This window comes from Paramacrobiotus metropolitanus, unplaced genomic scaffold, assembly GCF_019649055.1.
Source record: "Paramacrobiotus metropolitanus isolate TYO unplaced genomic scaffold, Prichtersi_v1.0 Parri_scaffold0000001, whole genome shotgun sequence".
In the NCBI taxonomy this organism is placed as follows: Eukaryota; Metazoa; Tardigrada; class Eutardigrada; order Parachela; family Macrobiotidae; genus Paramacrobiotus; species Paramacrobiotus metropolitanus.
The window spans coordinates 487,098-558,050 of record NW_026570221.1 but is presented as its reverse complement, the minus strand read 5'-3'; the positions used below and the strand labels follow the sequence as shown (position 1 = coordinate 558,050).

The 70,953-nt window shown below is 44.5% G+C and overlaps 5 protein-coding genes and 1 long non-coding RNA gene across 8 annotated transcripts; 4 read left to right on the top strand and 2 right to left on the bottom strand.

Annotated features, from left to right (window-relative positions):
- The first annotated feature begins 25,226 nt into the window (after positions 1-25,226).
- Positions 25,227-27,955, top strand: LOC129581002 (uncharacterized). The gene is made up of 3 exons (XM_055471818.1): positions 25,227-26,251; positions 26,360-27,205; positions 27,687-27,955. The coding sequence occupies exons 1-3, from the start codon at positions 25,637-25,639 to the stop codon at positions 27,936-27,938; spliced, it is 1,713 nt and encodes a 570-aa protein (XP_055327793.1). The 5' UTR covers positions 25,227-25,636; the 3' UTR covers positions 27,939-27,955.
- Positions 27,956-41,386: 13,431 nt separating this feature from the next.
- Positions 41,387-43,930, bottom strand: LOC129602655 (uncharacterized). The gene is made up of 4 exons (XM_055501742.1): positions 43,865-43,930; positions 43,095-43,748; positions 42,011-42,841; positions 41,387-41,895 (listed from the first exon to the last, which is right to left on the bottom strand). The coding sequence occupies exons 2-4, from the start codon at positions 43,725-43,727 to the stop codon at positions 41,689-41,691; spliced, it is 1,671 nt and encodes a 556-aa protein (XP_055357717.1). The 5' UTR covers positions 43,728-43,748; positions 43,865-43,930; the 3' UTR covers positions 41,387-41,688.
- A 233-nt stretch (positions 43,931-44,163) lies between these two features.
- On the top strand, positions 44,164-48,360 carry LOC129602813 (uncharacterized). Of its 2 annotated transcripts, XR_008692443.1 has the most exons (5): positions 44,164-44,315; positions 44,834-45,386; positions 45,461-46,100; positions 46,777-47,606; positions 48,174-48,360. It is a non-coding gene; the product is annotated as an uncharacterized LOC129602813 (long non-coding RNA). The 2 variants fall into 2 exon arrangements; XR_008692442.1 differs by having other exon boundaries at positions 44,834-46,100.
- Positions 48,361-50,123: 1,763 nt separating this feature from the next.
- Positions 50,124-52,580, bottom strand: LOC129580616 (uncharacterized). 2 transcript variants are annotated; one of them, XM_055471221.1, is made up of 4 exons: positions 52,504-52,580; positions 51,711-52,365; positions 50,627-51,457; positions 50,124-50,505 (listed from the first exon to the last, which is right to left on the bottom strand). In XM_055471221.1, the coding sequence occupies exons 2-4, from the start codon at positions 51,825-51,827 to the stop codon at positions 50,305-50,307; spliced, it is 1,149 nt and encodes a 382-aa protein (XP_055327196.1). In that variant the 5' UTR covers positions 51,828-52,365; positions 52,504-52,580; the 3' UTR covers positions 50,124-50,304. The 2 variants fall into 2 exon arrangements, with proteins under 2 accessions (XP_055327196.1, XP_055327205.1); XM_055471230.1 differs by lacking the exon at positions 52,504-52,580 and having other exon boundaries at positions 51,711-52,474.
- Positions 52,581-53,171: 591 nt separating this feature from the next.
- Positions 53,172-57,371, top strand: LOC129590060 (uncharacterized). The gene is made up of 2 exons (XM_055485074.1): positions 53,172-56,904; positions 57,367-57,371. Exons 1-2 carry the CDS (start codon positions 54,072-54,074, stop codon positions 57,369-57,371), a joined length of 2,838 nt encoding a protein of 945 aa, XP_055341049.1. The 5' UTR covers positions 53,172-54,071.
- A 2,451-nt stretch (positions 57,372-59,822) lies between these two features.
- On the top strand, positions 59,823-61,675 carry LOC129602820 (uncharacterized). The gene is made up of 2 exons (XM_055501987.1): positions 59,823-60,038; positions 60,253-61,675. The coding sequence occupies exons 1-2, from the start codon at positions 59,978-59,980 to the stop codon at positions 61,389-61,391; spliced, it is 1,200 nt and encodes a 399-aa protein (XP_055357962.1). The 5' UTR covers positions 59,823-59,977; the 3' UTR covers positions 61,392-61,675.
- Positions 61,676-70,953: the final 9,278 nt, after the last annotated feature.

Here is a 70,953-nt window from a genome sequence, read left to right as displayed (position 1 = left end):
ACTTAAGTGAACGTACGTATTACGTGTCGAAAGCGCGAAAATAATTTGGTGGGCCAAATTTAGTTTCTTAGGTTTAGTTGCAAAATCGCATATTCATCGACCAGCACGAGTCGCATTTGTCAAACGGTAAAGTGGTAACGCTAATTTGTTAAAGGTTAATTAACGGGACCAGAGTTTTATGCGTGTTTCCAACGGTCACCTGTGACGGTGAAGGTAATCTCGCCGGCAAAGGTAGAGGTGGGGTTGAAAAGAGCAAACTGTAAAGAAAAAGAGTGGGCAAAGGTAAAGTAGACGGACCGAACTTTGCTAGGTCCAAACGGCGTCTAAAGCTTTCCCGGCAAATTGTTTTGTGGTTTATGTCCTGCCGCAAACCACTTCATTCATTTAAAGACCTGATCTTCAACCAGATCTGACGAATTGCTGGTGAGCTTCGCAAATTTACCACTGTGCGGGCAAACGCTTTCCAGGTTACATCTTCCAGGAAGTACAGGCACTCGTAGTTAATTACGGTCAGCACACCATTTGACAGCAGCGTTGCCGGAATTTAGCCTGACCGCTTTTCAGTTCGCTGCAAAACATGCCAGTTCGCTAGACATTTTAAGAAGCTGCATATGGATGTATGTATGATTGGTAACGATGAGGATGATGAACACAGCTGTTGGTAACGACAGTATGGTGTGCCGTGTCAGCTTGCTGATTCAGTACTTACTTACTCAGTACTTAGGCCAAGCGTTACAAGCGTGCGGTTCAGGAATTTAAAATGAGTGAGGTATGATTAGGTTCTATCAGTAAAATCCTCGAAGCACAAAAATAATACGTGTCGTAATCTAACATTCATGCATAGTAATCAATCTGAATCATGATGTGGAACTAAACTGCTCTGTAATAAAGATTTTTTCTATCAAAAACACATCTTCCGCCATCAATACCATTCAGAGCGCGGTCATTGGTAAAGAAACTTGCTCTAAGGTTTAATAGCAATGATATATCCCATTCTTTATGTGCAACGTCTGTACGTTTTTACATAGCAGATAAGGACGTTGCTGTTATGCAGAAATTAGTTTCTGATGCAATAGCCACCATTACAACAAAACGGCATGGCGCCTGCACAGACGACTAAAACGCAGAAACCGGCAAACGCCACAGCTGTCAGCAGCAGACTGGTATCCAGTCCGAACAGTAAAGCAGGTTTCCAGGCTTTTGTGTCGATGCTATCACGCAGAATTGTCACACGACGTATAATAATATTGCTTTCCAGGAATAGCTAACTTGACCCAGACAACATTTGCAGCCCCTTGCAGCTTCCAAACTCAAGTCTTTGACACCACAACCGATAGGACACCGGTCTTCCAAGCCCCAATGGCACGTCTGTTTTTTCGATTCATATTTCGATTCCACTGCAGTGAGCGCTACATCCGTAGCCGGCAAAACTGTTAACATGTTAACGGTTCACGCATTAACATGTCTGCGAACGAGCATATTAACGTTAACATTCTCGCCGGGCCCATATGTTAACGACCGAAATCGTACATGTTGTACATGTAGGGATATACAATGTAGGGATATACAAACCCTTTAATGTGTCTACTAATATTTGCCTGCATCGAGGTTAATTATTTTGCCGTTGTTGCAAGAAAAAACGTTGGTGCAAGAAAAATTAATGTTTGCAAAACAGCAAAGGGGGCATAAAAGGGGCATAAAACGAAAATAAAACGCACAGTTGCGGGAACAAAAAAGTGACATACTTATCGTTCAGTTACAATTATTATTGTTTTTTGAAATCAAATCAACGGATTTCGTGAATCAGTAATTAACGACTTATACTAAAAGTATGTTTTGACTTAAAATTTCTACACATACTTTCTGCTTATTTACTTACGCATGTCTGCGCGTGGCTGTTTAACTTGCTAGGTATACAGATAGCCAGCATACAGGTATCAAATTACACCGATAGCGCTGAAACCGGGCAGGGATTTTAACGCCGTTAACATGGGGGCCGAGCTTAAGTTTCCAGGTTCAGAAAAATCTTTTGCTCCGGAATGTGCATTCTGTTTCTACAAATGCTATCTGTAATCTGTGTAATTGCCATTGTTGTGCAGTAGATGCTGTGATAGTTATTAACTAATTTGTGAGAATTACTATCGCATCTGCTAAACGTTAACATCCCTGCCGGGTCGTGCGTTTTAACGTAACATCCCCACCCGGCATCAATGTTAACGGTGGTTATTTTGTAACGCTTGTCAATGGGGTCTTGATGTAACTGTGGTCTGTGGATAATATTTATACTCTGTACAGTATGTGGCATATAGAGGTTGTTGGTCACAGTTTGTCATGCTCCGCACTTGTCGCATAAAACACGCATGACATGTTCGCTGCAGAAATATATTTGTTCCTACCCTAATTGCAAACGTTTCTTTTCGCAAAAAACCGGGTCAAAATATAGCGTTCATACCACAGCTGCCCATTACAGAATTTCTCATCCCCATTACCCTCTTCATAAATTCTCTTTTTCTCCCTCATTTTACACCCATTTTCTATCATCTAATAACTGTTTTTGCTTTGAAGCATATGCTAGTTACAATTATTGTTTTTCGAAAAGAGATCTGAGATCCATACCTTTAATTGCATAACAATGGCAATTACACGAATATCCAGATAGCATTTGCAGAAATAAAAAAAAGCATTCCGAAGTAAAGAGCTTCCTAGAACTGGAAAATAAGTCCGGCACCCATGTTAAGGGCGTTTTTGTAGCCGGCAGATCTACTGGCCTGTTGGCTGTTGGCGAGCCTGGCAGCAAAGTGGTTTTTCTCCCATAAATCTGCCGAACTGCACCCACAATTCTGCCGACCCGACCCTATGCATTGCCTATGGGAACTCCAATAGATCAGCCAAACCGGTGCAACAGTGAAATTTAACCAAATTTTCCAGCGTCCACTGAGGAGTTCGATAATTCGCTGAGGGACGCAAATCGCAGGTTTGATAATTCTCAAGAAACTGCGACATTGCTCATCGGTTTCAACCGCCAACTGCTAGAAGAAGCTGACAAAGAATGACACCGCAAATGATACTAGCATGGTCAGTTGAACGGTGGCGGTCTTTATTCAGGCAATACGGTTAATGCATCTCAACTGGAAACGCTGATTAATTAAACCAGAAGTCTGAAACGTAACAGTCACGATTTTTGCAGCTTGGCCTTTGTGTTCTGTGCTATTCTGAGGACGGATGCCCACAGACGCGTCCCGAAGTTGCGCTCTGACGCCCACGTTGATTGTTGGTAGCCCGTCGAAAGGGCACATTCTTGACTAGTTGGAGACTGAGCGCGCGCGTTTCCGTCGATATTGCCATGCAAACGTTCAGTCTAGTGTCGTGCTGTGAGCGTTCGATGGTCAAGTACTGTTTTCATCGTAGAGAAAACAGCAATTAATATGTAGAATATAACCTAAATGGCTTTTCATATTCCCACTGCCGTATTCACCAACGCGTCGAGTGCAGATGTGTTCCAGTTGCACCCGCAGTGGAGGAGGTTTAGGTGCCGTAGACAGACTTTCATAATAATTCAAATGACAGAGACCGCTGTCATCGATAAAGCTTACAAAAAATGTAAATTAATACTGCAGTTTTATGTCAACCATAATTGCCTAAAGACTTTCCCGATCATTTATTTCCACCTGTGGATCACTTACTGAATGAACAAAATGTAAAACCCTTACTGAATGAACAAAATGTCAGTTTGATAAAACTGTTACTGAATGAACAGTTTTATCAAACTGAAAAACAAGTGAAGTGAAACCACTACGCTCGTGGCTCTTGTTGCAGCTAAAAAATTAATTCTCGAGACACTTGTAACGCTAGACTTTAGGCCTCCTCATTTCCAGAAGAGATGAACAGGGAAGAACCTTTCTACTGTTCTCTCAGCCGTAATGCACCATACACCTATCAACATTCACCAACATTCTACACCGTTTACTCCTCCAACTCGTGAATGCTGGCTTCGCTGGATGGCTCATCGTGTGCGTTGTGGTAATCTGCCAGTGCTGGATTCTATCCATGCATGTACCGCCACAAAGCGAACAGACAGAACCGGTTCAGTTTGCCCGCGTCCACGCTGGCCACGTTGTGCAGCGTCCAGTGCTGACTGCGGTAATGCGCCGATGGACGCGGATCACATGACTGGAAGTCCTCCAAGATCTGCAAAAGTTTTCAGCATATTACACAAAAATGTGCATCAGGAAACAAAGTAACGCGTCACGCATTTGTCAGACTCCTTGACAATGAAAATAATGGGCGCCCGGAAGAAGAACGATCCGCAATGACGCTCTTCCCACATCGTTTCACGTTTCTATCTCCATTTGGAATCCGGATTAAGCATTACAAGTTTTCCATTCCGAAAAGTCACGACGATGTCGCAGTGTTAATAGTTGTACCTCTATCACATCCCAGGTGCTCTCTTTATCGGCGATCCAAATGGCCAGCTGCTGGGCGAAGAGCTGCACATCCCACGGCGCCTGCTCGCAGCGGATTTCCTTCTCGATCATGTTCACAAGGTCGACCACACCGACGTCTCCGTGCGAGAACCCGGCAAACGGAATACGAGTCTTAAAGAAAAGATCATCTGCCCCGTATGTCACGAAACAATCCTTCCAAATCACACGCTTGCAGCAAGACATCAGGTTGGACATGAACGCGGATATCGCGGCAGAGAGTGCGCTCAACTTCGCCAGATAAATCGGCTTTAAAATCGTTATGGCTTTCAGCTGCACGATCAAACGATCGATGCGGTTGTTGTCAGCGCCCAGGATATTCGTAATGAGGTCCATTGCTTCGCGGGCACCACCCATGTGCCACGGCTCACGGCTATTCGTTTCGCTACCGTAGATGCAGATCGTGCGGGTGAGGGGCGTGATGTGCTGGCAGATGCAGACGTAAGTGAAGTAATTAGAATCGTACTTCACTGGATCTCTTCGTTTATGGGCAAGTGTCCCGAGCGGCAAACGAAGTTCTTGGCACACATCCGGCGAAGTGAGCATCGCTTCCCAGAGCTGACAAGTGCGGCGGCAGCGTTGCCGGTCGACGGTGTCCAGTGAGTTGAAGACTTCCTTCAGCAATTCCAAAGGCACCGGTAAACGGCTTTCACCGACACGGTACGACTTTCTCCGCTTTAGTTCACTATCCGGATCTTCGAATTTTTCGCACAATTTGCGAGGAGGCGAAGGCAAAGGGTTCTCTTTGCCTCTCTCGAACTCGATCACCTATGCACAAGGATAACTCTACTTCTAAACAAAATCGTGATTCTTCAGACATTACAATAGAAGGCTGCATTCAGAAGCAAACGACTTACTAGATTTTCATCCGTCAGTGGCTTTTTCTGGCGTCGACACACATAGTGCATTTCCTGGCTAAGAACCTTGAAAAACCGTAGACGGAACTTTTCCTCAATTTGTCGTATCAGCCGCTCCGATGCATCCCGATGCAGGGTCCAGTAGCCGTTAGGCACACGGCATTTCTGTATGACGAAGTGGCCCACTGGAAGGAGATCTCGCTGAAGCGGATCGCGAATCTGTATCCAGGGAAGCAGTTCGCGACGACTCTGCCCGTCCATCATCACCTGCACCAGCGCCACATCAGGTACCATCAAGAATTCTGGAATTACCATTGTTCCGGGATGCCATTTCCAGGGGCGCTCTGGACCCTCGTGCAGCAGCACTTCCACTTTGTCTCCGTCGTTCACACGAGTGGATCGGCGAATGGAACAATCCCAGATCTTTCCGTCATCCACCAGCACCGCTTCCTGTGTCGGGCATCCGAAATCAACGACCAGGCGCGGTGGGGTGCTGTCGTTTGCTGGTTTCTCTTCCAGGCCAATGACACGGCCATGCAGCAGCTGACCATCCACTTCCACATTAACAGCGTTCCAGGCGTAAACCGAGCGTTTGGTTTTCTTGTAAATGTGCATTCTGGCGCTGCGCGTCTAAGACTTTGCTGTTAATGCTGCAGAGAACCGCTTTTCTACGTCACTGAATCGACATCGAAAGACTGCTTTTAGACAGGGTAGTAGACTTCTTAGAGGAAACACTCTGCGGAAAGTGTGCTGGACATGTTACAAACAATAATCCATCGACAGCATGTCCACGGAGTTTTATGAAATATTTAGGAATATGTTACTAGCGAGTTAATGATCGTCCGCAGCCATCACACCAGCAAAGCGCCAGCCTTTTTTAAGCCGCGATGCGTCGGCTTTGCGCTTCCACCAATCAAATTAATCGAAATTAGAATATTAGCTCATACAAGGCTGCGGCAATTTGATGCCCGATAACGTTGAAAAGGGAAGGTCACCGAAGGAAAGGGAAGGTCAGAAGAGTACAAGGACTTCCTATGATCGTACAAGTGCTTCCTATGAAGTACGTACCTGCTATGATCGTATTAATATTGTGATACAGCCAGAGAAGAAACCATCCCGAGTTGCCTTTAGCACGATGCTTTAGCCGGCATCAGTCAATGACGGCCACGTTAAAGCACTACTCGTACCGGAAAGAGCTTGAAAACCGTCTTTGGCGATGACGTACGAGCATAGGACTACTTAGGCCTTATTTTCGACCGAAGCGTAGCGAAGGTCATCTATGTTCAGCGAATATGGAAAATGTGGTGTCCGTCCGTCGGTCACCGCCAGCAAATGCACATATGCGCAGTGGCCGTATATACTCCCGGCCTACGTAACTGGTGGTATCCGCCCGTCGGTCACCGCATATGAAAGTGAATAGATACAGACCGTGGCCGTATGAGTGCACTCGAGGTATAGCCGTACGAGCGCACTCGAGGTATGGCCGTACGAGTGGCCGTGGCCGTGTGGGTATTTTCCGCCATACCGACTCGAGCCATACCGACTCGAGGTATGGCCGTATACCGACTCGAAGTATGGCGGAAAATAATTGTGGCCACAATACCCACGTTCTCGTACGGCCATACCGACTCGAGGTATGGCCGTACGAGAACGTGCCCGCTTTTAGCGGGCACGGGCACGTTCTCGCACGTTTTGCTCTAAAAAGAATTATCAGAATGATGACAAGAAATTATGTGCCAAAAATTCTCGAGAACATCCAATAAAACTACTGTAGTCTAATGTAGCGTTGTGCTAGTTACAACACAACGGCAGTGTTGAGGATAATAATTTAAAATTTGTAATAACAAGTTTCAGTTGCTGAATATTGTACAAATTTGTGGACGCTAATAAGATGAAGGTTCCGTTTTGGTGTCTTCACCTTTGCACCGCATTAAATGGTAGGTCATGCTCGTATTTTTCAGTTTGGGTGTACTACGTCTGTAGCTTCACAAGCTCGTAGGTTTATTCTCCAGTTTGCACGTAGGTTTATTAGTAGGTCCACCATCATCATCAGAGCAGAGCAGCAATACCTGCGTAGGAAACGGTCACTGCGCGGCTACCGATCACTTCGGCCGTTTTCATTTCGGCTGCGCTCATTTCGGCCAAAGTTTTTCGGCCGCCATTCACTTCGGCCGCCAATCACTTCGGCCGTCACTCAGTTCGGCCGCCGATCACATCGGCCACAATACATTTCGGCCGTAGCTAATTTTGGATACTTCTAGATTTAAGAGAAAACGTTACTTTCGATATAAAATTTGTCGGAAACATAAATCCTAAAAAGGGTTAAAAAATGGCATTGCATTAACAATTTGCCATCCCATCGTGCAACTTTTAAAAATTAAACAAAATTGAGAAAACTTTATCATCAGCATTTAATTAATACACAACCCAATATAGCAAACACAAGGCGAAACCTTCCAAAAAAGCTTAAAATGACAAATGATCCGCATCACCTTAAGAAGACTGAGAAAACATGGACGATCGCATGAAGGCAACCGTCACGAGGGCGAAGGCTAGAAAACCAAAGAAAACCCACACAAACAAACCCAAGTAACCTTAGAAAAAATAGGAATGAACTACGAAACCTAGGTATGCAAAGGAATACCTCAGAAACCAACAAAAAAAAGAATACCTAAGAATACACAAGAAACCTAAGAATACCTGAGAAAACCTAAAATACCTAAAAAACCTAACAAACCTAAGAAATCCGAGAATACCCAAGAAACCTAAGAATATCAAGAAATATCTAAGAAAACCTAAAATACCTAAAAAAAATAACAAACCTAACAAACCTAAGAAACCTAAGAATACCCAAGGAACCTAAAAAAAACCGAAGAAACCTAAGAAAACGTAAGAAACCTAAGAAAACGGCCGAAATGTACCAAAGCCGAAATGAGCGGTGGCCGAAGTGAGTGCCGGCCGAAGTGATCATGTGCGGCCGAAATGTAACGCGGCCGAAGTGATCGGACGCGCAACTGCGCATATGTGCATTTGGTGGCGGTGACCGACGGACGGACACCACATTTTCCATATTCGCTGAACATAGATGACCTACGCACGCTTCGTTGCTTCGTTAACCGCTGCTTACTGATAGCGGTGATCGCTTAACTCCTAATTTAAGCAATCGGTAATCGAAGAACATCGGAGTTATGGGCATCCAGTTTTTTTATCTTTTCGGAGTATTTGTCTAACCCAGAAAAAAACACTTCCACAAACCGTCGGCTGCTGATGTATATCAAACACGCCATTACTTACGCGTAAACAAATACCTGCGTAGGAAGAGCAGTAATACTAGTAAAGATTCTGCTTAAACTTTATAATAAGTGTGAGAACCGTAGTAAAATAAAAGTTGGAACTTCCTAATGCAAAAAAAATAATAAAACTCGATCATCGCGTAGCTCAAACAGGTTTATCAGACACGTTTTTTACGAGGTTTTCCTTTTGCACCAGACTTCTCATGTCGAAAACGCGTATGATTTTAGCTGTTCGGCCGGGTTTTTCGACCTCTCGAGAACAATTTTCCATCGATTCTCCATCTCGTCGTTTGAAATGAATTTGTGGTCATCGGTGCAGCGGCTCTGCACGAACCCTTAAGATCGCTTCAAAGTTCACACGGCTCTTAATCCGCGACAGGTCGGACAACTTCTCTCCGCGGATTATGAAGTATCGTTATCACCACCAGCGTTGGCCAACGACCACACATAAACTTTTTTTTGACACGGCTCAGGATGTTGTACAACAGGCGTATCAACTACCCTTACTACTACAAGAGGTGTATGATTTGCTTCACCCATTTTCCAAATCCCTTTAGGCTTATGTTGTACGAATACGTTTTGAATACGTTATTTGAAGACGGAACATTAAAATTAATGTTAGAAAAATTCAAGCAGGTTTCATAGTTCTGGTGACCTTTATTTATTGAAGCCATCTTCATTTCTGCTATTTTTTTCGCCAGTCAGAAAGCCAATATCACTTAACTGCCGGAATCGAATAAATCATATCTGGATAGACAGAACGACAACAGCGTACTACATTATTGCATTATTTACATCCATCGGAGGCTCGGAGTTGCCAAATTGTTGCGGTGGTAAAGGGGCTCTATGAACGTTCCCGTGGACCACGCCTCAAGAAACGGAATCAGTTTTATGCTTTTTGTCTACGTACATCAGCGAACTTGATATGTAGCTTTAAACAAATCGAATAAAACTTTTTTACTATAATTTATAGTGTAGTTATAGTCTATAATTACCGAACATTACAGGCAACAATTACAAATATGAGCAAGTTGATGGGCGTGTCATCCCATTTTTCCATACAAAGATTGTTTCATGTAAACGTCTTATGAGTAGCGAACAAAATGAGAAATGCCTGCATTGCCGAAACACGAAAAGGGAAGACAGAAATACGCCATCTGTAACATTTTAGTTAACATGTTTATTCGCATCTGGTGCCAATAACTTCCTGAAAGCTTTTGATTCAGGCTTTTCACTTCGTTTGTCTTGCCAACTTTGCTAGGTGGATCTATTCAGGCATCCTCGAACTACGGCCAACGACAGCGGATGTATCTGTATTTTATGGTTAATTAGGTGATCTTCCCGTTAGGCAAATGTGAAAAGAGTGGCAGAGCGGCAAGTTGTAAAACAGTCGGAAAATGAGCTTTCTTGCTTGAAGCCGGACGAAACAGGAGTACAAGCGGCGTTAAGCTTACCTGGATAGGCTTATTGCAAGGAACTCCTATCCGCAAAACAGCGTTATTTTAACTTCATCAACTCTTACTTGTTAATTGTATTGCACAGTTTCATTGTTCTGGCGTAGTGAAGCAACACCTGTTGAAACGCTTTTGACCACAGACGTAAAAAATCATGTGTATAACACAGTGTAGTTTATGATCTTACAATAGGAATCAAGTTTTCTTGGCAACTAGAAAGATCCCAGAAACGGTTACAAAGCATATCTGCAGAAAAAAAAATGTTATTAAAAATTTTTATGTTAGTACATGATAACCGAAAAGTATGACGGTAGCGAACGTGTACAAATTCTGAAAGTACAGTAATTACAATTAATGACATTTGGAAGGCACGCGGACACCGGATGCCAAACGATCTTTTGCTTCCAGAAACTGACCAATTCTGCAAACCAACCAGGATCTCAGTTATACTCCCATCAAAACTAAAGTAATATTTATTATATCCCGGTATTAAATCAAAAATCCACTCTATAAGACGAGGGCGGGCGTATGTATTTTTTTCCGCAGTTACGACACTCCATCATTCGCGCTGCATCAAATCTTTCTGTGTTTTTTTCATTGCTAAGCAAGGAAAAAAACACAGAAATGCACTTATAAGTCGTAAGTATACAAACAGGAAGTAATGAAAAACATTACAACAAGATGGTGCAGGCCCAGTGCAAGAGCAGAAAATCCTGGTTTACGGAGGCGATGTGTCATGCCTTTGGTAGACAGTCTGCCTATGTATATTTGTATCTCATGATCAGGTTAGGATGCAGTGATTCACATCATCATGATCCACAAACTCATGATGATGCTTTTCTCCGAAATCAGTCCTTTTTGTTGCAATAATTATAGCGACGCGGCCGAAGTGATCGGACGCGAAAGTGGCCGGCTCTCGCATGAAGTGTTATCCGATCGAGGTCCAAAAAAATTCCTGGAGTATAAGGTCCGGTAGATCTGAGAGGGACGGGATGGTTATCTTTAAACGGAGTAAGGCTATTGGCCACTCTAGAAGGTCATAAATTGCTTTGAATTCTTGTATTTTTTTAGACCCTGAGAAACAACACTTGCCTGTATTACCTTTAGCCTGTCGATCTTGATCGCCCGACATGATGGATTCACTCAGATTTTGAGATTTCAGCCACTTACGGAAATACCATAACCTGTGGAACGTCCTGGCGAACCATGTTTCAATTAAATCCGTGCAACCTAATTATAAAAAAAAATTGAAAGCCTTAGTAGTAAATTTTTCCAGTAATTCTACCAAGGACACGCGCTTTTTGTACGACCGAAGAAAGATTTGGTCTTGAAACCCTGTCATACGAAAAGTAAATTTTCCGCCCACAAGTTGGTTCTGACTTGCAGTTTGTATATTATTGCGTGGCTCGCAATTACTTATTGAGTCACCAAAGTGCTCAAAAGCAAAGCGCGACTGCAGTTACGAAAGAGCAATAGTGCACATTCTCCCATACTATGCAGACTTTATGCATCCGTATTCTATGGATGTTTTTATGTAAATTAATTTTGTAACCAAAATGTTCTTTGACATTTCTTGTCAGATGCCTAAGGACTCTACCGGTCCGACGAAACTGTGCAAATTTTCTTAATCTTAGGCCCGCAAACCTTCGTAATAAATTCGTTGTGCCAGCCGCTCACTGCGACATTTCGGTACACTTTTTATAAGTTCATGCATTAGTCGATCCGGCAGGGGATAAAAGGTGGCAGTGGCACCTGCCACTGGCAACTGCCACCGGCAGTGGCAGTTGCCACTACGCGTTCTGGCAAGCGATAAAACGTGGCAACTGTTAAAAATTCAGAATCAGCTTGAGACAATTTTGCCATCTAACGATAAGTTCTAGGGAGAGCATTTTTGTATTTTCACAGATGGACTCTATAAAACTTGTCTATGGACGCAGACCCCAGCTGAGCCTTGTGTCTGCGCCTTCCAATGCAGTATTAAATGATTGCTGCAACGCTGTTTAGCAGACGAAACTGTCACAGATTACACTGAGAATCGTTGCCGCTCACGATTGAAGCGCGGTAATGCGACGGTATTGTAAAAGCGTTCCATTCCTGCATTCAGCTAAGAGCTGGCGATCTCCAGAAACCGTTTAATTTTGGATAACACATAACACATCCTGAAAAGCTAAACTAACTATTCTGGCACTCATGATAAGCGCGGCGTAAAACAAGCGTGTTTGACGAAGGTCCGGTATTTGTAATAATAAAAACGAAAATACAAAAATTCGTTGTGTATCGTTCAGGATTTCCCTTTATAAGTTGCGAGTTGTAACTAATGCAGAAAACTGATGTTGACAAAAGTGCTTAAAGCTGTTGGGCTACAGCCTACAGGCCCGCGGCCGTAGGGATGAGTCTGACTCTGACTACTAAAAGTCAGAGACAGACCATCAAAATTCGGGTCTTGTTCATTTTTATCGTTATGTTATGGTCTTCTTAATTTTAAATTTCTTAGTTTCTTGGATTTCTTAGACTTTCTAAAAATAAACAAATCATGAATTCTATGAAAACCTAATAACCCTAAGAATTCTAAGGAACGCAAAAAGCGCAAGAAACCTAAAAAAATTATTAAGTCTTAAGGGATTTGGCCCGGTACATAGCGCTAAAATCGTGTACATTGACGGGAATAATCTCTTTCGCGCGCTTTCAAACACTTTTTTGGGTGCTGCTTTTTGACATTGTGTAGCCAAATGATTGGTGTACATAGGCGTGAAATCCGTTTTCGCGCGCAACATCCGGTTGCGGAGTTATGAGGGTATCAAAATTCCAAAAAGTTTAAATGCATTCAGGTGTACCAAAAGTCTCATTATGGACCGATCCCTTTCAAATTTTGCGCGTAAATGCACATAACCATGAAGATCGTTTTGACACGGATCCAGACTTCTACGATTTTTTTCAAATTTTAAAATGAATTTTAAAATTTGAAAAACATGCTAGAACAATGGATCCGTGTCAAAACGATCTTCATAGTTATGTGCATTTACGTACAAAGTTCGAAAGGGATCGGTCCATAATGAGACTTTTGGTACACCTGAATGCATTTAAACTTTTTGGAATTTTGATACCCTCATAACTTCGCAACCGGATGTTGCGCGTGCAAACGGTTTTCTCACCTAGGTATACAATTCTTCTGGCTACAAAATACCATAAAGAAATGCAAAGAAGTGTTTGGGAGCGCGCACCAGCGAAAATTCCCCTGGATGTACACGAACTTGGTGCTATGTACCGGGCAAAATCCCTTAAAGGCTAGAAAAATGTTTTGTCTGTACGAGTCAGACTGCTATGCCACAACGTGCACACTCAGTCACTGCACAGTGCAAGCCGAATTGCAGGCGCCTTTGTCTACTGACGAATGGGGCGCATATGACGATGGCCGCATTGATGTGCCCAACACCGGCTTAAAGTCTTCAAAGGCTACAATTACGCCCAACAGATTATAAGACGAAAAGGTAAAAATGGCCTGCGCTTAATTCTTAACTTAAAGAGCGCGTCTGGTTATAATTTTTCATGTATCTGTGCTGTAGATACTACGTACAGATGTGGTCGGTGTGCAAAATTTGTTATACAGTTTATTTTCGTTTTTTATCTTTTCTGAACAAACCCTGAGCGAACAATCGGTACGCACTCGGTTCGGTATCCCTCGTAGCTCGTACTAAGTCGCACTAAGAATATTTTTTTGTAATCAGGGTTCATTATACTTGACGTGGACCATGCACATGCACGCCTTCAAGAGTTTAAGGGTTTTTGAGCTGTTAATAATGAGAAAGGTGGTGCCTTCCTTCAGTATTTTGATTTTTGAGGTTTTAACAGTTGCCACGTTTTATCGCTTGCCAGAACGCGTAGTGGCAACTGCCACTGCCGGTGGCAGTTGCCAGTGGCACGTGCCACTGCCACCTTTTATCCCCTGCCAGTCGATCCTCATAGCGGTGGAATACCAGTCGATGGAACTTTATAGCCAGTCGCCGCGTAACCTTTCGGCACAGTACGGTAATGCCCATCCGGTCCGCCGACACAATTAGGGTGTTTGTGCTGCGCAGCCAAATAGATTTCATCGTATCGATTACGTCAAGGGCCCAAGCAATCGGCATGTCCGGAAACGGACAGGAATCTTTTGGACAGCGTCGGAAAGGTACTGTGATTTTGCGAAACGTTGTCTCTGTGACCGTGTGCCAGTGTCGTTGCCGTCGGATTCGCACGTCCCCGGCGAATGATGATGGGCAACACCATCTCACGGCAGCTAACGAGAGCGACGCGCTGGAAGACACTTGCACGAGGGCAAACCGCTCGACAGCTGGATACTGACGCAATTTTGTACTTTCGTCAGGCACACATTCTAGAAAGGTGGCTTTGGTCCACGCCAACGGTTTACCTCTAAAAAGAAACCGGCAATGTTGAATTTGTTTAAGTTGTGCCATTTTTGGTAGCACCGGTAATCATACAAAGCGTTGAGTGATAAACGTTAACAGTTCGTTGTTGTTAGCTTCTCGAATATGAATGTACCGTCTATAAGTCTGTTTGCAGAAGATCAACAAAAACTTTTTTTATCGGAAGCCAAACGATTGTCGGTGAAAACAAAACGGCAGCATATATGTTTGTTGATGTGCAAGATTTAAAAAAATCATTCCATACTGCAACTTCCGGCAACCCTGTCGGCCACATTACCTAGCATTTTTTCAAATTTCAATCTGAATTTTAAAAATTTTAAAATTAATTAAAACGGTGGAAGAACAGTTTTAACTTTTAATGAATTTAAAACTTAATTTACGGTGGAACCCTGGTTGAGTGTAAAACGTTCGGCGTAAAAAAAATGTGTTCATGTGCGGAAACTGAAGACGATCGGTCCATTATGAAGGTGCTGTTGTGCCTGTAGGCATTCATAGTTTTCTCACCGATAATTCCACAACGGTACAAGAAACAAACTGGTCTCACGCCAATGTATACTCGTACCAATCCCTTTACCAAAGAATGTCATAAAACAGCACAGAAAAATGTTTAGACGTGAGCGAAAGCGAAGGCTCCCGTCCGTGTACTCGAACATGAACTTGGTATCTTGTGCTTAATGTACACGTCCTTTAATAACAATTTTTATGGACAGCAAGTACAGTAACACTCACCCAGCCTGACGAATAAGAACTTCCACTTCGGCGTTGGCGGCAGGCACTTCGAAAGAGTAGCAAAATGCGGCGCTCCGCTTAGCTGGTAGAGTGCGAATCTGCGAAAACGGTATCACCGCGGTGGATTCGCCTTCATGGTGGAAGTCAATGACAAGGCCGTTCTCGACAGCATAAACAACAAACCCTCGTGACACTGAGTCACCCTGCACGATATCCACTACAAAGCTGTCATAATAGCCCGAAAAATACAAACGATCTTTCGAAATCTTGCTTATATACGAAGGCATGATTTGCTAGAAGGAAGTGTACTGAGTCGTTTAACAAAAACATCCTCGGTCCAGTACTTGATATAATATGCCGCATATGTTTTGCGTTGAAGTCGATTACGAACCCAAATTACCAGTGTACGAAACGCATGAATAACGGATCGATGATTAAACTTTTCAGCCCGGCATTCCGTCCTGTATTTGGGCAAACTATCTGTACAATGTACTCTGTAAGTCAAGCCATTTGTACAATGAGACTGAGGTGTTGCGAATTTGGGATCAATGGATTTCCCCTTGGCATTATTGTTGCACAGCGGCTGCATCCCGGTAAACTGCTTCATTGTATTGATCGGTAGCCTGATACCCTGAAGGACATCGCGCTCTGTTTCATTAAAAAACTGCTAGAAACAGTGTTAGCAGAGGCGTTCTGAGTTTTATTGATTCATGTGCTAATTTGACTTATTAGTTGAATCAAAGTCCGGTTGACCTAAGTCTGTTCTCATTAAACTATAATAAACTATCGGGCGCTGGTGGAGGTGCTACAGGATGGAAAGTAGCGCCACAAAGTCCTTCCCGGCCGACACATTCGGGATGCACCTGGAAAAGCTGTCAGGCCAAGAACCTTCCAGCTGGCCCGTTTTGTTATGGATCCTTGCCTCGTGTCTACAGTTACTGAACCCTGCACTGCCTGCAGCCGTCCTTGTCGGTGCTGCTGGTACGACAAGTTGAATAGAAGTCTTATTTGCGACTCTTCGAGGCTCTTAGTCAGAAGATGACCATTCTGGAGCGGCGTTAGAATAAACCCGTAGGTCACACCCCTCATCTACATTCCCTTATCAAGCCATCAAGGTCACCAAGTATCTTACTTGATTACAATAGTAAGTTTACTGTTAAGTTATTGTGAAATTGGATAAGAATTCATCAGTATCATTATTGGATCATTAGGAAGTTGGTAATAAATGCCTTAATAATTTGACATTTACAAATGATGTTCCGTCCACTTGAGCCAGTACTGAAAATAACTCATAAGAAATGTCCTAGTTGACAGTTCTTATTATGTTGTCCGCCGCTGATAAAAACGATGCACAATTTCTGGAAAACCAGAAGAATCCAGACAACAGAGATTTTAAGGAAAAATTGTACGATTTAACATGCAGTTTGAATGTGCATGTTAATGGCGCCATTGGAAATAAGCGTTTTGTCGTCAGTGTGCGATTTAAGCGGAATGTGTCTGTAGAAAGAGGTCAAAAGACGCATTGGCTCAAGCAGGTGTTAAACGTACTAATAAATGAGTCGGCGCGCGTTTTTTGGGATTCCATTTTTTTAAACTTTTCTTAACTCTTGCAGAAAGCCTAATTAATGAATTATTGGTTTCATACAGGGAATGTCTGTGCATCGAAACGGCGTGAAATCGCTTCGTCTAGGCAAACACACTGACGCTGGTTTAGCAGCTTCAGCTAGCGGAAAGCAGTAATGCAGTTGTACAACCATTAAAGGGCAGATATCGTAAACAGGAAAAAAAACAAAGTTTCACTCGCATTTGAGTTTTACATACTATGGTCGACATTACACTGAACTGAACAACAAAATCAAAAACAGTTCACGATTGTTACTCCTCATTGTCCCCGGATTCGGCATCCTCAGAATGGGCGTACTCGCTGTCCGAGTTGGCAGGGGGTAAAACGTGGCATTGGCACCTGCCAGTGGCACTGCCAATGGCATGGCGAGCGATAAAACCTGGAGACTCTGGCAACTGGCAAAAGATAAAATCTGGCAGATGCCGCATAAAATGTGGCAACTAATAAGTGTTTGGTCAACTGCATAATTTTTCAAAATCTTGCCAGTAAACCTTCAGTGGTACATGTAAAATGTTAGCACGAACATTGGCCATGCACGAAATACTTAAGTAAGCGCCGGCATACACGGTTTCAAGAGGTCAGATTGCATTTTGCACCAAGCAACGCCATAAAACAGAAACCCAAGTCGCGTTATTAATGCAGTCGCGGCTGACGCGACGCTCACAGATCCATGAGCAGAATGCAAGCCGCTGGAATATGCCTTGCGGTGGTTAACCGTAAACCTGCATGACACTTTATTCGGTTTATCAGGTGCGGTTAATTGATGGAAAAATGAATATTCAGTTTTCTTTGCACTCTCATTTGGTCGTTTTAACTTGTGATAGGTGCTCTAACTCAAAGCCAGCGATAAAGTAACCAAACACTTCTTCTGTCACAAATTAAAACAAGTTTGATCTAATTTTATGAGGAAAAATAAACGTTCAGACCAGTTTAACTAACATATGAAACATATGAAACTGATTTTACCAGTTATTTTCTGAATAGCCGTATTTCTGCACAGTACTGTACTATAGCATGCAAAATTGTTCGCACATAACACAGCAATTCTAAATTAAAAGATCTTTGATTCCCACTCTCCAGTGGACCGACTCAGGAACAAACGAACGATTCATGGTGTATAACGTTGCAGAGTGCAGACGCACTTGCAGTAGTGGAAAGTGTGGACAAAGCCAGAGGCAATGATTGTCTCCAAAAGTGCATCTGCGTACATTTTGTTCGAATAGTTTGTGTAAAAGATAATTATATCTGTACAGTGTACACTACGTCAAACCGCTGATAAAAAATAACTGAAACTGTAACATACTGTACTCTTTATTCTCTATTGTGAACCATACGGGCGGGGTGCTAGGCGTTGTAACAGGCAAGCGCGAGGAGATCACGAGTGATGCTTTATTGACAAATAAAGGGAACAATGCTGCGTAATAGCAGGGGAAGCAAAAAACAAAGCACTGATGGCTAAGCAAGCAAGTGAATGCTAGAAAAGCTCTTGAGCGTTCGCCAAGGCGTGAAAAAGCAACTCGCGGCAAGCACGTGCTGTGTGCCATCAGCTGTGTGATGATGCGCAGACTGGACTCAATCCAACGCGAGCGTATGAACGCTGAGTCATACTGCGAGAGAGGGACGAGAGAGCAAGTATGCTCAGTGTGTGCGCCGCGTATATCCGCTTCAGCGGGTATGAGTGCAGTGCAGCAGCACACGTACGTACAGCGAGAGAGGCGATAACGGCAAGCATGAGTGCAAGTACGTCCATGGTGGGCCGTACGCACCAGGCGCAGTCGTGGGCCTCTGACAGCGTAGATAACTAATTATGAATAACTATACGGATACGTATATGCTGGATCGTTATCAATCAAAACTGATAAAAAAATATGACCTAGTGCTCATACTTTTACAGTCATAATAAAAATAATTTATTGGTAATGTTATACACTGTAATGTTAATTGCACATACCCAGTAATACTCCATGATCTGCCGTAATACTGAAGACAATGTTTCAAATTACAAGGGAAAATATAGTGTTGTAATTTGTTAAGCATCGCGAAATGATTTCTGCCGAGAAAATGACGGTTAAAACTTGACAATGAGTGAAGCCGCGTTTTGTAGCGCGATCTGTCTGTACAGCGAATGTTTTGACTACGGACTATCGCTGGCTCGTCTCATGTTCGGTATGCGTGCATGTGAGACTTCGTTGTTATCTAAAAAAAATCGGCGCCTCGTGTGCGTCCACTTTTACATTCATTCGCAGGGTAGCCCTGCAAACAGCAAGCCTTATCTTGTACTCGTACTTCGTAGTTTTGATTATTTAGCCCGTTGTACTGGTACATAAACGACGACACAAGCAGATGTACCCAAGTGGTATAAACTATAAGCTAACGAAAATGGATTTCTTTATTATGTTTTTGATATGCGAAAATGTCGCACGTTAAAATCGGTTGCGTTAAAACGTTCATGTACTGTACATTTGACTCTGATTGCGACGCTATTTTTGGAGTATTAACAATGCCGGCTCCTCTTCATGAAATGTGGACTCCATCAAGGTAAACAGGATTTTAGTGGGACACACAAAGTGAAATAAATTCGTGTTAGACTGTATTTGTGTTCTCAGAATGTTCTCAGTATTCGACTAAGTAATACTAAGTTCCTAGCTTACTTTGGGTTTTTACCTTTTTTCCCTTAATTAATATTAACATTTATATGGATATCTCCTGTCGGAAGTGTCCAAAATGTATCACAGCCAACATGAAGTAGCGCGTAAATTCAAACTGAAGTTAAATCTATGATTTCCATGTTTTGATTAACTATTTCGAGTGTAAATTACGCATAAAGCGAAGGTCTCTTTTGCTCACTTCAGGGATAAGAACCGGAGCTCAGTGCCGTTTTTCTTACGGCCTTCTATTTAAGGGAAGTGTGCCGGCGGATGGTACCAAATTGTATGCATGCACCGTCCACGGTATTTCTTGCTTCCACGGTATTTCTTCCTAACACTTTTTGGCAATGTTTCCCAACATTTTTATAGCGTGAAGTAGTATTCACTGGCGTGAAGACCGTTTTTATGCACACACTCCGGTTCGGGAGTTGTGAGCGAAATAAAATTCCATAAGTTCAAACATACATAAGTGCACGAAAAGTATTTTTACAAACAGAGCTCCAAATCTTTCATGAAAACACTCATTACTATTAGGATAGTAGGATCGTTTATACGCCGAACATGATTTCCAAGAATGATTTTCAATTTTAAAAAGAATCATAGAAAAAATTATTTTAAAATTCGAAAAAAAAATTGGAAACGTGCGCTCGGTGTTAATCAGGGTATACGGCAATCGATTGTGGCATTTTGCGTGGGATCTCAGTGCGTTTGAACTACTGTACTAAAGTTGTGTTCCTGCACGCCTAAACACGCCCAAATGATTTTCTCGCCAGTGTATGCAAATTATTTGACTAGGATGGCTTAAAGCAAGGGAAAAAGGGTTTGCATGCGCGAAAGCGAAGGTGTTAGTTTATGTATGTACAACAGTTTGCACCATATGTACCGACGCACTTGCATTAATTTCATGCACACCAGAGCTCATCTGTGTATGTATATTTTCCCGGAGGTAAAAACAATGCAACAAAAGTCGAGTAAAAACAGGCCCAAGTGGTGCGTCAGCTGGCGTCCACCGTGCTGGTAGCCTGGTTGGCTGGTACCTGCGCTGACCCGGTGAGTTGTCAACACTCTACCCTACTTGTAACGCTGTTAACCGATTACAGCACCCCGTTCAACCGCAAGCTTTATTCCAGCGGCGATCGAACTTTGTAGCTAGATCTGTAATGCAATATGACCTTTTGAGTGCTTTTTGGCGGCGCTTACTTAAGAATTTCGTGCATGGCCAATGTTCGTGCTAACATTTTACATGTACCACTGAAGGTTTACTGGCAAGATTTTGAAAAATTATGCAGTTGACCAAACACTTATTAGTTGCCACATTTTATGCGGCATCTGCCAGATTTTATCTTTTGCCAGGTGCCAGAGTCTCCAGGTTTTATCGCTCGCCATGCCATTGGCAGTGCCACTGGCAGGTGCCAATGCCACGTTTTACCCCCTGCCGTCCGAGTTGCCGGCTTCGCTAGACTCATCGCTGTCATCGCTGGATTGTACATCGTGGATGGGTGCTGGCGACCAGTCCTGCATGTAGTACCATAAGGCGTGCTGGCAGAATCGGTTCAGCTTTCCCACTTCCACACTGGCCACATTGTACGACGTCCACTTGTGATTGCCATATTCTGCGGATGGACGCGGATCACAGCCTTGGTAGTGTAAGGGCGGGACGCCCCGCCCTCCTGAGTAGCTATTCGCTGTTTCTGGGGATTTCCACCCCGCACATTGCTACGCTGTTTTGACGGACCTGCAGCACAGTTGCACTGGCTGCAGGATCCTTCCTCATTAGTTTTGGTGTTGCTGCGCCACGGTGCGCATTAGATTCGGCAATAAAGCCTCATCCGGGTTCACCGCTGTTCGCTGTCGAGGATACGCGTGGCGCCCATACGGCCCCGCGTTATATGGTAGCAGATCTGGCTATCGTTTCCAGCTGCGCGCGCTCGTCGCGCCCGCAGCACCTCTGAGTTATGAACCCCATTTAACCCCGGGGTGTGGAGCTACATTCCCACCCCCACGCGGAACGTGATGGATCCTCTCCCAACTGACGGAGATGGACGCCTCCCGCGACGGATGCCTCCCAAACTGGACGGAGATGCCGCGGAGCGAGAAACGCCTCCTGCGATGCCGTGGAGCGAGAATTGCCTCCTGCGATGCCGACGGCGAACGCGACCCGGACCAGCGGGAAACCAGAACGGATACACCGCCAACAGCAGCACCAACTCCGATCCCAACGGCACGGATCGACCACCAGCACCACGCCGAAGAATTCCCCCACCAAAACACTGCCCGAACTTCCTGGGACGGCGACATCCCCCCGGACGGAGCAGTGGATTTCACCGCGGATTTGCGTGCTTTGTTTTTTTGCAGGGGTCACGGGCCACATAGACCCCAAACCCCTGCCCAAATTTCCCCAGAACGTGACCTTTCCCTTGCTGAAGAAACCACGGAATTCACCCGTTTCCGGGTTGGACCCTGGATCTGGCGCGACAGTGCGTTGACCCAGACGGTTGACTCGGACCGAACCAGAGCCGACCTGACCCGGAACCCAACCTGAGCCGAACCGGATTTGAGCCGACCAAACTGGAACCGAGCCGATCGGATTAACCGCCCGAACCGGACCGAACTGACCCGGAACCCAACATGAGCCGAACCGGCGGGGGGTGCGGATCCTCCGAATCCTGGGAGATTTCGCTCCGAGGACGTAGCGATGCCTGCAAAAGGGGTGTAAGGGCGGGACGCCCCGCCCTCCTGAGTAGCTATTCGCTGTTTCTGGGGATTTCCACCCCGCACATTGCTGCGCTGTTTTGACGGACCTGCAGCACAGTTGCACTGGCTGCAGGATCCTTCCTCATTAGTTTTGGTGTTGCTGCGCCACGGTGCGCATTAGATTCGGCAATAAAGCCTCATCCGGGTTCACCGCTGTTCGCTGTCGAGGATACGCGTGGCGCCCATACGGCCCCGCGTTATAGTAGGCCCGCAGGATCTGCGCAATTACACAGCCAATTCAACCCTTCACTCAACGAGAATGTATGTTCTTAATAAATTACAGTAAATCAGTAATCGTTTTCTATGGGAGAAACCGTTTACGGTGACAACTGGAGCTTTACAAAATTAATGCTACAATTAATTTAAATATAGCCACACGAGATACGTATATTGACAGTACAGCTCCATAAGATAAATTATTATTTCATAATGATCACTTCTTAAAACGGTGCTTTTAAAGAAGTACACTGGGTTTTTTTCATTCAGAATTACCTACATACTTTCAATATTTGTGGAAAATTATGGTGAACGGTTATCGAATTATCCGGTGTAAAAATAGGTAATGCTAGAAGGTGAAAACGAGTGGGAGCTCAAAAGCCAAGCAAAATTTTCTGCTATTCAAAAATATTATATCTATTATAATTATTAGAAGGCGCTTAGTATACGTGAATTCATGCCCGTCGCGAGACCCCTGTGCAATTTTCAAAAAAAACTCCTCCTACAGTTTTCATCGGAAAATTTAACGTGATAGACGCTTTGCTGCACAACACGTGACTGGATTATCACTGATTCTCGCTGGGTTTTTTTGTCTATCACGTATTTTAGCGCATCCTCGCACCTCAAGAAGATTAGCCCGTAGTCTTTAACCTTTTGGGATTTAAAGGACCTTATGCAAAATCTTGACCCCCTGTTACGCCGCCTTTCGGTGCAATGTCAGCACTGTACCTTCTTCACTTTCCGCGCCTCCTCCCTGTATTCAATCCGCTTAGCTACGCACTGCGCAACGTGCTGCACATCCAACGGCAGTCCCTCACTACAGCGCAGATTCTTCTCCAACACGTCCATAATGTCCGCCTCATCCACCTCTTCCTGCGTGAAGACGGCAAACGGAATGTGGGCCTCCATCATGGAGGCATGTTCCTTGTCCAGCAGCGTGAGGGTATACTCCTTCCAAATCACCCCATCGCAGCGCACCACTAACTCGGCCGTGTTTGCAGAGATCTCGGCGGTCAGCACCTCAAAATTCCACTGATCGAATGCAGAATGAAATTCTGACCGAGCGCTGGTGCATGATGAAACGTTTAATGCGGAAGCCAGCGTCGTGCAACAACTGCTTAATACAGGCCACGGTTGCATCGGTTGTGTTCAATTCCTCGCTACCCTGGTAGTCCGATTTCGTGTCGCGGATGCAGATGTTGCGGGTGGCGGACGTGATTTGCTTGATTAAACACGCGTACATTAAATAACTGCGCTCCCATCTTTCTCGGCGGCGCCAGTACGCCGGGGCGGCAATGATCTGTCGCCGCGTTACACGCACGTCTCTGCACATCTCGTCTAACTTGAGAATGGCATCCCACAGCGGACACACTCGGCGACAGCGCTGTCGGTCCACCGTCTCCATTGCATGGAAGATTTCTTTCTGCAGTTCCACGGGCAAATCGAAAGGAGGCCCTTTTGACAATCCGCCGTTTCTTCCGCTTTGCCTCGCAATCGTCATTTATCTTCTTGGAAATGCTGCGGTGGTATTCAATGTCGTTTCTTTCCCACTCAAACAAAATCCCCTAAAAGCAGATCAAGAGAATGCGCAAGTCTATCACACTAATTCCGGAAGGAACCAGCAAACTTATAAATCGACTTACAACATCGGGTCCAGTGGACTCTTGGCTCCGCCGCAAATAGTGCATCTCCTGGCTGAGCACCCGAACGAAACGCCGGCGCAAGTACCGTTCCACTTTCCGGAGCAGCATCGCCGATACGGCCGGCTGCAGAGTCCAGTACCCGTTCGGCACACTACACGTTTCCATGACGAAATGGCCTGGCTGCACCGCTTCTCGCGGCTGATCACGAAGTTGTAGGTGGGGAATGAGTTCACGGCGATACTGCTCGTCCACCCTCACCTCCACCAGCTCCATATTGTCCATGCAGTGGAACCACGAAAACGAATACGAAGACTTCAAAGTTTTCCCCGGATACCACTTCCACGGACGATCCGGGCCGTCATGCAGCAGCACCTCCACCTCGCCTGTCATGAGACGGCTTCTGCAGTCCTCGTCGGAGCAGTCCCAGATCTTCCCGTATTCCACCAGCACCACTCGCTGTGACGAGCATCCGAAATCAACGATCAGGCGCGGTGGACTGCTATCGTGCACTGGCCTTTCCTCCAGACCGATGAAATGGCCATGCTGCAGCTGACCGTCGATTTCCACGTCCACAGAGTTCCACGCGTACAGATATCGTTCAGCGTCTTTGTACAGATGGCATTTTATTCTTTCTGGTTTTGAGAAGCAGCCGTGTGTGAAGAGTCGGCGTAAACAGAAATTCTTCAGCAGACACTCAGCCAGAGAGCAATGCCAGATAAAGGAATAAGAGAAAAGTTGCTCGTTCCAAGACGACAGAAACTGGGCTGTAATTGCTCAGGTAAACAGTGAGAATGCCTCAGAATGGACTGTGAGCTCAAGCTGACAGCCTTCATGGCAGAACTGTAAGTCCTTCATAGGTACTGTAAGTGCCGCTATAAGCGGTTATTTCTTTCGCTGTTTTACTACCTTCACAGCTCGTACTTAATTTGTCAATGTAACCCCTGCTAGTTGGCGGGTGCAGAAATGCTAGAGCAGTCGATTGCTTCACCCATGACTGGGGGGCGGTTGCCACACGACAGGAAAACGCCGTTTTGTTAGAAAACTGGGCCCTCATCGACGAGTCACGAGTCATCGATTTTTCCATCAGCAGTGAGCAGTAGCGCTGTTCTGTCGGCCATTTTGACAAGCGGCCATTAATCCGAACTAACTCTGTTTTGTCTTAGTACGGTCTCCGTTCGCTGTTCTGCACATTGTTAGCATCGTTCACATGGCTTTTCTGCCCATAGGATACGCGCCTTCTAGTTGCGGTTACGCTGAATACGTGCACAGCTGGCATGCTTATCGGTCGTCGCCCGTTGGCTTTTTCGCTTTCGTTTTATTAGCGAAGTCTGCATAGAAAATTGCTGGTTCAAATTGCTAGTTGCTAGTTGGCTCTTTGGTTCAGAAAGACTGAGAACCCTTTTTCCCGTCGGTTGGCATCGTTGCGGAAGTTATCAGGCTGTCTCGTTCGAATTCCGTACCATTTTCACTCGGCACATCGTTCGCCTTTCTACTATTCACTTGTCTGACAAGAATGCACCTGTACGAAGATGGTGAACGCTTTCTGTACATCTGGAACAGCGTGGATGTCGAGATTGATGGCCAGGTGCAGCACGGCCACGTTATCGGCTTGGAGCAGACTCCGCCGCGTTTAATTGTCGATTTCGGTTGCCCGACACAGCAGGCGGTGCTGGTGGAATACGGAAAGATCTGGAAAAGCTCCACCATTCGACACAGTCGGGCGCGCGAAGGCGCCGCTGTAGAGGTGCTGTTGCACGACGGCCAGCATCGCCCTTGGAAGTGGCACCCCGCAAAAATGCTTATTCCTGGGTTGGCCTTCGGCCGTCTGGAAGATATGGCGCTGGTGGAGGTGGTGATGGACGGGCAGTGTCGTCGCGAAGTGATTCCCTGCCGACAGATTCGCGATGTGGTGGGAAAAACTGCCCGGCCAGGACTCATTGCAGCGGACCATTTTGTCATGGGAGCGTGCAATGTGCCAGAAGGGTACTCGAATCTGCAGCCGTCTGTAGCCGCTTCCCTGCTGCGAGAATTTGAGCAGTCTTTTGAGTTGCGGTTTGTCAAGGTTCTTGATAAGGAGATGCGCTATCTGCGGACCCTCAACAAGCATTCTTGGTGGGATGAACATATTGTGAGTTGTCGTTGATGGCTGTTTGTGGCAGACCCACAGTTGAACCTTTTGTCTGAGAAGCAGCACTATAACCAGGTTTCGCATTCTCTTACTGACTCTTAATTCTAGGCTATTTGTTTTGAACGAGACTTTTACCGCGACGCGCTCCGGAAAAACAACGACTCATGTGCAGAGCCCGAGGTTGAGTCGAAGCCTAAACGGAGAAAGCTGTTGCACGTGGGTGATGAAGGTTCCACGTTGCCTGTGGTTTTTTTCGATGCAGGCAGCTTCAAGTTGCCTATCGAACTGCTACAGGAAATCTTCCAGTCACTGGACACCATCGATCGACAGCGTTGTCGGCGCACTTGCCAACTGTGGGAGGTCATCCTGACCACGGGGGAGATGGGTCTCGAGGTGCGTGTATCGCGGGAGCCACCCACCCCTCCGCTGCGGCAGAAGTGGGACTGCAACTACCCCATGTACGCCTGCATCCTTAAGCTCATCACGCCCGCCACCCGCACCGTCAGCATTCGCGATGCCGAAACTCCTGGTCTCCGCCTGCGTGGTACGCTGGGCTTAATCAGTAAGGTCTTGCTCAGGGGCGGCCTGCACCTGGACCGACTCGTCATGTACCAGCGAGCCATCCGCATAACAGCGTTGACGTACGATGGTAAATGGAAACTCAACTCACTGTGCGCTGAGATTTCCGAGCACCTGTCCAAGCTGGTGGCGTGCTGTGATCGGCTAATTTGGAAAGATCAAGTTCTCACACTGCTGGACAAGAAACACGCGGCTTTGATGGATTTCCGGATTTCCCTTGCTGTGTTCACCACGGGACATGTCGATGAGGAACGCATTGTGGATGTGTTAGAGCAGCATCTGCTCTACGAAGGGGAGTTGTTGGATGTGCGGCGCATTGCCCAGTACTTGGCCCATCGGATCGACTGCAAGAGGAACGCCAAGAAAGTGAAAGAGGTACCTTAAGTTCCTATGATTTTCTCAGCGATTATCCGTTTTTTCTTCTGTTATATTTGGCCAACTATCCACGGACGCTATGCGAGTTGCATCGAGCAGCAGCGAGCCTAGCACCCACTACCGATCAGCTCGCATAACGTGACTGAGCAATTGTCCAGACTGTATACGCACTTAAATTGAGGATTTTTTTAAAAATACATATTTTAATAACTAAGGATTTGTTGTGTGACATGGCGTGAAGAATCCATTACGGATTGATTTAAATGTTTCACATTTTAGCGTTTCTAGGATTAATAAGAACATTCGTCATTGAGGATAATCGAGAATCAAGGTTTCTCGCAAATTGTACCACTGCGAATGGTCCAGTCTGGTTTTCCAAACGTTTTTTTGCTGGATTTTAAAACCAGTATGATTTTATTTATGATAATTTAACTTCTTTCCTGGAGTAGTAAATTGTTCATTTTGCTGGGTAATTCTACAGATCCTACGGAACTTCCAGTCTTGCGATCCTCGTTCGTCGGCGCATTACCGAAACCACACGTGGACGCTGTACAATGTAGCCAGCGTGGATGTGAGCCAGCTCAACCGGTTGTGCCTGTACGCCTTATGGCGCGGCATACAGGACTGGTGGCCGGCATCCGGGAATGACGCCGCGCAAGCTGTACATTCCGACGAGTCCAGCAGTGAATCCAGCAATACCACAGATTCCGAGTCGGATGGCGGCGAGGAGTAAACAGTTTCAAATTTTGTTCGATGAATTTCGCACCAAGTTGTTGAAATTATTGTGTTGGTCAGTAGTGAATAATCATCGGAAGAACCTTTCTTTGTTCAGATATTCTATTCAACCCAAAAAATAAGATACCTCCTGATTATTATTTTCTGAGCTACAATTGACAGCAACATTAACCTAACCACGGATCAGGCCAGCTGCAAAACCGGCTTTATCGTCGTCAACCTTAAGTTGATTTTGCACTTCATTGTACCTTCTGTCATTTCGTAAATCGCAACTACTGATAATTACAGTAGGGTGGAATCTTAACCGGATGTTGCGCCCACAGACGGGTTTAACGCCAATTTATGGAAATCGCCTGGATTTTGAATACTCTAAACTAGTCAAAAACGTTGAAAATGCGCTTAAGCGAAAATTTTGTAAGTACATGTACACTGTACTGGTACCATTAGGCATTAAGGATACTCGGCCTCCTTGCAAAAGGCACAACTGTGGTTATTGTACCGCCTCAGGGCTTTCACTCCTGTGAAACTCTGGTGGAAATTCTGCTCGTCAATAAGATTTATTGTACTTACAGTTTGACTACAGTACTTACAGTAGTTACTAGTTAGTAGTTACAATACTTACAATTGTTACTATGACACCGAGCATGCAATATTAACAAGATTTCATTAGAAAATACAGTATGTAAAATATCACAATAAGTATGTCTGGTTACTTATTAGTTCGATTCTACGTTGTAAAACTTGACAGACAGCGGCGCATAGCGAAACATGCCCTATTTTCACCCCCCGAGCCGTATTTTTTATTCCCTGACGAGCCATACTGTACTTCTAATGTCGGCATGCCATAGTCGAGTAACCCACCCCCGTGGGCGTCTGCACGCAACCGTAACGTGGGCGGGTGCCTCTATCGCCGCCTGAAGCTACCATGGGCGGTTGACAACAACGACTACTCAGGGCGGTTGCCATCTGTCTGTGAAATGTATCCTTTTCACAATAGACTATAATATGCTTTGATATCACAAAATACTGAATGGTTATGCTTTTCCAATATCAATTACATCAAAAGCAAAATAGTTTTCGTTATCGCTTAGTTTCGTTAAATGGTTTAGTATATTCGCTAAGTTTTCGTTAATATAGGGGGAAAAACCATGTCAGTCGAACCAATTCACGGCACTGCTGCCGTCACCCGGCTGGAGTGTGACGTTACGGCAGTACATACGGCTAAATCAGGCGCGGTACATAAGCACCATGTTTAGCCACAACGTTAAACTCCAGCCGGCTGACATCAGAAGCACAAGGGACTGGCTCGGGTAGACTGCTTTTTCCCCCTATATATTCCCGAAACTGCGTACTGTTAAGTTTCGTTAGGTTTTTCGAAAAGACTGAAAATTTCCGTTTCGCTGCTGAAATCTTGAAGATTTACGAACTTTACTTCAAACAAAATTACAAAAATCTTCTTGCAAAAGTTCTTTCTGTTGAAAACAGCTGTAAACCTGACGCATGATACAGTCATGACAACAGACAGAATGAACAGGACTATTTCACCAATTTTTGTCATCATTCAGTGCCATTTTTGCATGATTGGCGTCAGGTATCATTTTGCATGAAGGTGTGTTTATACTATATGACAATGATAAACCAAATTTCTGTATTCAAATATGAATGAGCATCACTGAAATGACAGTAAATGATGATCATTTGGCTCGTATGATGGAAGTATAACTACGCCTTTAGCTTTGTGTGTACACTGTGTACGTACATCTATATACAGCTGTAATACAGTCATGTGATACACCGGGTTCCGGGTTGGGCAATATGTATGCGGTTGACCGCCCGGCCTTTTGACATAGTTCCGGCTAACGCTAATGCAAATCCGGTTGTTGTAGACCGGAGCAGAGAACGAGTACAGTAGATGGAATTTTAACAACAACAGATGTTACTCGCTGCTCGTGCAACGATAAACTCTTCAAATAGTACAAAACATCCTCTCGATGGGCTAGGTCGGGAACAGACAGACAAAGCAGAGGCAGCGCAGCAAAGATAAAAATAATAGCGTTTAATCGGACATGACCGCATTAACCAAACCGGATTTAGTGACTTTAGTCTCTACTCGTACCCAGGTTACAGGTACTCTCATCTTCGAAAGCGAATATACTATACTTACTTGTCGTGCATTTGCTTAGGGAATAATTATTTTAGTAACCGCTCCTGTCTTCGCCGTTACGCACGGCGTATAGCCAAATCTTAATAAGAATGCACGTGTACGAAAATTCCGAGCGCTCGGTCCACGCATGGAACGCGGTGGATGTGGAGAGGGACGGTCTGCTGCAGCACGGCTACGTTATCGGCCTGGAAGAGAACGCCACCAGTGCGCCGCGTCTGATCATCGATTTCGGGTGTCCGGCACAACAATCGGTACAGGTTTCCTATGGGAAGATCTGGGATTGCTCTTTCGAACGACATCGCAGCGCCAGCGAGGGAGACAACGTGGAGGTACTGCTGAGGGAAGCCAAAAATGGTGCCTGGAAGTGGTATCCTGCGACTATGCTGATTAGTCGTGTAAAGCAGGTTATCAATGTTGCGCTTGTGGAGATAACGTTGGACGGACAGTGTCGTCGCGAACTGATTCCCTACCGACAAATTCGGGATTCCTCAGGAGAAGCAGTCAGGCCAGGGCTCCTTACAGCCGGTCATTTCGTCATGCAGACGTGCAGCGTGCCTAACGGTTACTGGACTATGCAGCCGTCGGCGGCGGCGTTGCTACTCCGGCGGATTGAAAAGGAGCTCGAGCTGCGGTTTGTGAAGATTCTCAGCCAGACAATGCACTATCACCGGCGATCTGATGAGCGGCCATTGGGGGATTTTGACATAGTAAGTCGTTGATAGAGCAGGCGCGTTGAGTTTAGAGAATGGGCGTCATAGTCTACCGCAAAGCTACCTTAGAATACTAGCATGATAAACAAAAGATATTTACGTTTTCAAATGACGATAGCATTTTTTCACGGCCAACACAAAATGTGTTGCTCAGCCCGCTCGCGCCCCCTGAATGCGGCTCACTCGTTGCTCGACGCTCGACAACTTGGCTCGGCTCGGCTCGTGAAAAAACTGCCAAAACAGATTATAGTTCGCCAATTCGGCTCGCGAGCCGAGTCGAGGCTGGGCACTCGCGCAGGGCTCTAAATATTAAATAAAGCCCCAAAAGGCTTTTTATTAAAACCTCGTAATATAATACCATTTTTTCAAAAATTTCCAACAATTGAAAAAAAGAAAACGTTTATCAACATCGCCTGAAGATTTACCGTTTGAAAAATTTCAGGAAATGTCAAATATTGGAAGTCCAACTTTATGTTTATTAGCATAGCGTTCTCCATTCATTTTGTCTTCCACCATAGGCAATAAGTTTCGAAGAAAAAAGGAATTTTCCTTCATTCCACCGTAAATTACTCGAGAAGAACGAAGACGTGGACGCTGAGCCAAAGCGGAAAAAGCCTCTGAGTGTCGCTGAAATGGGATGGGAATTATTGCTGAATGAAGTGCTGAAGGAGATCTTCCATTCACTGGACACCATCGACCGACAGCGCTGCCGCCGCACCTGTCGGTTGTGGGAGACACTTCTGACTTTGACGGAACTGTGCAAAGATATTCGCATATTTCGGGAGGAGCGCAGCTGTTCACAGCCCGTGGACTCGGACTGGAATTATTCTATGTACGCCTGCCTCTTTAAGCATATCACAACCGCCACCCGCACCATCTGCATTCGCGATCCCGATCCGCTTTACCTTACTCGTCGGAACAGGAAAGCTTTAGTTGCCGATGAAGCGGCGGATCTGATTAAGAAGCTCTTGGACGACGCCGGCATCCGTATTGAGCGCCTCATCATGAACCAGCGAGTTCTTCATATCGCACAGTCAGCATTTGATCAATGGAATTTGGGCGTGTTTTCCACCGAAATCAGCGCGCTCCAGTCTACGCTGGCGTCGGGCTGTGATCGTGTGATCTTCAAAGAATATGTTGTTAAGGTCAATGTGGGTTTTCCAGAGCGAGACGCAGTCGGCATGGAGTTCCGCATTCCTGCTGCTGGCACCACCAAGGGACACGTTGATGACTTGCAGATTGTCGACCTCTTTGAGAAAAATCTCTGTTCGGAGGAGCCACTATTGGATAATGAGGTAATCGGCCAGAAACTGACTAGTCTGGTTGACAGCGAGTCGAGGGCCAAGAAAGTGAAAGAGGTATGTTGACATGACTGTAGGCTGTACCACTGTAGCAATTTGAACTTTGAACGCGGTAGAGTCACACGGTCATCATGCTACATGGTTATACAGAGCCACTGACTTGCCTAGAACTTACTGCATTGAGTCAACAGTCCCCGAAAGTTCAAATCGCGCGACGCTATGGCTGTTGCCTGAAGCTTTCCAATGTGCTTAACCAAGTGAGTAATTTCGCAGATTATCCGGGACTACCAAGAATGTGATCCACGCCCGTCGATGCTTCATCTCGGACATCAGTGGCACTTGTACAATTTGGGTGACGTGGATGTGGGCAAGCTAAACCGATTCTGCCTGTATGCTTTATCGCACTACTTACGGAACTTGCCTCAAGCATGCGTCGACGCGGGCGCGCAAGCTCCGGAATCCGGCGAATCAAGCGATTCTAGCAGTGTGTTCAGCGATCCTAACAACGAGTCAAGCAGTGAGCCCGGCGATGAATCCAGCGATTCTAGCTTCGAGCTAAGCAGTGGATCCGAATCCGACAACGAGCCCAGAAACTCCTGACTGTGGAATGGCCCTTAAATCCTGATTATTGCAAAATTATGAGTCTGTTGATGAATTTTGGTAGTGGTAGTGAGCGACAAGTGAAGGAACAGCAGAAAAACCGTTTCCGGCGGCTAGATAGCAGAATGTAATAAGGAAGTATCTCACACATTTTAGGCTTTATAATTTGCTATCAGATGCGCGGAGCGAAATCTAACGATTTTTGAATTTTGTGTTATCGTGCATCTGTTCATTTTATGCACATTCAGTTACTGCGTTCACTTTCGTGGTGGGAATTTTAAATTTTTGTTATTTTACTCGCTCGTCCATGTTGTTGGGTCAGTTATTACGGTTTACTGTATTGTCTCTTGCTGTAAATCGGTATCTCGCTATCGCGCTAGAACTTTTGGCAACTTGTTTATTTCTTGTCACATTAAATTCTGTTATTTATTGTTCGCCTTTTAAATCATGTTAGCTCCGAATTAAATTACGATAAAACACATACTTCTATACTGTAGCCGCTAGACCAGATTGCACCACAGAGTCTGGTATACGGAAAAATGCAAGTCTGATATACGAACTTTGCACCCTGCAACAAAATTTCGTGTTCTGCTTGTACAGAGTATCTTCAAGCCATTCCTTAACTGCTCTGGATGGGATAAAACCTTTATTTACTTACTGGCAACAAAAATTTAAAGAAATGACAAATTCAGAGCTCTGATATAGTTTTGTAAACCTGACTTGTTATGGCTTTTGGGGTGCCCATTGCAGGGGCGGATGTTTCAGTCAGCTGGCTTTAATACATTAAAATCAAAAATGCAGCGTGTGCGCCGCCCGGTGGGAGGAAGGCTCGTGCTCAGTGCCTGGCCAGTGGCCGGCTACGGCTGGATCTAAAAGTGGTGCAATCTGGTCTAGCGGCTACAGTACGTAATAATTTCACAGCTTCTTTAGGTTTGTAAATTATGGCGTAATCGTGACGCATCATATACAACATGAATTCAGTTGTGAGAATTTATGGTGATTTGAAAGAATCATGAACTGATTAAAAAGATCATATGAAAATAAAATCCGTGTTTTTATATAAGATCCGTTTTTTGCGCTATTGCGATGTACCGATTATGTTTCGACGAAATAGGTATTCTTAATAAATATTCATTGAAAACTAGTTTCTTGCAGTTGGTACGCTAAAGGTACTATTGCTGATTTGGATAAGCACAACGGAAGAGGTTATGAATAGCGCACATATCTGCAATGAATTATACACGATTAACAAATAAATTCTGAGCTTGAACTATTTTTCATATTTTTGTTTTGCCATGAAAAATTCCAAACCTGGAATATGCGCCGTGTCGTAATCTTTACTCCGCAAGCGTTAATGAAGAGATCAGAATCAGAGCGTTCTGTGAATTCCTTACAGACTTTTCGCACTGCGTCACTGTAAGCTTCGTTGTCCACTATGTCCTTAAATTCTTCCAGAATGTCATCCAACTACGACAAGAAAAGTCATTACAATAATAAAGAAGCCGAAGTTTAGTTGCTCAAGAAAAGTGCATGACCGGGTACATCCTGTACGGGATAGAGTTCCTACCCCGGTACATGGTACCAACTACAGACGTACAGATGTGTGTGTAATTACAAAAATTTTCGTTTTTGCGCACGCAAAAGCACAAGTACTCGTATTTAGTTACAAGGTCAACTCTCTTAATTAAAATAGTACGTCGTTTATTTTAACAATTAGTAATTGTTAAAATAACGATAATAACTTATTATAAAATAACGTTTTATATTGTACGATACTAACTTTGTCTTTAACTCTTATGATAGCAAACGTTAGAAGGACCGACACAGGCAGGATGGAATAAACAAATGTAAGATCCGCATTTTGCAACTTATGCGGCTCAAAATTTAATGTTATTTCGTTAAGTGCGAGCCCTGCAACAACAGACTGATAGATGTTAATCATCAACAAGGCACCATAACCCCGACTGATCTTCCGATTCAACCTAAACAGACGTCCGCACTTTCCCAGATGTTGATGAATTAATTGTTTCTTGCCAAAAACGGTGGGATCAGCGAATACCGCATGAATGTTTTCGAGATAAGTCCGTCTCCCATACATACAACTTATTAGTCTGGCATAAGGGACGCTTAAATAAAAATACTGTAAAGCTGTAAGTACAAGAAAATTCGGTACGCCGATGTACGGCATAACTCGGACTGATAATTTTGAGCAAAATCCGAACAGCGGTCGCGGTGTTACCCAATAGGTGTTGTTGTTTGAAAAATGATTCACAAAGCCGTCTTTGCCCGAGCATTCCCCAACCATACCGATTATAACAGGGATAATGGCCCAAAACATTGCGAGAATATCGGATTTTCGGAGCGTGACCTTTGGCACAAACGGGATGAGATCCTGCTGTATACTCAGTTCAGCAGTACAGATATATAAAGCATTTGTAATCCACACAACGATCATCAGTGTTCCGTGGACAGCTGCGTAATAACGAGCGCCTACTTTTAAAATCGTAAAAATATTGAACTGTGATAAGAGTACATAATTCTTTTTGATTTCACCGGCAAGAGTATTTCCAACAAAAACAAGCCTCTGAAAGGCTACTAAAACTAGTGACCACAGAATCTTTATAGTTTTAATTCCGCGATGTTGAGATGTCACTTTGCTGATACCAAGGATATTTAAAATCAGATCGTATCCAGATGGAAGTTGATGCCGCATGTTGAGTACTTGATTGTTATCGAAATATAACCAAAATAAAACGCCCTTACTTGCGAACGAAATTGCTGCAACTGTAGAATTGCTCGTACAAATCAACTGCTGACATGGAACCGCGAAAGAATAATTTGAAGAATATGGTTTAATATTTGGCAAATACGGACATTTAGAAAGGTTACGAAATAAAGCACGATGCTCAATTTTAAGAGACAGCCACTGTTTTGACGGAATTCGTCTCATTCAGTTCTTTTCGAATATAGTATTGTACTTCTATTTGTTCTGTGCACGTATGCGCCTTGCTGACCAGGAAATATCTGCGAAAAACTGATATGCAGCTATTTGTACTTAGTGCATATCCAGGAGTCCTGATACCCTGACTGCCAATCGGAACTGATAGGTGCGGTGATTTTTTAGCGAGTTTTTTCGTTCTCAGACGCGGATTGTAAGAGCAGGAAAGCGATACTTTACTGTTATGACGCTCAATGTACGTATACTGTATTGGATTGACAATCTGTCATTTGGTCGATTACTCGATTTCACCTGTGAGCGGAGAAGCGGCTCACGTACAGCGACAAAATCTTTCAAATGATTTCAACGTATTGCGCCGTGGTGCAGTGGTACTGCCTACGCGGATCTAACGACGTAGCCGGGGTTCGATTCCACCATCGGCGCTTTTTTCAGCCGTTTCTCGGTTTCCAGTGGATAGCGCCCTGCTTATTCACCTTTCATTCTGGTAATTTCTGAACACATATGTTTGCATAAGGAGTGTGCTACAATTTGTATGGATGGGAGCAAAAACTGGTTTTATATTTCTTCTCATAACGTAATAAAGTTACATATGCCGAACATTTCAACTGCTTTGCATTACCGTTTGTAACAAAGAAAAACTTTTTAAAATTTAGGGTTTACTGGAAAAGTTCTTGAATAATCTCAAACAAACTCTAGTGGCACTGAGAACTAACTATTTCAAACGCGCGCCCGCGCAGCAATTAACATGCGCTGGGGGAATGGAGTTCGCTCGTTTTTAAAGGATTGCGTGTTCTTAGACACCAACATTCAGGTCATAGGTAACGCAGCTGCCATTATAGATATCAATGCTCGACATCATGAGGAATTTGAAGGATTATATAGATATATATATATATTATATAGATATATAGATATAGATATACATAGATAGGTTATATAGATATATAGATATCAGTGCTCGACATCATGAGGAATTTGAAGGGTTGACAGATACCTTCAGCTGCTTTAGGAGATGAGTTTACAAATATCTAGGAGCAGTGCTTAATGAAATAATAAACTGCGGTTTTCGTACGAAACGTAGCGCATGCACTCCTCGCGCCTTTAATTGCAGCCTAGGGCCAAGCGAAGGCGAACCAACAGTAAAAGGTCAAGGAATAAGTAACTATTGCCGGAATTACGGGTACAAGTATATCTGCTCTTTCTTCCGAGTCCAACAGTATTAGTATTAACAAGATGAGCAACAAATCCAGGTATCGGTTTGATTCAGCACGTTGCCCATGCAGACTGGTACGATTGGTTTTCCCGTGTCTTCCGTGGATACGACTACGTAGGTTTGTTTTAAATGTTACTGCTAACAGCTGTCCCATGAACAATTGCATAATTATGACTGATGACCAAAAACACCGGTGAAAGCTCTCTGCAACGTTTAAAGTATAAAACACCTAGCCTGCCGCAGCTTCGACACTTTTTTATCGCAAAACGGGTTCCGAAATTTTCTCAGCTTCGGCTTCGCCTTATTCAGCTTCTCAACGTCTACGGTAGCTATGTATATTATACAGAATCAGCTTGGAATTCCCATATTGCGCATAAAGACGTGGGTCACAGTTTTGATAATCCTGCAAAATCTGCGGAATAATTCCGGTAATTATTTATAGTACGCCAATGAAAAAATCAACCTAGTCGACTGTACGAACCAACTAGGCACACAATTAATTAGCGCGAAAACCACGTTATCTTTGCACAAAAATCGCAAAATATTGCTATAGTGCTGCACCATTCAGCAGTTGTTCACTGTCCTGACAGGTGATATAAAGGTGGAAGCCACGGGCAGCCACAGGTCTCTATCTGTACTGAACATCGTTGCTGTACCAATGGCAACCGCAAACAGTGAGGACATTAAGGCTTCGTTTATGAAACAAAAACGAGGACCAGTGCGGTGATCAAAGGTAAAACCGAAATCTCGACGTCTGAGCTACGAAATATCATAATGCATAATATTCTCTTGGTTTACGACGTCAGACCGCACAAAAAAAAGGAGGCGAAGTCGCAGACTTTTGTAAAATTATTACTGCACCATAACTTTTGTCAACCGGCATTTTTTCCTTTTGCCCTTTTGCACATGGTGCTCGGTTAGTAAAAGCTTATCAAGTTGACACATAATTATTATCACGCGTCGTATTAACCCAGGAAAACCGGGTACTAGAAGGGATTGGACTACAGTTTCGAAAATTGGCAGTCTGGGACAGAAAAATCTAATTAAGAGAAAAATAATTTTTTCAAATTTTTAGCGACCATAGGTCAAGCAGGAGATGACCATGTCGGACTGACACGCATGGTAACCATGTTGCACCGACATGTTATTCATTGCCGTTTATAACAGCTGACAGAAAAATCGCACAGAATGTGCCAATAGCTCAAACGATAGATCTCGACGAGTACTTGAACGCGGATGCATTGTGATGGTCATCAAGATGACCAGTGGTCAAAGAAAATTTAAAAACGAAGAACCACTCATATATAGCAGTGCATAAGTAGAGCTTCGACAATTCGCAACAGTTGGTCACTTCCGCCCTACGTTTTGGACAGTTGGTCATCGGCTTTGTTGTGGATCAAAATTCGAATGATGTACACATTTGAAGTAATACTATATCCGGTTGCGCAACTGAATGAGATAGCTGAGATAAAGAGGAGGAATTCTGGCTAGCATGGTTACCATCGTTATGGACCGGTGACCATTCTTCCCAGTGTCGTACAAGTGACCAGTTGCTGCGAAATATGGAAGTATCCGCCGTAAGTGCCGCAAAAAAGGTTCAGTAACGTTGTGCCAAACAACCCTATTACTTACTGTACAGGAGAACAACTAATTTTTTAAGCATTAATTAGCCAAAATGTGTGAGGGAATGCATGTACTTTGCATTCTCTTAGACGCCGCCGCTGCTAGTTAGTACCTAGACGTTGTGTATACACAGCAACGCATTGTAGAATACTCCCTTTTGATATAGTAAACGTTCTGCACAGATCAGTGCTAAAGGTTACGAGCGCCCGTGGACCGGAAAGTTCGAATGGCGCCTGTTTAATGCAAGGGCAGAAGTTTCATTATCAAAGTATCTATGCAAAATCAGTAACTTCCGCAGGTTTATTAACTAGTTAGTGCAGTTGAAAACGTGAAACGTGGAAAGAATAAGTTATAAGAACTGGAATGGGACAGTGAATTAGCCGGGTTGCCGAATACCATCCGTATATGGTAATAATAGCGTTCAAAGCACCTTGAGAAGCATCGGGCATCTTCCGAGCATTATCGTGACTTCAACGCTATTAAGAGGGCTGTTATAAAATTCGTTAACATTCAATTCACACTGATTTTAGAAGCGCTCAGTCAACAACTACATTTTTCGTATTTCCGGTCAGTATTGACCAGTGGTCACCTTGCTGACCACTATGCTCAGGCCATTATTTAGAGGTTTTTATGACCTCTATTTTGATTATTTGTGCTACCGTGTACGATTTTTCTATCAATTGATATGCATTTTTGAAGATTATAAATAAATTAGTACCATGCCCAACCGTGTCGAATTCGACATGGTATTTTCATTTGACCAGAACTGACCAGCGGGCGCTTTTTCTCTGAACTTTGTTTCGCACTTCCATAAAGCTTGACAGTAACTTCCTTTCTAATTTTTGTGGTAATTATCTGACGCTAACGTGAGTGTAGAGACAAGCAGGACCTCCGGGAGCCCAGTTTGGTCAATTTTGACCATGTTTGGTCACCCCCCAGACTTCACGGACATGGTGCAGCTAACTGTTACATAGTTTAAACTTAGTCTAACATCTCCCCTTTGAAATAAAACTATTTAAAGCAACCTGTGACCACAACAACGGACGGTAGAGAAGAAGTCCGCCACCATGTCGGTCTAACACGCATGGTGTGGAACGGGTTAACTGTACGAATATGTAAAGGTATATTAATCGAATACTATCTCCAAGAGAAACAGTTAAAAAGCCGCTAATGTGCGCATAACGCCACATAGTAATACAGCAATCATGAGCCACGTTCTTACGAAAAGCTCGTAATGGTTGTAGAGTTGAGTTAATAAAAGCGCATTATAAGCTTGATGGTTTTAGGCATCAGCTGCATCGCCACAAAGTAGATTGCTATAAAGGTGCGAAGGGCATCGGCGTGAATAACTGTTAGCGCGCAAATAATTGCTATGTAACAGTTAAACGTTCCCTGTGTCACGAGTCGAAATGGTGCCGTACCATTTCCGCTGTTCCCATAATAAGTACAAGAAACAGCCTCGGCTTCGCCTCCGCGTGTCTTGTGGTCCATAGCCCTTTTGTTTGAAGTTGAATGAATATTTATTAGAATAACATCTATATTTCGTCGAAACATGATCGGTAAATGCAATTGGGCAAACACGAATTTTGTATGAAAACCAGTTCATGATTCTCTCAACCTTGAAAGCATTCCCTTTGGCTGTACATACAGATAATTTTTATGATACTACTATCTACTACCCAAAAAGAAAGCCGAAATATCAGTCTATGATGTATGAAATTCGAAACAGTGATAGTGCACTGGATCACTAGTTCGGTGACTCGTCACTTCACTGGCTCTTTTCACTGGAAAGTGGTGGATGCCCGGTAGTGTGTGTCCGGTCAGCAGTGGTACCTCGATTACTTGCTTATCTGACCGGTTCTGTTCGCCGGACAGTTGTGGTCGCTCGGTCGCCTGCTCACCTAACGCCTAACGGACTCGGTGCACTCGAAAGTAGTAGTGGTAGCTCGTTTACTTAACGGGTTTCCTGCACCAGCAGTGGTAGTTCGGTCACTCATATACACTGTACAATAATTACAGCTTGATCACTCGTTCACCTACCGGGCTCTGTGCACGGACGGTAGTGGTAGCTCAGTCACTCGTTTCCTAACGGGCTTTGTACACTGGACAGTAGTGGCAGCTCGGTCACCCGCTCACCTACCGGGCTCTGTGCACTCGTTTACCTAGCGGACTCCGCACGGGATAGTAGTGGTAGCTTGGTCACCTCGGCTTCGCCTCCGCATTTCTTGTGGTTTACGGGCGGTCGATTCGAATTTCTGTTTTAATCGTTTTTATTCATCCCTTTTGGCTGTGTCAACTGGACTACAGTGGTAGACTGGTAGTTCGGTCACTCATGTACACTGTACAGTAATGACAGGTCGGTCACCCGCGCACCTACCGGGCTCTGTGCATGGACGGTAGTGGTAGCTCGGTCACCCGCTCACCCATCGGGCTTTGTGCATCGGATAGTGATGACAGCTCGGTCAACCGCTCACATAGCTATCCGTAGTGGTAGTTCGGTCACTCAGTGAACTAACGGGTTTGTGCACTGAACAGTGGCGGTAGTTCGGTCTATCACTGATTGAACAGACAATCACATTAGTGATAGTGTGGCGATAGCTGCTCGGCCGGCACTTGTTTAGAAATTGTCCTCGATGACAATGTTAAATATATAGTCGTTCTTAAATATGTAGTCGTTAAATTTGTAGTCGTCTGCAAATTAAATTAATTCTGATACTTTAATTAGTGGAAAATACTTTCGTTTTTTAACTGTATTTTAGTTTGTTTACGTGGCAACACTACCTGGTTAAAAATACCACGATGATAATTATTATTATAATAATTTAGTTACATTTGGTGAAGGTAGTCAAAACTCTTCCGTTTGGCGTTCGAAGCGGGAGAGGTTTTGAATGAAATGAGTACTATCTGGCCGGGTTTTCGACTACGGGCTTTCAGAATATAATATTATTGGTTTTGGTCAGTCTTTTCTGGTTTGCCGGCTCTGGTGTATCCCATTCGTGGCAATATAGATCTGAATCTGGATAATGTTGTTATGATGAAACAGGCAGAGCTAAGTCTGCAGCCCCGACCATGAGAGCTGCGTCCCGGTTTGCCAATGCGCAGTCTGGTGCAATTATATAGTACAAAGTATAAGAATATAGCGCTAAATGTAACAAGGTTCACCAGTAATGCGCCGTCCCTAGTTGTCGGAATCTGAGCTGTCGCTGTTGCCTTCTTCCTCATCCGAGGATGAATCAGACCAGAACGCCATTTCGCGCCACAAGGCAAGCAGGCACAGTTTGTTCAGCTTTCCGACGTCCATGTTCGCCATATTATACAAAATCCACTTCGAATTCCGGTAAGAAGCGGAGGAACGCGGATCGCAAGTTTGGTAATCCTTCAGAATCTGTAAAATCATTTCGGATAATCGGAATGCCATTAGAAAGAGCTGAATTGCAGAACTCATGCACAGTTTCTCGGAGAGTACTGTAGCCGTGGTATATGTACAGTACATGAGGTACCTTCTTCACAATCGACGCCCTCTCTCGGCTGTTAATCAAATTCGCCAGGCAGTGGGTCAAACGCTGCCTGTCGACCGGCGGATGACACCGATGCCTTTCGTACAGCTCTCTCTTCGGTCCAACACAGCACAGATGCTTCTCAAACACATCCCAAATTTGCGCTTCGTCCACACTGCCTGGATTCATGGCAGCCGTTGGAATACGGAATTCCCAGGAATTATCATTTATGCACTGATAAATCAGGCGGTGTTGCTTCAATATTAAACGGTCACAGCAGGATGCCAGTGTGGAATACAGCGCGGCTGTCTCGGCGAAAAACATTTTCAGCGGCAGTTCGGATAAGTCAATTAACATCTCGCGTTGGTGCAGGATAAATCGGTCGATGCGTATGCCTCCATCGTCCAGGACTTTTCTAATCAAGTTCACAGCTTCGTTGATCTTAATCCAATCTTCGCGGTCCTCGTAGTCAAGACCACATTCCGGATCTTGCAGGCAGATTGTTCGCGTACCGGGCGTGATGTGCTTGAAGAGGCAATTATACCCAATGTATGGATGAATGGCATAATCGTCCTCTGCCTCTATCTGTATGCGCACGAATGTTCTCCACTCGTCTCCCGATGTCAGCACGGCATCCCACAGTTGACAGGTGCGTCGGCAGCGCTGTTGACCGACGGTGTGCAGTGACAGGAAGATCTCCTTCAGGATCTCGACTGGCAATGCTAAACCGCAATCCCCTGCAGTTTGGCGCTTTTTCCGCTTTCGTTCGCTCAGACACGACTTTTCGTTAGGAGAACGTACACATTTCCCATTCTGGCTTTCGAAAAGTTTCGTCTAAAATAAAAAAGAATTGAACAAAGTTTTAGTTAGAGCTTACGCATAATTACGTAGAGCAAACAACACAAATTCAAGAAAAACATTTTGCAAAAATTTTATTCTATATTTTTCTGTAAAACACAGTTTCCGGTTGTTTCTTGCCGGTTCACGCAAAATACAGTATAACTAACGTTCGACAAGAAACGACCCCACGCAGTACCAAAACAACAATGATATTGGGAGGTCAAACCGGTTTCGTAGGGAACCTTACCACATCCGCATCATCCATTGGAGGCTCATTGCACCGCCGCACGTAGTGCAGCTCCTGGCTGAGGACGCGCGTAAAGCGAAGATGAAATTTCTTTTCTACCTTACGGCACAATGCATCTGCTACAAACCGGTCCAACGTCCAGTAACCGTTCGGCACACGACACGTCCGCAAGACGAAGTGTCCTGGTTGCAGACGCTTTTGTTGTTGTTTATCCAGCGAAAGCGGTCGTCGGATCTGTTTTTCGGGAAGCAGTTCGCGCTGACGATAGCCATTGATTTCCACTTCTATCAGCGCTGTCTTTTCCAAGTTGAGGAAGGACTTAATCAAGATCTTGCCCGGATACCATTTCCAGGGACCATTCTTGTGCTCGAATATCAGCACTTCCACCTGCTCTCCCGTGGGCGGGCGTTTCTTGGAGGTAGGGCGCAAAGAGCTGTCGAAGATCGCCCCTTCTTTCACTAGCACTGCATCCTGGGTCGGACAGCCCAAGTCGACGATCAAACGCGGCGTTGTTCCGTCAGTTTCTTCCAGGCCAATGACGTGGCCGTATTGAAGGAGACCGCCAATCTCCACATCCACGGCATTCCAGGCGTACAGAGATCTCTTAACTTTTTGCAGCTCGTACAGATACATTCTGGCTTATTTAGCGTCTGCCTAAGTAATAAGAATATATCAAAAAGAATCTCCCCTGACTGATAGAAGAATGCTGTATCTCTGTGTGGTAATAAAGCACCAATGGATAGTGCACACGCGTACAAGAATTGACTTACTATAGAGGTTTGTATACCGGTACATGTATATGAGTTGGCAACTGGCATGTTCTTCGCATGTTTCGCTGCGGCGGCATAATGCGTCCCGTAACATGAAAATTTTTGGAATTAGATCTCATTAAGCGATACGCATTGAGTGTTACGGTCGGACATTATCAACGGTAGACACGAATTATCGAGATCATCATCTCAAGATTACAAGATAGCACTAACTGATTGCACCGCCGATGTTAGACATGAAATGAGCACACGCAAAGCAAATGCATATGTTATAGCTACCGGTGGCCAGTCGGGGAAAATTTATTATCATGAATACTTCTACTTCTATTATCAACGTACGAGTTACTTGTAGCTCTTGAAATACTAGTACTCTAGGCCAGGTTTTCTTTTCGGCACCGTTGACTATTTCCTGCAACGCATCGCACTTTGCGTCTGTTAAAAACGTGGAAAGGTATTTGTTAAACCAATTCAGTTCAGATGCGTGTTCTTAAAATTTATTCTCGCGAATTTCGGTTTTACTGGCTTTCTCTGGTCCATGGGGTTTCACTGGTCAGTTTTGCACGGTCATGTTTAAACAGTAAACAAATATTACAGTCCATTTAGAGCTAATGCAAAAGTGCCGAACTTGGTTTGCACTTTGCAGGATAATAATTTTCCTGCTGCTAAGCATTCAGTTACTATATTTATCTTGAATAACATAATTGCAAATGCGAATTCGCAAGTAATGTCAGTATTTTTTAACCAATGAACTACTAACCGGCGACCGCGGCCTAATTTTTCATATCGGCTTGATTCGAAATGCTATACGGCATAATTACGATGTTTTTGTTGTGATTGCTGTTTAAGTGTGCGCTGGTACGGCTGAACTTGTGATTTTGGATTATTTGCTTTATTGATTCTTTCTCTGCACTGCAAGTTTTCCGGTCTTCATTTTCAAGAAGTTTTCAAACGAGCTTCCGTTTTATTTAGAACAAGAGACTTATGGGAACCTTACAAGAGACTTACCCACCATCTTACGGGAACTTCAATACACACATGCAAACACTGATTCCAGGAGCGTTGCCGGTTGGGGGATACTACTGTATAGAACCTTCGGCCTTTCTCTGTAGGTTTTAACTTCACGCGGAGACTGCAATCCAGTTACAAGAAATGGAATCCTAAAAAGTATGCGGTCCGTGCATTTGTCGTTGCCGATATAACGTGTTGCGCGTATTGCCTTCTTCTTTCTGGCCTAATCGCTCAGGCATCCTGTTACCCGTCCGTTAACTCAATACGATACGATACCAGGTCGCACACGTGGGTGATAAATGCCCTCTGCTTTTGCCACTTCTATAGTGGGGTGGTGGTTTATTGCTTAGTGCAAAGTGGGTCACTTACAGTTACAAGCACGATCTACGGTTGATGCAATTAGATTTTTTCGTGAAATACTGTAGATTTACTTTCACCTTTGTTGTGGAAAGTCGACAATCGTGATTATTATTGTAAGGCAGAATATTATGCCGTTTCGACTCTTTTAATCCAGGTACAGATTTAGAACTTCTTAGACTTCCATCAGAGCACGTCTATTCTACAGTCTTTTGAACAGGTTTTGTTTAGAGTTCTGTCTTTTCGCCAAATAAGCCAAAATGCATCTCTACGAAGACAGTACGCGGTCCGTGTATGGATGGGACGCTGTGGATGTGGAGATAAACGGAATGTTGCAGCACGGCCATGTCACCGGTCTGGAGGAAATTAAAGGAACTCCCGGCGTCTGCTCGTGGATTTCGGGTGTCCGACACATCAGGCAGTGCCGGTAGAATGCGGAAAGGTTTTCGACTGTTCCACAGAACCATCCCGGAGACCACGAGCGGGGGCTCCTGTGGAGGTGCTGCTGTTCGATCATCCCTGGAAGTGGTATCCCGGGAGAGTCCTCATTGATTCCTTTGTGGATTTGTTGGACTACGCGCTGGTAGAGGTGGCCGTGGCGGGACAGCGTACTAGCGAACTGCTTCCTAGCCGACAGATACGTTGCATCTCCTCATCAAAGCAACTCGAAGAAAAGCGTCTTCAACCGGGGCATTTCATTATGCGGACGTGCAGTGTGCCCAGTGGCTACTGGACTCTGAATCGTTCCTTGGCCGCGCAGTTGGTCCGCAACATTGAGCGCACCTTCCGCTTGCGGTTTTCGTGCATTCTCAGCCGGAAGATGCACTACCTGCAACTACGCGAAAGGACTCCCGTCCACTCAGCCACAATCGTAAGTTGTTTGCCGCAAAGTCAGCATGGTTATTGGCAATGGCTAATATATGGAGGACGTATCGACCATATGTGGTTTTTTTCTTATTGACCATATGTAATTTTTTAAAGGCAGATCTGGCTACGTATTTAATACAAGCAATCCGTGCTCGTCTCCAACCAATTTTTGATATAGAAATTTTTTTGAAATTTCGAATGCGAATAAGTTCCTGACTAGTAGTTCCAAAAACCGCTTCGGGTTATTGGGAATTAGACCGAAAAACGCGCTGTACAGTTCTTCTAGGCAATCAATAGCGCTAATTCCAAATTTATTGACAGAAATTTGTTCACAGCTTAAGCCTTAAATGTTTTGAAAGCAAAGTGGGTACCAGCTTAGTTAATCCTCTTAAAAACTGTGCAGAATGGAAAAACCTGTTTCTAGCTCTGTCTCTAATGCTCCTAACGCCCAAGGTGATTTTCAAGCGCCATTTTCACTTAGAATTGCATGGCCGACGACCATATCGAGTTTCAAAATCGGTTGCTATGTTGGAACAGTTTGTTGATTGACCCATGGTCAGATTTTATTATTATTGACAGTCTGGTTGACAGCGGTCTCCTGTAGCATATGGATCTTATTTTTGAGAACTGGAGACTGAGCATCGGTAAAGTACTGACATTTTTCCACTCTTCCATCTTAGATGAAATTTTTCCATGGAGCACGAAGGGACCTAGTGTGTTCCGTCTTAGTGCACTCCGTTAATTCACGCGGTGAGGAGGAGGAAGCGGTCGAACAAAAGCGGAAAGCGCGATACAATGAGGTGGGATGCGCTTTGGCGTTCCCTTTGAAATTTTGAAAGAGGTCTTTTTGTCTCTGGACACCATTGACCGGCAACGATGCCGACGCACCTGTCAACTCTGGGAAACCCTTCTCACATCGGCGGAGCTGTGCAAAGATGTTCGCGCTCCCTTTATCGATCGAGCCTTTGCACCGCGGTCGGTGAAGAAATGGAACGGGAATTATGCGGTATATAGCTGCCTGTTCAAGCATATTACTCCCACAGTGCGAACGATCTGCATCCACGATACACAGGTTTACAGCGGCGATAGGGAGGGCTTGAGTGAGGTTGATGAAGCCCTGAACTTGATTAAACGGGTTTTGGACAACGCCGGCATCCGTTAAGAGCGTGTGATTGTGCACCAGCGCTCACTGACGATCGAGCAATCGTTGGCGTTGAAAGAAGTGTTTGCCGCGATGGCCTCGTTGCATTCTCGGCTGGCGACAGGCTGTGACCGTTTAATCTGGAAAGATTATTCCTTGCAATACAAAAATAGATCTGTTCTAGTACTGGAATTTCGTGTGCCGTTTGCGGTCTTCATGCTGGGGAATTCTGACGAAGCGCAGATCTGGGACCTGTTTGAGAAGATTCTGTACTGCGACGGACCACCGCTGGATATGGAGCGAATCGCGCAGTGTGTAGCCAGTTCTACTTGCACTAGCTGGCTTGCAAAGGATTTGTTAGTCAGAAATGTACGTACGAGAATAATAACAGAGTATAATATTATTAACAGAAAAATAACAGCATAGAATACTGACAGAATAGTAACTTTAAAGAACTGATTAATACTAATATAAATAAGGAAATCAATATTAATAAGCTGACGAAAGATTTGCCAGTGTACTGTAGCCGCCCGCACAAGTTGCTCCATTGGCAGATCCGGCCGCTGCCTTCTCCCTGCACACACTGCGCTGAACAGCGAGCAATGTGAGGCCAAATATCCGTATACCTCACTCTGTGGGGCAACTTGTGCGGGCGGCTACAGTACTTAAAACGTTTAGTGAAACTGACCAGTTTCAGTTTGTGTTTATTTAGTAAACCCTTTGAACTTTTTCCGACGGATGTCAAATCTTTCAATTTGATGCTTTTGGGAAGTAACAAATGTACAAAAACGCTTAATGATAAACCAAGAGCGCTATTTAAGCTTATTTTATTTTCTGTTCCTGACACACCGTGAGTTTTTTTACTACTAGTTCTTTCAAGTACTACGATTACTTGTTTTTTATTAACATAATTTAATTTCTTCTGGTTACCCGTAGGTTCTCGAGACATTTCAGTCCTTTGACCCGCGCCCATCAACGCACTACCGTGGGGTCACGTGGACGCTGGACGCTATGGCCAGCGTGGACGTCCGCAAGCTGAACACGTTATGCCTGCACGTCTTGTGGTACCACGTTCGGAAACGGGTTGAAGCACCTTAAAGTAGAATTCGCCCAGGTGTAAACACAAGCGGCAGTTGTGAGTCTGAGAATTTCCAAATAATAAACGCGTTGTGTGTCCGCGCAGATCGTTGCCGATGCAGTCAGTGGAAGTACGTTTTTGCTGTAGTTACATCGAAATTCATCATCAGAAAAGCCCGAGCTTTTTCATTTAGCAGAATAAGTTGTGAATAACTGCTGGTATAAGTGCGGTTTCATGTAGCTGATTGCTCGAGTAATCCGCATCCGATGTAGTCTGCCAAAGTCTTTGACCTTATGGGCCACATTTCTGTTTCCTTTCTGAGGTTGTGCGTCCACTCTTGATAAGGCATAAGAGTACGTACTGCGCGCATGTCTGCTTTTATACCTTTCTCTTATGAAAAATTGTTACTTGGATTCCTCCCAAGTTTCGCTAACGTCAAGGTCATGCCTGGAACATTGCGCACCAAGCACTAAAATTTATTCGCAATGCAAAGTTTACAGAAATGATTAATAGCAAGCACTTGGGTTATGAATTTCGAAGCATAAACAACAACAATGTTCCATAAAAAAAGGAACGAACAGCAGGAGCTAAACCGAAGGTACTGCGGAACAATTGGTCTTTCGTGAATATGGATTTCAGTGATTTCGAATTGTTCTGATAAGCTGAGCGATAACGGCAGAAAATCAGGGATGAAAATGATAAAGCAAACCATCTCATCGACAGTTTCCTGTATAGCGCGTCACAAGAGGATGGTGCCGGTTATCAGTGAGCAATATATGCGTAGAGCGAAATATAAGTAAAATCATTAAAATCAAAATACTGCATACCGTAAAAATCGAATTTTAAGCTCTGGGCTTCAAAGTTGGAAGGCCCTGCGGAAGGGCTTTAATCACGGGCATGGGCTTGTATTTCGGGGGGCTGTTATATTTCAAATGTGTTTTATTGGCATGGGCTAATAACTTTCGAACAAGTAAAGTAAATCCAGTATTTGGAAATTAGTATTAGTTTAGAATCAAATATCGCATAAAAGTAATAACAGCATTCACTATTCACTGCATGTCAACAACTGAATTGCTTGAAATTACACAACTGTCGAAGGAACATAACCTTTCGCCCTTTCAGAAACACATTCAGTCGGAATCAGACTCGCTGCTAATATCCAGTACTCCCGGCCCAGGAAGACTGTCGGCATTTACATCGGTAAACATACAGTAAACATGAATAAATTTTGTGTTACAGTGCTCTTCGCCACATGCTTACGGAATGCTTGTTATCGCCTTATCGGAGTGCGCGGTAATTTATCAGACTGTTTGAGTTGCAAGAGTCCAACTTGAATTATTTTGTTAGAGGCACCGAGCGCAACAGGCCGGAAAATTGAAACTCAACAAAGTGAAAGTCGTTAGTGTTTTGAATTCAGCGCTTAAAATTACGTAATCTTCGCAACATAAAATTCAAAATCCGAGCGCACCAAGTAACGCTGCAAAATTCTTCAAGTGCGTGACTGTTGTGACAGGTGGCCGAGAATAGGAAGCTACGAGCAATTATAATTCTTTACTGAAATTCGTTGCTGTACCAATGTCAGCTAAACGAAGCCCTACTGTCTTGTTCTCACCGTGTGTGCTGATCAAAGATTCAACGGAAAATTGAACGTTTATGTTACGTGTGATTATATGTATGTTCTTTTGCTTGGTTTATGACTTGAGACCACAGGAAACGCGGAAGCGAAGCGCGGCCGTTTTTGAAACTATAACTTCACCGGTTTCTTAAACTTTGCCAACGGGCATTTAACCTCGTTGCAGATGGTGCTACCGCGGCAATATTAGTATCACACGCAGCATTGACTGTGACGAATGAAGGTCAATTAATCAATCAGTTATCTTTGAAAAGTACTAACTATAGAAGTAATCGTCAGTATAAGCACGACGCCTGAACAATAATTTTTTTCCCAAAAAAATCAAATATTCCAGTAATAATGCGCCATTTTCTGCCCTAGTCGTCGGAATCTGAGCTGTCGCTGACGCCCTCATCGGCAGGTGCTTCCGACCAGAACGCCATTTCGCGCCACAGGCCAAGCAGACACAATTTGTTCAGCTTGTTGACGTCCACGTTAGCCATATTATACAGAATCCATTTGGAATTCCGGTAATGAGCAGAGGAACGCGGATCGCAGGTTTGGCAATCCTTCAGAATCTGCAAAATCATTTCAGCTAACCGGAATGCCATTAGAAAGAGCAAAATAGTGGAACTCATGCGCGGGTTTGCGGAGAGCACTGTAGAGGAGGTCTATGTACAGTACGAGTGCATGTAGCACCTTCTTCACTGTCGACGCCCTCTCTCGGCTGTTAATCAGATTCGTTAGGCAGTGGGCCATACGCTGCCTGTCGACCGGCGGATGACACCGATGCCTTTCGTACAGCTCTATTTTTGGTCCAACACAGCACAGATGCTTCTCACACACATCCCAGATTAGCGCTTCCTCTACACTGCCGGGATTCATGACAGCCAATGGAATACGGAATTCCCAGAAGTTATCATTCGTACACTGATAAATCAGGCGGTGTTGCTTCAAAATTAAACAGTCACAGCAGGATGCCAGTGTGGAAAACAGTGCTGCCGTCTCGGCGAAAAGCGTTTTCAGCGGCAGTTCGGTTAAGTCAGTCAACATCTCGCGTTTGTGCAGGATAAGTCGGTCGATGCGTATGCCACCATCGTCCAAGATTTTTTTAATCAAGTTCATGGCTTCGTTAACCTTAATCCAATCGTCGCGGTCCTCGCAGTCTAGACCCCATTCCGGATCTTGCTGGCAAATGGTTCGCGTAGCGGGCGTGATGTTCTTGAAAAGGCAGTTATACCCAATGTATGGATGAATGGCATAATCGTCCTCTGCCTCTATCTGTACTCGCACGAATTTTCTCCACTCGTCTCCCGATGTCAGCACGGCATCCCACAGTTGACAAGTGCGTCTGCAGCGCTGTTGATCGACGGTGTGCAGTGAGAGGAAGATCTCTTTCAAGATTTCGACTGGCAGTGCTAAACCGCAATTACCTGTAGTTTGCCGCTTTTTGCGCTTTCGTTCGCTCTCCGACTCCCCGTCGTAATGAGAACGTACGCATTTCCCTTTCTGCCTTTCGAAAAGTTTTGCCTAAAATAAAAAAGAATAGAACACAGTTTTAGTTAGAGCTTACGGATAATTATGTAGAGCAAACAACACAAATTTAAGAAAAAAATTTTGTAAAAATATTTTTCTATATTTTTTTGTGAAACACAGTTTCCGGTTTTTTCTTGCCGGTTTACGCAGAATACAGTATAACTAACGTTCGATAAGAGACGACCCCATGCACTACCAAAACAACAACGATTTCGGGATGTGAAACTGGTCTCGTAGGGGACCTTACCACATCCGCATTATCCATTGGAGGCTCATCGCACCGCCGCACGTATTGCATCTCCTGGCTAAAGGACGCGCGTAGAGTGCAGATGAAATCTTTTTTCCACCTTACGGCACAATGCATCTGCTACAGACCGGTCCAACGTCCAGTACCCGTTAGGCACACGACACGTCCGCATGACGAAGTGTCCTGGTTGCAGGCGCTTTCGCTGTAGTTTATTCTGCGACAGTGATCGGCGGATTTGTTGGTCGGGAAGAAGTTCGCGCTGACGATAGCCGTTGATTTCCACTTCCACCAGCGCTGTCTTTTCCAAGTTGAGGAAGGACTTAATCAAGATCTTGCCCGGATACCATTTCCAGGGACCATTTTTGCTCTCGAACATCAGCACTTCCACCTGCGCTCCCGTGGGCGGGCGTTTCTTGGAGGTAGGGCGCAAAGAGCTGTCGAAGATCGCCCCTTCTTCCACTAGCACTGCATCCTGGGTCGGACAGCCGAAGTCGACGATCAAACGCGGCGTTGTTCCGTCAGTTTCTTCCAGGCCAATGACGTGGCCGTATTGAAGGAGACCGCCAATCTCCACATCCACGGCATTCCAGGCGTACAGAGATCTTTCAACCTTTTGCAGCTCGTACAGATACATTCTGGCTTATCTGGCTTTTGCCTAAGTAATAACAATAATTATATCAAAAGAATCTGCAATGACTGATAACAGAATGCTGTGTCTCTGCGTGATAATAAAGCAACAATGCATAATGCACACGCGTATAAGAATTGGCTAATACTATACAGGTTTGCATACCTATGGGCTATGTGTATATGAGTTGGCAACTGGCAGGCCTAGACTCCAACTCTGACTCTGATTCTGACCACTCAAACTCTGACTCTGACTACTCAAAGTCTGACTCTGACCACTTAAAGTCTGACTCTGATTCTGAAGGTTTCTTAGGTTTTTTACGTTTTCCTTAGGTTTTTAAGGTTTCTTAGGTTATTCTTCGGTTTCTTAGGTTATTCTCAGGTTATTTTTAGGTGATTAGGTTTCTTAGGTTTCTTAAGTTTCTTAGGTTATTCTTAGGTCAGAGTGAGACTTTGTATTCAGAGGCAGAGTCAGAGTTTGGACAGTCAGAGTCAGACTTTGAGTAGTCAGAGTCAGAGTTTGAGCGGTCAGAGTCTGAGTCAGAGCTTGAGCGCGGGCCCAACTGGCATCTTCTTCGCATGTTTCGCTGTGGCAGCACACCACGTCCGTAATATGAAAATTTGGTGGAATTAGATTCCAGTAATCGATATGCATTAAGTTTCACGGTCCGACATAATCAGCGGTAGGCATGAATTATCGAACTGCTCATCTCAAGATAGCACTGACTGATTGCGCCGCCAATGACTTAGACATAACATGAGCACACATAAAGCTACAGCCTGCACAGCTACCAGTGGCCCGTCGGTGAAATTTCTCAAGAATAATATTAGAGTATTGCTCTTAACTCTTAAGGTACTTGTGCATTACTAGGCCAAGTTTGCTTTTTCAGCACTGTTGACTATTTCCTGCATCGCATTGCAATTTGCATCTATTAAACATCTGCTACAGCAATTATGCAAGTCAGCGTTATGTGTACAACGTAAAATGAAGTTATGAACTGCGACATGGGATATTAGTTGGTTGCAGTAAATATTTTTTTGCGTTTACGACGTTTGAAATAATTCTTTGCGTTTTTGCGTTTTGCGTTTGCGTATAATAAAGCGTTTACGGACCCATTCAGGAGAAGTCCGCTCTCACGAATTTCTTCGATAGCGACTGTCTCTTGAGATACAACGCGGCAACGCCGCCTCTGTTTTGGGCACCATAGAGAGAGTGGAAATGTTTAATGAGCTCTTGTTCATTTAGCTGTTCTTAAACCGTGTACGCGTTCGGCTTGAAATAAAAATTAAGTTTTAATTTTTTGTTGACTATTGCTTCATCGGAAATAAATATGTTTTTTAACTATTCGTTTGAAAACCTCCACTTACGCCGCCGATCTGTAAAAATTCAATGCAAATTCTTATAAAATGAAGGTTAGATAACTTGCCGTTCAGAAAACCAATCATTAAAGCGAATAAGCCAAAATCTGTTCAGTGATAAACTGTTCAGTGATAAACTATTAATCATTGATATATCATTATTATAATATCATAAAACATTGATATCTCTGGAATATTTGGAAAGTTTTCATGCTGGTTCCTGTGATTCTGCTCGGGCTTCCGACAAATTTACTTGGGGGGAATGTTGAATGAACCCCAGGTAATTTGGGTACGTCGTTTCCTCGGTTCTGGGTCGACATCTTCTGTTCGATAGAACTTTGTTTCTGCCCTTGTACTTTCGTTTGCAGCCATCTTATGCCCTCGCAGCCGTTTACGTGTTCGGGATGTGGCAAGGAATTACGTGGATGGGGGAACCACAAAAATGCCTGCCCGAAAACTTTGTCCTCTACGCTGGAGCATGTCCCGATTGCCTCCACCGGCCCCTCCTCCTCGCAATCTGCTGGCGTCCCTTCACAGTCATCTTCCGAGACCGTCATAAATTTACTTAAAAAGGCGAGGAGCACGGGGAAAATTAACAAAGGAATCCCAAGAGCAGCCCGTGCACTAGCAGCAGAAACCTTTGCTAGAGCTATTGAGCAATGTGTGAAGGAACCCACCATTGTCAACTGGACTTCCCTGCTCCTGTTCGCCTCACAGTGTTTCGCTACTGATGGAGAGGTTTCGTCGAAGAAGAAAGAAACTCTAACCGGACGTTTTCGACGTCAGCTACTTGATTTTGAAAGCGGAGTTAGGTCCTCCCCTTGCAGCACCCCCGCAAGCCGTACCCGTGGCGGTAACCAGTCGACAGATGATGCAGAGCACCTACGCCGTATGGTTGAATCGTATATTAACGAGTGCTCTGTTCACAAAGCAGTTGCTCGCTTGGCGTCGGAAGAAAGTGTTTTGAAGATAGACGCTCAAGTTTTGTCTGTTCTGCACTCAAAGCATCCCGATGCTCCTATCGACACTGTTTTCCCCTCACCTAGCGCCATCGACATACCAGCATTTACTCCTGTTACAACCGCTGAAGTTATCAGTGCCGTGTTTAGCTTTCCCAGCGGCTCTGCAGGAGGTCTGGATGGCTTACGTCCCCAGCACATCAAAGATATGCTGAGCTGTAAAGATGCCGTAGAGTCTCCGTTACGTATTGCACTCTGCAAGTTAGTTAATTTTATCGTGGCTGGTAAGTTACCGGAGGAGCTAAGACCTGCTCTGTTTGGCGCAAACCTGACTGCCCTGTCAAAGAAGGATGGCGGCGTTCGGCCTATTGCTGTGGGTAACGTTCTACGAAGACTGGCAGCTAAGATTGTTGCTAAGCGGTGTGGAAAGAAAGCGATGGAACTGTTTACTCCCGTCCAAGTTGGATGTGGTACACGCGGGGGAGCAGAGGGAGCCGTACACGCCGTCAGAAGTTTCATTTCCGAAGGGATTGTTGGCCTACGAGTCCTGTTTAAAATCGACTTCCGAAATGCTTTTAACACTGTCCGTCGTGATGTTATGTTACAGTCTGTTCTAGAACATTTTCCAGAGTATTATCCGTTCGTTTTGAGTGCTTATGGGGCGTCGTCCGTGCTGTCATGCAGCGGCAGTGACGAGAACGTAGCGTCCGCCACGGGGATCCAACAAGGCGATCCGTTAGGACCACTGCTTTTCTGCCTCGTCCCTCTGCTTTTCTGCATTAGTTTGTCATCAAAACTGAGGGTGTTTTTCCTGGATGACGGTGCTTTGGGAGGCACAGTGGAAGAAGTGGCAGACGATCTAACAGCAATCATCGCCGCCAGCAGCGCCGCTGGACTCCAACTGAACCCTGCGAAGTGCGAGATGCTACTAATTGGTGGAAGTGCTGCAGAACGCGAGGTGGCCAAGAACAGGCTGCACTCAATTGCTCCCGGTGCGATTGTTTTGCAGCCTGAAACGGTTACGTTTCTTGGTGCACCATTAACTAATGAGGCTATGAAACACTCACTGCAACAGAAAACTGCCTCTTTGAAAATTTTTACAGAGCGCTTGAAATTACTTAACGCCCACCACGGATTCTACCTCTTGCGGAACTGCCTGTCCATTCCGAAGCTCATGTATACGCTGCGTTGCAGTCCGTGCTGGAAAGCGCCGGAGCTGTTGGATGATTTCGATAGACACGTTAAAGATGCTCTAGAAGAAATCACTAATACCAAGTTGGACGGACTTGTGTACACACAGGCAATGCTCCCTGTTGCCAAAGGAGGTTTGGGTGTGCGGCGTGCGAAAGCATTGGCTCCTTCGGCCTTTTTGGCTTCCATGCATTCGACTCGCCAGTTAACATTTCGAATTTTCAACGGCAACAGCGAACAGTTGGTCAACGATGCGTGCGAAAATTGGAAGTTGGAGTCTGAATGTGAAGAATTGCCGTTGGATCTGGCACGTGTTCACCAATTCGTATGGGATAACGCGGTAATACAAAAGGACGTCGACGTTTTGTGGAATAATGTTGGTGACGATAAAAGAGCCGAAGCACGTCTGAGAGCAGTTAGCACAAAGTACGCCGGGGCCTGGCTTAACGCCCTTCCCGCGAAAGTATTCGGCAACTTCCTGGACGATCAGACTTTCCGCATTTCTGTTGGCCTGTGGCTTGGCGCTAAGATCGTGGAGCAGCATTCGTGTGCGAGATGTGGTAAAGAGGTTGCGGAAAACGGATACCATGGGTTAGCGTGTAAGAAATGCATCGGGAGAAGGGAACGTCATAACGGCATTAACGATATCATATTGCGAGCGCTGTGTAATGCCGGCATTGAGTCATACCCGGAGCCCATTGACTTTTTGCGCGAAAACGGAAAACGTCCGGATGGAGCTACGCGTTGGAAGTGGTACCGCGGACAGCCCTTAGTATGGGACGTTACTTGCAGAGACACGATGGCGGATTCATACATTGATGCGCCCTCAAAGTGTGCTGGCGCTGCCGCCGAACTGGCTTGCCGGGAGAAGATTGGAAAATATAAGTCGCTTACTGACCGCTGTAATTTTGTCGCTTTTGCATGTGAGACTTTTGGGACTTGGTGTGAGACCGGCATTGTAACGTTAAAGGAGATCGGTAAGAAGTTGTTTTTAAGGACAGGTGAGAGTCGCTCTACTTGTTTTTTGTTTCAACGTTTAAGTTTGGAGATTATGCGTGGTAACGCTATGAGTGTTTTGTGCACGGTCCCTTCTCATGTTAATTGGGACAAATTCTTCATTTGATGATATTTGTTGAGCGAAGCTCGCCTTGTACATATTGAGAAATAAAGTCCAGCCAAAATCACAAGTTCAGTAGCATCACGCACAAAAAAACAGCAGTCGCTACAAAAATCCGCAAATATAGGGGGAAAAATGAGCCTAGCCGAACCAGTCCCTTGTACTTCTAATGTCAGCCGGCTGGTGTTTTACGTTGTGGCTATACATGGCGCTTATGTACCGCGCCTGATTTAACCGTATGTATTGCCGTAACGTCACACTCCAGGCGGGTGAAGGCATCAGTACAGGGAACCGGGCCGAGTAGACTTGTTTGTCCCCCTATATGCCGCAAAGAACGTATTTTTCGTATGCAGCCTATATGAAATTAGGTCGCGGTCGCCTGTTATTGGCTCGCATTTCATAGGCTAGAAACTAATTGGCATCACTTCCTTCTCCTCATTTGCGATAGTATTTCACAGATATACAGAGCAAAAGAACGCATAGCAGCAGAAAGTTAATGCCCTGCAAACCAACTACGGAACGTCGGAACTTTTGCAACAGCTCCTAATGGATTGACTTAATGAATAATGAAATATTTTTTAAGTGTCAAGTACTTACAGCATATGAAGCCTGACCTTGTAAAACTGACACAACACACAAGAGAAACCCATTGACCTTAGAAAGCAAGTACATACTGTACATCCAAGACGCCATGGAGAAACGAAGTACGACTTACCCGGGACGTAACATGCGCGGACACAGTTGCCCTGAGAATTAGCAGCAACACCACAGCAGGAAAAGCAGCCAGGACAGCAGAAGATGAAGAGCGTCGGAAATACGACTATCTAACAAAAGAGTAGCACATTTGTTCTTTTAGATTTTCAGACTTTCTGTATCGGTGTCCCAGCTTGTATGAAGTTTTTGCGCGAACTGAGCGCACGAATAAAGGTTGCTACTGAGGAAGGGCGCTCTTCTGAGTTTTTGCTTCAGCGTCTTGGCATTGAAATACTGTAACGAGAGTAATCAAAGGACCGCCTTGTTTACAGTGTTGTTGGTTTTCTTTACTGTTCATTGGTTGTTGTTTTCACCGTGTAACTGAGTGATTTATCCTTCTTTTTCTCTACACTTTTATCGGATAAATGTCTAAGAGAATGGAACAGACTTTTCATTAGAGAAAGACTAGAATGGATGCTTGCCCCGCTTGTTTTAGCTTGTAACTGCTTGTCCTGCTTGTACGCTTGTTGATTAAATGCCTGAAAACGACGTTGCTTTGGTTGACTCCTCGGAAGGATGCACACATCATCCCGCTCGTCCTTGACAATGTAAACCCACTTCCGATTCACTGCTGAGCTCACGCCTGGCAGTACCGACATTTCCATCAACAGCCGACACAACACCGTGGTACGGTCAACACGCCAGCTCACTAGAACGCCGGCATAAGTACTGCTCGTTTCCTGTGCCCATGTGTACCGTCTTGTCCCCACTATTTCCAATCTTGGCGTTTTGAAAAGTTCAGCAGATCCCAGTGGATCAGATACCCTTCTGACGATAACACATGGCGATATGCGAATCGCACCGGCTTTGTGTACCGTTATGATCGTAACAACAATCGTTTCGTACGAACCGAACAATCACCTCGTTACTGCAACCGTTATCGTTGTTTCCCCATCGATCTACCATTCCGGCCAAGTGAAATTATGTGGGATGGCAGTGCCGACATTTCCATCAACAGCCGACACAACATCGTGGTACGGTCATCACGCCAACCCACTAGAGCGCCGGCATAACCGCCCGCGTTATAGTACAGCGTGAAATGTGTTGTCCATAACGTCCAAGTACGGTCGAACGTTCCGCGTCCGGAAAGTCTTAATACCGTTTACTTTATTTTTAAATGTTTCTGAATGCTATGTTTAAAACTATTGCAGATAATCAAAACAGTAAAAATTGCAATCGGGCATGCTGTGGTCGCATCTGCAGGAAAGAGATAAAGAATCAACGAAAAGAATCAAACGAAATCAAGCAGGAGGAACAATCCGTATAGATTTTAACAGATTCGGATTGTTATGATAACTACAGAAAAGCGAAAACTCAGGAATGAAAGTGAAAAAGCAAATCATCCGATCGACAGTTATCCACCTAGCGCATCACACGGGGGTTGTGCCGGTGTTCGGTGAGCCTTCGTGGTCGTGGTCACGTCTACCGTGGCGCGGTCTGGACATTCATCGCTTCCCTGGCCTTCTTTAAGTTCTCTCCGCTGTCGCTTCCCTGAAAGTGCACGTTGCAATGCGCTCCACGTTTAACGCTAGCGTCTCGCAGTGCGGATGCTTTCCAAACAGGTCCACAATGTGCACTGCATCGAAATGCGCCCGGGTGAAGACGTAAAATGGGAATGCGGAACTTCATCAAGGGTGCGTATCGCATACCTCCCGGTGGTTTGTTATATCGTTCCAGATTACTTTACATCCAGGAAGTCCCCGTAATACTACTAATTACGATCATAGTCAATACATTAACAGCAGCGAAGCCGGAATCGAGCTTAATTGCTTTTTGCTTGCGGTGCAAAACATGTCAGTTCGTTAGATGTTCAAAGAAGTGTGATATGGATAAAAAGTTAACTGTTGTGCTTTGGAAAACAGCCGTTGGGAACGACACGATGACTCGTACTGCCAGCCTGCCAGAATCGGATTCACTGCCCGACAGAAAAGTGCTTTTACGGAACTAAATTTATCATGAATCAACAACGACCACCACAAAACCCTTGAAGCACAATATATCATAATATCACATTTATCGGTTTATGCATCGTAATCAGGATCTAGAACTAATCTGCTTTTAATAAAAGACTTTACACTGTTACCGATACATACGCGCCGTCATTATGCCTTCAGCGTCTGCATCGTTAAAAGACGGCATTACGATACAGTATCGTGGTGCAGTATCGTGGAATATAAAAACACGACGTCGTTTCGTTAGTTTACTGGACCGGTGTCAGCATTGTAAAAACAGTGCATCTGTTCCATTGTCTTTTCCGTAAAATGGGCCGTTTTCTGGACAAAGTACTACTCATTTCCCTGCTGGTTTATACGGGTGATTGCGGTGAGTGCAATGCAGATGTTCATGTAAAATCAGCATATACGTATACAGTAATCATCGTCAGTAGTTATTAAACTGGCGCATTACAGACAGCGCAGTAGGCTATCAGCAGCAGTGTCAAGAGTGTTATTTATTCTCAATGGTTTAGCAAGGCTTTACGATTCTGTGCGTCAATGTCATTATAATTTACAGGCATATAACAATGTTGTAATTGCAGGAACAAATACAATTAAAATTCCATACGATAGAGTCCAAATTCAAGTCTTTAGCAATCCATCGGATAGGACGCCGCTCTTCTATGCATCTGCCCCGAGACTCTTGTCATCTGCTCTGGTGTCCGCTTCCGTGACCGTTGAGCCAAATACAAACTGTCTGTTAGGTTCAGTAACAATCACTCGGGTGGAGGATGAATGGGCTTTTACCGGTTTTGCACGAGACCAAGCTTCCTGGCTCATGTACCTCCGTGTGCAAGCCAAGTTGCCTCCGTTCGACTTTAAATGGATGCTGGTAGGCTACTCAACCAATGACTCCACCCCAACGACCACAACCAGTGCTTGGCAGTTCCTGACCAACTGGGACCCGACGGCCTCCGTGCGCATTGCCTGTCCCAAGGACGCCACGTACAACGATACGATGTGGGACGATAGTGGGATTGTTGCATCGCGTTTATTTGTTGCTTTCGCAATAGACTCGAGCGTTCGTTCGACTCTACTGTGCATCGATACAACCCATCTTCCCAACAACACGATTGTTAACTTCGTTGCGGAACGGCTCTCAGCCGGGCAAAATCACGTGTTTATGTCCGCTAAGGATTACAACAGTTTCACTAAAACGCTCGTTGCAGGAGCCGTTGAAAAGTTGTTAGGCGAAAACGAGTTCGTTGAAGATGACGAAATGGAAAGACTGGAAAGGGAACGGAAAATGGAAGCTGTTTTCCCGTATAATTGTACCACAACCGCTAACTTTACGTCGGAAATGTGGGGGGCAACGTTTTGGTCGACTGAGCGTCCCGATGTCAAAGCACGCCGATTGGATGACGTTCTCAGGAGCCATCGTGAGTGGGTGCGGGAGAGGATGAATGGCACTAACAGTACAGCACCAATTTCGGTAATACTAGCTTATGATGAGGTGATTGAAGCGCACGAATTGTACTTCAGGGACAACGCGAAACGCGTTTCAGGGGAAGTTCACCTGAACGAGTTGACCGTGTATCGTGTTAATCTGGAAGTCTTCCGTCAAAATACGCCGATATGCATCGGGAATGTTACGGTTTCGACAAAAGGTGCCAATTATACTGCTGCGGTACCGGCAAATGTCGGCGAAAAAATCGTGTTCGATGATGGGATAATTATGTAACATGAACATGTAGGTTGCTGAATAGTTCAGGGACTTCCGCTTCAACGTAATAGATGAAGTAAATACGACTTCTCTGCTGATACCGTCGCTTTTGGAATGCTGGATGGTTAACTAACAAAGTCGGTTGTAATTATAGTAGAGCCGTGTTTCATCTTTCGTTTGAGCTTGTTCTTCGCCCTTTTTTGTACCGCTGGTCCGTAACTGGTCTGTTAGCATAAAAAGCAGAAGCGATTAATTGACTGATCAACGGTACCATTTGCACTGTTTGGATGTGTTCAAATTAAATAAAGTGATGCTGCTAGCGTTGCACCGTTCGAAGTTGGAAGGCTGCCTAAAAACTTTAAAAGGGTGTCAAACTGATAAATCTCAGGCGCGCCGTTCCGTCAGGACCTTTTTTAATCGTTTGCGGCATACATTAGGCCAGTTGACGATTCATGATGTCACACCAGTTGGAGATCAGTGAATGACGCGGATTGTCCATACTTTTGCTGATTTTTCGTCATAACTTGTACTGATAATTATTCTAATGTTTTATGTCTGTAATGATTTGCTGTTATGCAAAAACGGAGCGCAAATTTAAGGAATGTAAAGTAACTGCATTATACCGTAATGCATACCTTTTGAGTTTTGGGTATCTCACTAGCCTTTAAAAATGGTTCTCCAATAATTCTGACTCATGAACTGTTTACGGAAGCAGTGATTAGCATCCCAACAAGGACTTCCACCCCATCCCCTTAATTCCTGTTGGCTACATAGTGGCATGCCAAGAGATTCCAATTTCAATTTCCCAGAGCCGTAATAAAAGGTTACACTAGGAAACGGGTAAAACCAAAATAAAATGATGAGCATAAAATTAATATTAATTTTTAAATACATTTTATGCAAGGAACTAGGAACAATCTTCGCCTGCGCAATTTTATCAATCGTTTTCCCATTCCCATTACGAAATACCATTCCCAACAATTATGTAGATTCCCATTACCCAATACCATTACCAGTACCAATTTCCAATACCAATTGCCAAATCCAAATTCACAGGGTTTATTAGCACCCGGATAAATGTTCAGCCGATTCACGTTCTAACACGCACAAGCTGCATATCTGCGTATGTGAGTGTTGAATGCGCTCGTACAAGTGTGCGTGGCTGCACTGTACAAATTTCCGTCAAGTGCAGGGTTAGGGTATACATTATGTTTTTAAAACCATGTCTCAATTGCGGGAAATACATAATCCGGAGATGGCGGAGACGGGAATTTATGAGTATATTCTATGAACAACATTATATTCATGAGTTATATTTATGATTATGCTTATGAATTATGTGTTATGTTTTATGATCGACCGGAGCGCAGCGAAGGTCCTCTAATTCAGACGAAATTAAAAACTGTCTGTCTGTCTGTACGTTACGGAAGTACGAAATGACGTCATACAAGGAAGTAAAAACTGAAGGAAGGAAGGAAGGAAGGAAGGAAGAACTGAACTACATAAGGAAGTAAAGGGATGGTATAAGGAAGTAAAAATTGTTATACGAAGATGTAACGGGATGGTTTAAGGAAGTACTAATAAAAATGAGGAGGTGCCCGCTGGAACATCTTACCGCACCAATACTCTGATAATTAGATGGGAAGAAAATTTTACTCCAACCATTTCCCTGTATTGCCGCTGTCGCCCGCTAAAGTGTGATGTTACGGCAGTATATGTGGGTAAATCTGACTTGGTATGTACAGATAAGCGCCACGTCAGCCAGAACGTTACGCTGTTCGGGTGAAGGCAGTAGTCCAGGGAAGCGGGTGGAGTGGAACGGTTTTCTCCTTATACCGTATTGTTGCGTATTTAACCCAAATGCTTACAATGAGCCGCAAGTTCAAAGTACCGGCACATACATCAGTTAAACAGAAAATGTGTTTCGAATTCAGCGAAAGCAGACATTCGTTACCATATAACCGAATTTGGTACCATGTAAGTATTATGTACCAGGTCGCGTTTGCTCTCAGCGCCCAGCACTTGTACAGAGGGTTATTCAGCCAAGTGTGGACACTTCGAAAAAAAATTCCTTATAAATTTCATTTCAAGAGAAATGATGTCATAAGCATCTCAATACAACGACTAACTAATATGAATGCTTTTTGCAAATTTTGGTGAAAATCCAGCGTAAAATGCTCGCGATATTGTCTGTTAACCAAAAGACTCCGACTTCTTCCCCTTGACCAGTCAAAATTTGGCTTTCGGACACCTGGCCTTAAAAGGATCGTCTGTTTTTCAAATCTGCATGGTTTTAATTGTGAAAAACGACGATCCAAATATTTTTTATAGCAAAAACGATTTCATATTCTTGCGCGTTCTTGCGGTAGGACGGTTGGAAAAAACGCGAAAAACGGAAGAGACCCGCAGGAGCCATGCCCATTGCGCGAGCTCTTATGCACACAACTATAGCTATTCTTTCCGTCCCGTAGCTATTCTCAACTATAGCTATAGCTATTCTTTCTATAGCTATTCCTGGAAATGGTACCCCGGAACGGTGTTAATTGATTCTTTCGCGGACCTGTTGGACTATGCGTTGGTGGAGGTGACCGTGGCAGGACAGCGTACTAGCGAACTACTTCCCGACCGACAGATCCGATCGATCCCCACGCCGGAACAACTCGAAGAAAAGTCTCTTGCACCGGGGCACTTTGTTATGCGGACGTGCAGTGTACCGAGTGGCTATTGGACCTTGCATCGTTCCTTGGCCGCGGAATTACTCCATGAGATTGAGCGTACATTCCAGTTGCGATTTTCCTGCATTCTTAGCCGGAAGATGCACTATTTGCAACTGCCAGACTGGGGTCCAGTCCACTCTGCCACCATCGTAAGTTGGCTGCCGGGAAGTCAAGGTTAATGGCAATGGCTAAAAGAGATCTAATCGACCATATGTTATTTTGTATACACTGTCGATAGCGGCTCCGGTAGCCTGTGAATCTTATTCTTGAAATTTAAATTCGATGGTGACGTTTTTCGGTTTTTCTTACCACAGATGAAATTTTTCCATGAGACGAGAAGGAACTTTGTGCGTACCGACCAATGTCGTTTCGATGGTTCTCGAAATCCGGAGGACGATGCGGGTGAACCAAAGCGGAAAAAGCGGTGCGACGAGGCGGGGCTCGCTCTGGCGTTTCCCATTGAAATCTTGAAAGAGGTCTTTTTATCACTGGACACCATCGATCGACAGCGCTGCCGACGCACTTGTCAACTGTGGGAACAACTTCTCACGTCGGCGGAACTGTGTAAAGATGTTCGGGCTTCTTTTATCGATCGAGCCTTCTCACCGCGGCTAGTGAAGAAATGGAACGGTAATTACGCAGTGTACAGGTGTACAGCTGCCTCTTCAGGCACATTACTCGGGCAACGCGCACCGTCTGCATTCACGACACCGGCGTATTCTGCGACCATCGGGAAGGCTTGAGTGAGGTCCATGAAGCGCTGAACTTGATTAAACGGGTTACAGACAATACTGGCATTCGTATTGAGCGTGTGATTGTGCACCAACGTTCACTGACGATCAACGAACCGTTGGCACTGAAGGAGTTGTTTTCCTCGATGGCCGCGTTGCATTGCCGGCTGGCGACCTGCTGTGACCGTTTAATCTGGAAAGATCATTCCTTGCAGTACAACAACGGGAGTGCTACGATACTGGAATTTCGTATTCCGTTTGTGGTCTTCAAGCTCCGAAATGCGGACGAAGCACAGATTTGGAATATGTTTGAGCAGCAGCTATGCTGTGGCGGACCGGCGTTAGATATGGAGCGGGTTGCGCAATGTCTAGCCCCTGGCGCTATCACTCTTAAGAACGCACTGCACGTCCAATCGGTACTGTATCACAAGCGCACCTTTTGTTGTGACCTTGCACTGAAATAATGTGGCTTTTCAAACCGCGTCGTGGTTTTGTTACAAAGCAAATTCGGTCTCATTTTGTGGATAACATTTGATTTAAAGGCTTTTAAACACTGTAGAATTACAGTTACGAGCCAATAGAGACATGTATCGACTGTGAACGTTATGGTTATTTGCGGTGCTTCCTGATCCAGTAGTAACATAAACCGGGAGTAAATTTACTAAAATAAAATAAATTTGAAAATTAATTTTAATAAACAAAATAAAATGAAATACATGAATATTTTTAAATATTAAATCCAATCGAAATAAAACTAATTTACTGAAAGCTGAGTTACGATTTTCCCTTAAAATACAAGGAAATTTTATAAAAATGGCTTGTTGAATTAAAATTAATTTTTTTATCTGATTAGCCTGCCAACCTCTGTCGGCGAATTTAACTATTTTATTTCTACTCATTTGAAAAGTTATAAATGCATAGAGTACAATAATTTAACATTCGACCGACTGTTAAATAACGCAAGACTATTTTGACCTTTCTTCCTGATAGTTGTTTTTTGTTTTCCTAATACAGTGCCTTCTGTTGACTTGCAGATTCTTAGAAGGTTCCAGCAATCTGATCCGCGTTCCTCGGAACACAACCGCGGAGTAACAGGGGCGGGGAACGCTGCGGGCAGCGTCGACGTACGCCAGCTGAACAAGTTGTGCCTGCACGTCTTGTGGTACTACGTTCAAAAATGGATTCAAACATCCTGAAAGAGCCTGCGCCAGCTGGTGCGCGCGACGTTTCCGATTTTAAGGATCCTTAAGTACGTTGCATGTCTGCTTAGATCCTTGCCAATACAGTAGAACAACCGTGCTTCTACTCGTATTTTTGCAACTCACAAGTGTCTGAACACTTTGATTTTACCGGAATAAGTTGTGAATAGCAATAGCTTTTGATTTTGCTGCGGTTTTATTTAGGTAAGCACAATCAATTAGAGCCAGGTTTAATTTGCCAAAATCTTTGACCTTTTGAGTTTCCTTTTTTCTAACAAGAGTACTGCGCGGATCCTTAGTACGGGAGTACTGCCTTGGTATCTGGCCATGATCAACAATGATTCTGTAACTTCTGTTTTTCTCATATTTCTCACGTTAATTTTATTTTTTTTTATATATTGCTCACGAGGTAATAAAATTTCCGGGCAATGCGAAAGTTTACAAAAATTATTACTGTTTATTACACAAAAACTCCGAATTCCGGTCATAAATTCCGAAGGATAACCTTCTTTTCCATTACCTTACCTTTTATCATCATCCGCTGTGTATAAAAAAGAAACGAACATCAGGAGCTGAACCGGGTGCAATGCGGAACAGCCGGTCTTCCGTGTACGCAGATCACAACAATTTCGACTTGTTATGGTATTTTCAGAAAAGCGAAAATTCCGGGTTCACTTGCGTTTTCGTGTTAGTGAGTATACAGAAAATTAACAGTAAAAAGCAGAAACAGGCTGCAGCAGTTTTTATGGTGTTGAAAAAGGGGCGTAGCTCTTCGGTTATCAGTCGTGTCTGGAGAACTCAGTCACTTCCTAGTCGTCGGACGCTGAGCTGTCGCTGGTGTTTCCGTCTGAGGATGAATACGAATCCGACCAGTTCTCCATTTCGCGCCACAAGGCGTACAAGCACAATTTGTTCAGCTTGTTAACCTCTGCGCTAGGAAGATTGTACAAGATCCACTTGGACTTTCGATAATGTGACGAAGGACGGGGATTGCAGGTTTGATAATCCCTCAGAATCTGCAAAGTCGCTTTGGTTAACATAATATTATTATTATACTTTACGCCACGGACTGTCCTCAAATCAACATAGGTAGACAGTAGACTCAAATGGACGTCACTCGCACGTTACCTCCTTCACAGCCGACGCTCTCGTCTTGCTGTTAATCAACTTCGTTATGCAGTGGGCAATGTGCTGCATATCAATTGGATGCGGGTTATCAGCTGAGAAAAAACAAGGATAGTTGTCAGCGAAACCAGCTACAAAGGACGCTCCAAAAGTAAGTTTCCCTATTTTGTATCTCCCGGCTCGAACGCTTTCAGTTCTTATAAACCATATTTTTAGAAACGTCCTTCATTAACGAACCAAAATAAATATAACTCTACCTAACTACAATCAAATGGAGAAGAACTGCCGAGAAAGCCGTTCAAGGTTTTCGGCACTTTGCCACGGGTTTTACCCCGACAGTTTTGTTATTTTTCTCAGTCTTCCTGCTCAATTTTCGGAAAGCACCAAATATCATTAGATTAGGAATTCTTTTCTGTCCTAATTTCAAGTACGAAATAAAATAACTTCTTTGCAATGCTTTTCCAGAAAAGTAAAAACTCTTGGTGACTAGGTGGAAAAACCACAGAGCTGCTCAAGGTGCCAGACGGTAAAAAATCGAAAATTTCTTGTAAAACATTATTGTTGTCGGTACAACTTGAAGTTATTTGTGTCCAAGAGGCGCATGACTGCGCATGAAATTTCCTTTTTACTGATGCCAAGAACTTTTGGATTCATATCAGCAAGAAGGCTGAAAAGGGGGATTCCGGCGTCGTGGAGAAAAAAAATGTTTGCTCTCCTCCGTAAATTTTTCAAACCATTCTGATATTGCAGTAATATTAAGAACAGTATTTGTAGCTGCTACTTTAAATTTGCTGTCGAAATTATAACAGGGACGGAAGTGGTAATAAAAAGAACGAGCTTCGAAAAAACTCGTGGAAATTAATGTATAAGTGGTGTTGCTATTCTGTTTTTCGTTTTCCCATTTCTTCATTGAATCTTTTGATTCTTATTTCTCTAATTAATTTACATAATTGCTTATACAACAAAAAATATATCACATGTCTATTGCTTCAAATGGCAGGGAGGCAAAATAGGGAAACTTACTTTTGGAGCGTCCTTTGTAGATCAGAGTCATCACCTGACTCTCGCTCGCCGATGCAGCGCAGATTATCCTCGAACATATCTCAAATCTGAGCTTCGCTCACATGTTGCGGCACAAAGACTGCTAATGGTATGAAAAATGCCACTGAGACTTCGTCGCGGGGCTCAGAACAGAGCTCGTTCGGTCAGGATTACGCGGTCACATCAAGACGCCAATCGGGAGCACATCGCTGCCATCTCCGTGAAAACAAGGCTCAACGGCAATTCATTTGACCTGATCGTCACCCATCGCTCATTCAGGATTGAACGGTCAATGCGCAGTCCGGCGTCGTCTAAGACCTCTTTACCAAACCGGTCAGTTCGTCGGCTTTAATCAGATCGTCGCGGTCCCAGCAGTCCTCGTGATTTTCCGGATCCGGGATGCAGATGGTACGGGTCGCGGGCGTGATGTGCTTGAGAATGCAGTTGTATAGGTGATAATCATAATGCGAAGCAGGGGACACATTGAGCACTTTGCGCACATTTTCCGACGTAAGCATGGCTTCCCACAACTGACAGGTGCGCCGACAGCGTTGTTGATCGATATTGTCCATTGAAAGGAAGACCTCCTTCAGCACTTCCAATGGCAACGGCAAACCGCATTTTCTAGTAGGAAGTCGCTTTTTCCGCTTTCGTCCGCTGGTCACCCTATCCTTTGCACTATCGGAGAGCTCGTAACCTAAAGATTTCCGTCGCTCTCTTTTAAACACATTCTCCTGCATTAAAAAAAATAACTGCAGCTAACAGTGTTATCACCTTTCTGAGTAGTCATAAAATTAGACCAGCTAACCAGTCTAGTTATAGTAAAGACTATAACAAGACTCTATAACTATAACAAGACATCTTATGCAAAAACGTAAAGCCGTTCTTGTGCCATCTATCGGAAAATGTTATTTGTGCGTCACGCGCGCCGTACGCATGCAAATTAATTTTTGGTACAAGTCTTAAAGCGGTTGAATGTTGTCTAAGCGGTTTGCTATGTGTAACCACCTTCTCCGACCAGCTTGCCATGGCCGTAGATGACTAGACACATCATCAGAAGCTGCGCATTCTGTTTCAAAATCTGATTTCAGTTTGGTTTCTTCTTCCGTTCTTACGGGGCGACGTTCTAATAAGTTAAGGCTACGCACGGTAAACTGGTGTTTCTCGATTCTGATAATCGTAATCATAGCTGCTTTGTGACCCTGCTCCCTTTCCCAACCTAGACAGTCGTTTGCTTCCTTGAAACACTGAAGAAGCAGTTCCAGTTGACGCTTTAAGACCATCGTTTCAATACTTGCACAAAACCATTTGATTGTTCTTTTAGCGATAATATGCTGCGAAAAACGAATGTTGTACAAAATATTTTTATATGCCTTTACGGCTAAATTACCTAATTTTATGTGCAAATACTCTTGCTCATATGCAGATGCCTTTATACGCAGATACCGGTACGATTTCCATGGACGCTTTAAAGCTGGATTAATTTTAATCGGTTTTGCCAAAAACTTACTATTTGTACATCATCAACCGGAGGCTTGTCGGCTCGACACACATACTGCATCTCTAAGCTGAGTACCCGAGTAAATCGTATTGGGAACTTCTGCTCCTGGAAGCAAGATAAAGCAATCAAGTAAACGCGCCCTTCGCGCTACTCGCAAATTTACTACAGACAAACCAAATTTTGACTACATGAAAAAAATTTTCTTTAAGTCTGCCTTGCTTCCGTTTAAAGATTTCATTTGGAGTTTACGGGAACAACTGCCAACTGTTTCCAGGAACCGTGAGATATGGACCGCCTCGTCCGCGGTCCATATTCTCACCACTTCCATGTCAGAGGCCGTCCCTTCGTCGTCGCTTCCTTTGACCTGCACTGTGCATTGCGCTCCACGTCAAACGAGGTGCCGCAATCGAACATGGCCGCTTTTGCTTGCGGGGCAAAACATACCGGCTCGTTAATTGCTGTATACGTAGATGTGCTATACGGATGTTTGTTTATTGTTATGCTGCTGAAAACATCCGTTGCTAACGACACTGTGACTTGTACTGCCAGCTTGCCAGAATTGGATCAGTACCCAGCAGAAACGTGCTGTTACAGGAACTAAAATACCGCATCATCAGCAACGACCACCACAAATCACGGTTCTGCATCGTAATCAGGATGCAGAACTAATCTGCTCTTTAACAAAAGACTGAGGACTGCTACCGACACGAACGCGCCGTCATACTCAGCCTCTGGCGTCTCCAACATTTCAAGCCTACATCACCGTGTTGCGTTCGCCTTGCCGCTGTATATAAACATACAATAGCGTGTACTTAGCTTACCAAATCCGTGTCAACATTATAAATATATGCATCAGTTCCGTTGCCTTTTCCGTAAAATGGACCGTTATCGGGACACCGTACTGCTCATTTCCCTTCTCGTTTTTGCCGCTGACTGCGGTGAGTACACATATTCGAGTAAAATCAGCGTGTCCATGAAGTTTAAATGGTTTACGAAGATTTTGCGATTTTGCCTGGATGCCAATACAGAGAACCATCATAGGGCATACAAAAATGTTGCTTTTGCAGGAACAGATAAAATTAAAATTCCCTACGATGGAATTCAAGTTCAAGTCTTTAGCAAGATCACCGATAGGGCGCCGCTCTTCTAAGCAAAGCAAACCTGGACAATGGTTTTTCCGTTATCGTACTCATTTCGTACTTTTTGCACAACGGTGTAGTCCCGTTGGCAGAGCTGTAGCCACGATGGATGCAAAAATCCAGCGAA

Coding starts and splice junctions, on each gene's coding strand:
- LOC129581002 (XM_055471818.1), top strand. CDS start 25,637: ATGCACCTGTACGAAGATGGTGAACGCTTTCTGTACATCTGGAACAGC. Junction 26,252..26,359: donor CTTGGTGGGATGAACATATT/GTGAGTTGTCGT, acceptor TCTTAATTCTAG/GCTATTTGTTTTGAACGAGA. Junction 27,206..27,686: donor ACGCCAAGAAAGTGAAAGAG/GTACCTTAAGTT, acceptor GTAATTCTACAG/ATCCTACGGAACTTCCAGTC.
- LOC129602655 (XM_055501742.1), bottom strand. CDS start 43,727: ATGTATCTGTACGAGCTGCAAAAAGTTAAGAGATCTCTGTACGCCTGG. Junction 42,842..43,094: donor CAATGGATGATGCGGATGTG/GTAAGGTTCCCT, acceptor TTTTTATTTTAG/ACGAAACTTTTCGAAAGCCA. Junction 41,896..42,010: donor GGGCGTCGATTGTGAAGAAG/GTACCTCATGTA, acceptor ATGATTTTACAG/ATTCTGAAGGATTACCAAAC.
- LOC129580616 (XM_055471221.1), bottom strand. CDS start 51,827: ATGCATTGTGCCGTAAGGTGGAAAAAAGATTTCATCTGCACTCTACGC. Junction 51,458..51,710: donor CAATGGATAATGCGGATGTG/GTAAGGTCCCCT, acceptor TTTTTATTTTAG/GCAAAACTTTTCGAAAGGCA. Junction 50,506..50,626: donor GGGCGTCGACAGTGAAGAAG/GTGCTACATGCA, acceptor ATGATTTTGCAG/ATTCTGAAGGATTGCCAAAC.
- LOC129590060 (XM_055485074.1), top strand. CDS start 54,072: ATGCCCTCGCAGCCGTTTACGTGTTCGGGATGTGGCAAGGAATTACGT.
- LOC129602820 (XM_055501987.1), top strand. CDS start 59,978: ATGGGCCGTTTTCTGGACAAAGTACTACTCATTTCCCTGCTGGTTTAT. Junction 60,039..60,252: donor GGTTTATACGGGTGATTGCG/GTGAGTGCAATG, acceptor TTGTAATTGCAG/GAACAAATACAATTAAAATT.